Genomic DNA, 71,885 nt, shown 5'->3' on the forward strand with positions numbered 1-71,885 from the left:
CTAGGTAACCTAGATAGTCCAAGGGCCCACTACGTAACTTACATTGTCCTAGTGGCCCCTAGTTAACCTATATTCTCCAAGTGCCCGATAGGGAACCTACATAGTCCAAGTGCCCGCTAGGTAACCTACATAGTCCAAATGCCCGCTAGTTAACATACATAGTCCAAGTGTCCGCTAGTTAACATTGATCATCCACGTGCCCGCTAGTTAACCTAGATAGTCCAAGGGCCCGCTAGTTAACCTACGTAGTCCAAGGTCCGCTAGTTAACCTAGATATTCCAAGTGCCCGCTAGGTAACCTAAGTAGTCCAAGTGCCCGCTATGTAACCTAGATAGTCAAATTGCTCGTTCGTTAACCTAGATAGTCCAAGTGCCCGCTAGGTAACCTACGTAGTCCAAGGTCCGCTAGTTAACCTAGATAGTCCAAGTGCCCGTTAGGTAACCTAAGTAATCCATGTGCCCGCTATGTAACCTAGATAGTCAAATGCCCATTCGTTAACCTAGATAGTCCAAGTGCCCGCTAGTTAACCTAGACTTTCCAAGTGCCCGCTAGGTTACCTGCATAGTCCAAGTGCCCGTTCGTTAACCTAGATAGTCCAAATGCCCGCTAGGAAACCTACATAGTCCAAGGGCCCCTAGGTAACCTAGATAGTCCAAGGGCCCGCTTGTTAACCTACATAGTCCAAGGTCCGGTACTTAACCTAGATAGTCCAAGTGCCCGCTAGTTAACCTAGATATTCCAAGTGCCCTCTAGTTAACCTAGATAGTCCAAGTGCCCGCTAGGGGTCGTACATAGTCCAAGTGCCCGTTTGTTATCCTAGATAGTCCAAGTGCCCACTAGGTAACCTAGACAGTCCAAGTTCCCGCTAGGTTACCTACATAGTCCAAGTGACCGCTGGTTAACCATATAGTTCAAGTGCCAGCTAGTTAACCTACATAGTCCAAGTGCCCGCTAGTTAACCTACATAGCCCAGGGCCTGCTAGTGAACCTACATAGTCCATGTGCCCGCTAGTTAACCTACATAGCCCAGGGACTGCTAGTTAACCTAGATAGTCCAAGTGCCCGCTAGTTAACCTATATAGTTCAAGTGCACGCTGAGGAACCTACATAGTCCAGGTGCCCGATAGGGAACCTACATATTCCAAGTGCCCGTTAGGGAACCTAGATAGTCCTAGTGCCCGTAGGGAACCTATATAGTCCAAGTGCCCGCTAGGGAACCTACATAGTCAAAGTGCCCGTTAGGAAACCTGCATTGTACAAGTGCCCGCTAGTTAACCTAGATCATCCAAGTGCCCGCTAGTTAACCTAGATAGTCCAAGTTCCCGCTAGTTAACCTTGATCGTCCAAGTGCCCGCTAGTTAACCTACATAGTCCAAGTGCCCGATAGGGAACCTACATAATCCATGTGCCCGCTGAGGAACCTACATAGTCCAAGTGCCTGATAGGGAACCTAGATAGTTCAAGTGCCCGCTAGGGAACCTGCATCATCCAAGTGCCCGGTAGTTAATCTAGATAGTCCAAGTGCCCTTAGTTAACCTAGATAGTCCAAGTGCCCGCTAGTTAACATACATAGTCCAAGGGCCCGCTTGTTAACCTACATAGTCCAAGGTCCGCTACTTAACCTAGACAGTCCACGTGCCCGCTAGGTAACCTAGATTGACAAAGGGCCCTCTAGTTAACCTAGATAGTCCAAGTGCCCGCTAGGGAACGTACATAGTCCAACAGCCCGCTAGGTAACCTAGATAGTCTAAGTGCCGGCTAGTTAACCTACATAGTCCAAAGGCACTCTAGTTAACCTACATAGTCTAAGTGCCCGCTAAGGGACGTACATAGTCCAAGTGCCCGTTAGGGAACCTAGATAGTCCAAGTGCCCGCTAGGGAACCTGCATCATCCAAGTGCCCGGTAGTTAATCTAGATTGTCCAAGTGCCCGCTAGTTAACCTAGATAGTCCAAGTGCCCGGTAGTTAACCTAGATAGTCCAAGTACCCGCTAGGTAACGTAGATATTTCAAGTGCCCAATAGGTAACCAAGATAGTCCAAGTGCCCGCTAGGTAACCTACAAAGTCCAAGTACCCACTAGGTAATCTATATAGTCCAAATGCCCGCTGAGGAACCTACATAGTCCAAGTACCCTCTAATTAACCTACATTGTCCAAGTGCCCGTTAGCTAACCTAGATAGTCTAAGGAACGACTAGTTAACCTACATAGTTCAAGTGCCCGGTAGCGAACCTAGATAATCCAAGTTCCCGGTAGTTAACCTATATCGTCCAAGGGCCCGCTAGTTAACCTAGATAGTCCAATTGTCCGGTAGTTAACCTAGATCGTCCAAGTGCCCGCTAGTTAACCTACATAGTCCAAGTGCCCGCTAGCTAACCTACATAGTCCAAGAACCCGCTAGTTAACCTAGATAGTCCAAGGGCCCGCTAGTTAACCTACATAGTCCAAGAACCTGCTAGTTAACCTAGATAGTCCAAGTGCCCACTAGTTAACCTACATAGTCCAAGGGCCCGCTAGTTAACTTACATAGTCCAAGAAACCGCTAGTTAACCTAGATAGTCCAAGGGCCCGCTAGTTAACCTACATAGTCCAAGAACCCGCTAGTTAACCTAGATAGTCAAAGTGCCCGCTAGTTAACCTACAGAGTCCAAGGGCCCGCTAGGTAACCTAGATATTCAAAGTTCCTATTAGCTAACCTACATAGTCCAAGTTCCCGCTAGGTTACCTACATTGTCCAAGTGCCCGCTAGGTAACCTAGATAGACCAAGTGCCCGGTAGGTAACCTAGATAGTCCAAGTGCCCGTTAGGTAACCTACATAGTCCAAGGGCCCTCTAGGTAACCTATATAGTCAAAGTGCCCATTAGGTAACCTAGATAGTCCAAGTGCCCATTAGGTAACCTAGATAGTCCAAGTGCCCGCTAGGTAACCTACATAGTTCAAGTGCCCGCTAGGTAACCTAGATAGTCCAAATGCCCGTTAGCTAACATACATAGTCCAGGAGCCCAATAGGTAACCTACATAGTCCAAGTGCCCGTTCGTTAACCTAGATAGTCCAATGCCCGCTAGGTAACCTACATAGTCCAAGTGCCCGCTAGGTAAGTTACAAGTCTAAGGGACCGCTAGTTGACCTACATAGTCCAAGGGCTCGCTAGTTGACCTACATAGTCCAAGGGCTCGCTAGTTAACCTTGATAGTCCAAGTGCCGGCTAGTTAACCTAGATTGTCCAAGTGCCCTCTAGTTAACCTAGATCATCCATGTGCCCGCTAGTTAACCTTGATCGTCCAATTCCCCGCTAGTTAACCTACATAGTCCAAGGGCACGCAAGGTAACCTAGATAATCCAATTTCCTGTTAGCTAACCTAGATAGTCCAAGTGCCCGCTAGGTAACCTAGACTGTCCACTGCCCGCTAGGTTACCTACATAGTCCAAGTGCCCGCTAGGTAACCTGGATAGTCCTAGTGCACGTTAGTTATCCTAGATAGTCCAAGTGCCCACTAGGGGACGTACACAGTCCAAGTGCCCCCTAGGTAACCTAGATAGTCCAAGTGCCCGCTAGGGTATGTACATAGTCCAAGTGCCTGCTAGGTAACCTAGATAGTCTAAGTACCCGCTAGTTAACCTACATAGTCCAAGTGCCCGTTCATTAACCTAGATCGTCCAAGTGTCCGCCAGTTAACCTACATAGTCCAAGTTCCTGTTAGGTAACATAGATAGTCCAAGTGCCCGCTAGGTAACCTATATATCCAAGTGCCCGATAGGGAACCTACATAATCCATGTGCCCGCTGAGGAACCTACATAGTCCAAGTGCCTGATAGGGAACCTAGATAGTTCAAGTGCCCGCTAGGGAACCTGCATCATCCAAGTGCCCGGTAGTTAATCTAGATAGTCCAAGTGCCCTTAGTTAACCTAGATAGTCCAAGTGCCCGCTAGTTAACATACATAGTCCAAGGGCCCGCTTGTTAACCTACATAGTCCAAGGTCCGCTACTTAACCTAGACAGTCCACGTGCCCGCTAGGTAACCTAGATTGACCAAGGGCCCTCTAGTTAACCTAGATAGTCCAAGTGCCCGCTAGGGAACGTACATAGTCCAACAGCCCGCTAGGTAACCTAGATAGTCTAAGTGCCGGCTAGTTAACCTACATAGTCCAAAGGCACTCTAGTTAACCTACATAGTCTAAGTGCCCGCTAAGGGACGTACATAGTCCAAGTGCCCGTTAGGGAACCTAGATAGTCCAAGTGCCCGCTAGGGAACCTGCATCATCCAAGTGCCCGGTAGTTAATCTAGATTGTCCAAGTGCCCGCTAGTTAACCTAGATAGTCCAAGTGCCCGGTAGTTAACCTAGATAGTCCAAGTACCCGCTAGGTAACGTAGATATTTCAAGTGCCCAATAGGTAACCAAGATAGTCCAAGTGCCCGCTAGGTAACCTACAAAGTCCAAGTGCCCGCTAGGTAATCTATATAGTCCAAATGCCCGCTGAGGAACCTACATAGTCCAAGTACCCTCTAATTAACCTACATTGTCCAAGTGCCCGTTAGCTAACCTAGATAGTCTAAGGAACGACTAGTTAACCTACATAGTTCAAGTGCCCGGTAGCGAACCTAGATAATCCAAGTTCCCGGTAGTTAACCTATATCGTCCAAGGGCCCGCTAGTTAACCTAGATAGTCCAATTGTCCGGTAGTTAACCTAGATCGTCCAAGTGCCCGCTAGTTAACCTACATAGTCCAAGTGCCCGCTAGCTAACCTACATAGTCCAAGAACCCGCTAGTTAACCTAGATAGTCCAAGGGCCCGCTAGTTAACCTACATAGTCCAAGAACCTGCTAGTTAACCTAGATAGTCCAAGTGCCCACTAGTTAACCTACATAGTCCAAGGGCCCGCTAGTTAACTTACATAGTCCAAGAAACCGCTAGTTAACCTAGATAGTCCAAGGGCCCGCTAGTTAACCTACATAGTCCAAGAACCCGCTAGTTAACCTAGATAGTCAAAGTGCCCGCTAGTTAACCTACAGAGTCCAAGGGCCCGCTAGGTAACCTAGATATTCAAAGTTCCTATTAGCTAACCTACATAGTCCAAGTTCCCGCTAGGTTACCTACATTGTCCAAGTGCCCGCTAGGTAACCTAGATAGACCAAGTGCCCGGTAGGTAACCTAGATAGTCCAAGTGCCCGTTAGGTAACCTACATAGTCCAAGGGCCCTCTAGGTAACCTATATAGTCAAAGTTCCCTCTAGGTAACCTAGATAGTCCAAGTGCCCATTAGGTAACCTAGATAGTCCAAGTGCCCGCTAGGTAACCTACATAGTTCAAGTGCCCGCTAGGTAACCTAGATAGTCCAAATGCCCGTTAGCTAACATACATAGTCCAGGAGCCCAATAGGTAACCTACATAGTCCAAGTGCCCGTTCGTTAACCTAGATAGTCCAATGCCCGCTAGGTAACCTACATAGTCCAAGTGCCCGCTAGGTAAGTTACAAGTCTAAGGGACCGCTAGTTGACCTACATAGTCCAAGGGCTCGCTAGTTGACCTACATAGTCCAAGGGCTCGCTAGTTAACCTTGATAGTCCAAGTGCCGGCTAGTTAACCTAGATTGTCCAAGTGCCCTCTAGTTAACCTAGATCATCCATGTGCTCGCTAGTTAACCTTGATCGTCCAATTCCCCGCTAGTTAACCTACATAGTCCAAGGGCACGCAAGGTAACCTAGATAATCCAATTTCCTGTTAGCTAACCTAGATAGTCCAAGTGCCCGCTAGGTAACCTAGACTGTCCACTGCCCGCTAGGTTACCTACATAGTCCAAGTGCCCGCTAGGTAACCTGGATAGTCCTAGTGCACGTTAGTTATCCTAGATAGTCCAAGTGCCCACTAGGGGACGTACACAGTCCAAGTGCCCCCTAGGTAACCTAGATAGTCCAAGTGCCCGCTAGGGTATGTACATAGTCCAAGTGCCTGCTAGGTAACCTAGATAGTCTAAGTACCCGCTAGTTAACCTACATAGTCCAAGTGCCCGTTCATTAACCTAGATCGTCCAAGTGTCCGCCAGTTAACCTACATAGTCCAAGTTCCTGTTAGGTAACATAGATAGTCCAAGTGCCCGCTAGGTAACCTATATATCCAAGTGCCCGATAGGGAACCTACATAATCCATGTGCCCGCTGAGGAACCTACATAGTCCAAGTGCCTGATAGGGAACCTAGATAGTTCAAGTGCCCGCTAGGGAACCTGCATCATCCAAGTGCCCGGTAGTTAATCTAGATAGTCCAAGTGCCCTTAGTTAACCTAGATAGTCCAAGTGCCCGCTAGTTAACATACATAGTCCAAGGGCCCGCTTGTTAACCTACATAGTCCAAGGTCCGCTACTTAACCTAGACAGTCCACGTGCCCGCTAGGTAACCTAGATTGACAAAGGGCCCTCTAGTTAACCTAGATAGTCCAAGTGCCCGCTAGGGAACGTACATAGTCCAACAGCCCGCTAGGTAACCTAGATAGTCTAAGTGCCGGCTAGTTAACCTACATAGTCCAAAGGCACTCTAGTTAACCTACATAGTCTAAGTGCCCGCTAAGGGACGTACATAGTCCAAGTGCCCGTTAGGGAACCTAGATAGTCCAAGTGCCCGCTAGGGAACCTGCATCATCCAAGTGCCCGGTAGTTAATCTAGATTGTCCAAGTGCCCGCTAGTTAACCTAGATAGTCCAAGTGCCCGGTAGTTAACCTAGATAGTCCAAGTACCCGCTAGGTAACGTAGATATTTCAAGTGCCCAATAGGTAACCAAGATAGTCCAAGTGCCCGCTAGGTAACCTACAAAGTCCAAGTACCCACTAGGTAATCTATATAGTCCAAATGCCCGCTGAGGAACCTACATAGTCCAAGTACCCTCTAATTAACCTACATTGTCCAAGTGCCCGTTAGCTAACCTAGATAGTCTAAGGAACGACTAGTTAACCTACATAGTTCAAGTGCCCGGTAGCGAACCTAGATAATCCAAGTTCCCGGTAGTTAACCTATATCGTCCAAGGGCCCGCTAGTTAACCTAGATAGTCCAATTGTCCGGTAGTTAACCTAGATCGTCCAAGTGCCCGCTAGTTAACCTACATAGTCCAAGTGCCCGCTAGCTAACCTACATAGTCCAAGAACCCGCTAGTTAACCTAGATAGTCCAAGGGCCCGCTAGTTAACCTACATAGTCCAAGAACCTGCTAGTTAACCTAGATAGTCCAAGTGCCCACTAGTTAACCTACATAGTCCAAGGGCCCGCTAGTTAACTTACATAGTCCAAGAAACCGCTAGTTAACCTAGATAGTCCAAGGGCCCGCTAGTTAACCTACATAGTCCAAGAACCCGCTAGTTAACCTAGATAGTCAAAGTGCCCGCTAGTTAACCTACAGAGTCCAAGGGCCCGCTAGGTAACCTAGATATTCAAAGTTCCTATTAGCTAACCTACATAGTCCAAGTTCCCGCTAGGTTACCTACATTGTCCAAGTGCCCGCTAGGTAACCTAGATAGACCAAGTGCCCGGTAGGTAACCTAGATAGTCCAAGTGCCCGTTAGGTAACCTACATAGTCCAAGGGCCCTCTAGGTAACCTATATAGTCAAAGTGCCCATTAGGTAACCTAGATAGTCCAAGTGCCCATTAGGTAACCTAGATAGTCCAAGTGCCCGCTAGGTAACCTACATAGTTCAAGTGCCCGCTAGGTAACCTAGATAGTCCAAATGCCCGTTAGCTAACATACATAGTCCAGGAGCCCAATAGGTAACCTACATAGTCCAAGTGCCCGTTCGTTAACCTAGATAGTCCAATGCCCGCTAGGTAACCTACATAGTCCAAGTGCCCGCTAGGTAAGTTACAAGTCTAAGGGACCGCTAGTTGACCTACATAGTCCAAGGGCTCGCTAGTTGACCTACATAGTCCAAGGGCTCGCTAGTTAACCTTGATAGTCCAAGTGCCGGCTAGTTAACCTAGATTGTCCAAGTGCCCTCTAGTTAACCTAGATCATCCATGTGCCCGCTAGTTAACCTTGATCGTCCAATTCCCCGCTAGTTAACCTACATAGTCCAAGGGCACGCAAGGTAACCTAGATAATCCAATTTCCTGTTAGCTAACCTAGATAGTCCAAGTGCCCGCTAGGTAACCTAGACTGTCCACTGCCCGCTAGGTTACCTACATAGTCCAAGTGCCCGCTAGGTAACCTGGATAGTCCTAGTGCACGTTAGTTATCCTAGATAGTCCAAGTGCCCACTAGGGGACGTACACAGTCCAAGTGCCCCCTAGGTAACCTAGATAGTCCAAGTGCCCGCTAGGGTATGTACATAGTCCAAGTGCCTGCTAGGTAACCTAGATAGTCTAAGTACCCGCTAGTTAACCTACATAGTCCAAGTGCCCGTTCATTAACCTAGATCGTCCAAGTGTCCGCCAGTTAACCTACATAGTCCAAGTTCCTGTTAGGTAACATAGATAGTCCAAGTGCCCGCTAGGTAACCTATATATCCAAGTGCCCGATAGGGAACCTACATAATCCATGTGCCCGCTGAGGAACCTACATAGTCCAAGTGCCTGATAGGGAACCTAGATAGTTCAAGTGCCCGCTAGGGAACCTGCATCATCCAAGTGCCCGGTAGTTAATCTAGATAGTCCAAGTGCCCTTAGTTAACCTAGATAGTCCAAGTGCCCGCTAGTTAACATACATAGTCCAAGGGCCCGCTTGTTAACCTACATAGTCCAAGGTCCGCTACTTAACCTAGACAGTCCACGTGCCCGCTAGGTAACCTAGATTGACCAAGGGCCCTCTAGTTAACCTAGATAGTCCAAGTGCCCGCTAGGGAACGTACATAGTCCAACAGCCCGCTAGGTAACCTAGATAGTCTAAGTGCCGGCTAGTTAACCTACATAGTCCAAAGGCACTCTAGTTAACCTACATAGTCTAAGTGCCCGCTAAGGGACGTACATAGTCCAAGTGCCCGTTAGGGAACCTAGATAGTCCAAGTGCCCGCTAGGGAACCTGCATCATCCAAGTGCCCGGTAGTTAATCTAGATTGTCCAAGTGCCCGCTAGTTAACCTAGATAGTCCAAGTGCCCGGTAGTTAACCTAGATAGTCCAAGTACCCGCTAGGTAACGTAGATATTTCAAGTGCCCAATAGGTAACCAAGATAGTCCAAGTGCCCGCTAGGTAACCTACAAAGTCCAAGTGCCCGCTAGGTAATCTATATAGTCCAAATGCCCGCTGAGGAACCTACATAGTCCAAGTACCCTCTAATTAACCTACATTGTCCAAGTGCCCGTTAGCTAACCTAGATAGTCTAAGGAACGACTAGTTAACCTACATAGTTCAAGTGCCCGGTAGCGAACCTAGATAATCCAAGTTCCCGGTAGTTAACCTATATCGTCCAAGGGCCCGCTAGTTAACCTAGATAGTCCAATTGTCCGGTAGTTAACCTAGATCGTCCAAGTGCCCGCTAGTTAACCTACATAGTCCAAGTGCCCGCTAGCTAACCTACATAGTCCAAGAACCCGCTAGTTAACCTAGATAGTCCAAGGGCCCGCTAGTTAACCTACATAGTCCAAGAACCTGCTAGTTAACCTAGATAGTCCAAGTGCCCACTAGTTAACCTACATAGTCCAAGGGCCCGCTAGTTAACTTACATAGTCCAAGAAACCGCTAGTTAACCTAGATAGTCCAAGGGCCCGCTAGTTAACCTACATAGTCCAAGAACCCGCTAGTTAACCTAGATAGTCAAAGTGCCCGCTAGTTAACCTACAGAGTCCAAGGGCCCGCTAGGTAACCTAGATATTCAAAGTTCCTATTAGCTAACCTACATAGTCCAAGTTCCCGCTAGGTTACCTACATTGTCCAAGTGCCCGCTAGGTAACCTAGATAGACCAAGTGCCCGGTAGGTAACCTAGATAGTCCAAGTGCCCGTTAGGTAACCTACATAGTCCAAGGGCCCTCTAGGTAACCTATATAGTCAAAGTTCCCTCTAGGTAACCTAGATAGTCCAAGTGCCCATTAGGTAACCTAGATAGTCCAAGTGCCCGCTAGGTAACCTACATAGTTCAAGTGCCCGCTAGGTAACCTAGATAGTCCAAATGCCCGTTAGCTAACATACATAGTCCAGGAGCCCAATAGGTAACCTACATAGTCCAAGTGCCCGTTCGTTAACCTAGATAGTCCAATGCCCGCTAGGTAACCTACATAGTCCAAGTGCCCGCTAGGTAAGTTACAAGTCTAAGGGACCGCTAGTTGACCTACATAGTCCAAGGGCTCGCTAGTTGACCTACATAGTCCAAGGGCTCGCTAGTTAACCTTGATAGTCCAAGTGCCGGCTAGTTAACCTAGATTGTCCAAGTGCCCTCTAGTTAACCTAGATCATCCATGTGCCCGCTAGTTAACCTTGATCGTCCAATTCCCCGCTAGTTAACCTACATAGTCCAAGGGCACGCAAGGTAACCTAGATAATCCAATTTCCTGTTAGCTAACCTAGATAGTCCAAGTGCCCGCTAGGTAACCTAGACTGTCCACTGCCCGCTAGGTTACCTACATAGTCCAAGTGCCCGCTAGGTAACCTGGATAGTCCTAGTGCACGTTAGTTATCCTAGATAGTCCAAGTGCCCACTAGGGGACGTACACAGTCCAAGTGCCCCCTAGGTAACCTAGATAGTCCAAGTGCCCGCTAGGGTATGTACATAGTCCAAGTGCCTGCTAGGTAACCTAGATAGTCTAAGTACCCGCTAGTTAACCTACATAGTCCAAGTGCCCGTTCATTAACCTAGATCGTCCAAGTGTCCGCCAGTTAACCTACATAGTCCAAGTTCCTGTTAGGTAACATAGATAGTCCAAGTGCCCGCTAGGTAACCTATATATCCAAGTGCCCGCTAGGTAACCTAGATATTCCAAGTTCCTGTTCGCTAACTTAGATACTCCAAGTGCCCGCTAGGTAACCTACATAGTCCAAGTGCCCATTCGTTAACCTAGATAGTCCAAGTGCCCGCTAAGGAACCTACATACTCCAAGTGCACGCTAGTTAACCTAGATAGTCCAAGTGCCCGCTAGTTAACCTAGATAGTCCAAGTGCCTGCTAGTAAACCTAAATAATCCATGGGCCCGCTAGTTAACCTACATAGTGCAAGGGCCCGCTAGTTAACCGAGATCGTGCAAGTGTCCGCTAGTTAACCTACATAGTCCAAGTGCCCGCTAGGGAACCTACATAGTCCAAGTGCCCGTTAGGTAACCTAGATAGTCCAAATGCCCGCTAGGGAACGCACATAGTCCAAGTGCCCGTTAGGTAACCTAGATAGTCCAAATGCCTGCTAGGGAACCCACATAGTCCAAGTGCCCGCTGGGGAACTTACATAGTCCAAGGGCCCGCTAGGGAACCTACATAGTCCAAGTGCCCGATAGTTAACCTATGTAGTCCAAGTGCCCGCTAGGTAATCTAGATAGTCCAACAGCCCGGTAGGTAACCTACATACTCCAAGTACCCGCTAGGTAACGTAGATATTTCAAGTGCCAGCTAGGTAACCTAGATAGTCCAAGTGCCCGGTAGGTAACCTACAAAGTCTAAGTGCCCTCAAGGTAATCTATATAGTCCAAATGACCGATAGGGAGCCTACATACTCCAAATGCCTGCTAGGTAACCTAGATAGTCCAAGGGCCCGCTAGGTAACCTACATAGTCCTAGAGCCCCCTAGTTAACCTACATTCTCCAAGTGCCCGATAGGGAACCTACATAGTCCAAGTGCCCGCTAGGTAACCTACATAGTCCAAATGCCCTCTAGTTAACCTACATAGTCCAAGTGCCCGATAGGGAACCTACATAATCCAAGTGCCCGCTAGGGAACATACATAGTCCAAGTGCCTGTTAGGTAACCTAGATAGTCCAAATGCCCGCCAGGAAACCCACATAGTCCAAGTGCCCGCTAGGGAACTTACATAGTCCAAGGGCCCCGCTAGGGAACCTACATAGTCCAAGTGCCCGTAAGTTAACCTAGATAGTCCAAGTGCCCGCTTGGTAACCTAGATAGTCCAACAGCCCGCTAGGTAACCTACATACTCCAAAACCCGCTAGGTAACGTAGATAGTTCAAGTGCCAGCTAGGTAACCTAGATAGTCCAAGTGCCCGCTAGGTAACCTACAAAGTCTAAGTGCCCGCTAGGTTATCTATATAGTCCAAATGCCCGCTAGGGAATCTGCATAGTCCAAGGGCCCGCTAGTTAACGTAGATAGTCCAAGTGCCGCTAGTTAATCTACATAGTCCAAGCGCCCGCTAGTTAACCTACATAGTCCAAGTACCCGCTAGTTAACCTAGATCGTCCAAGTGCACACTAGGTAACCTACATAGTCCAAGGGCCCGCTAGTTAACCTACATAGTCCAAGGGCCCGCTAGGGAACCTACATAGTCCAAGTGCCCGCTGGGTATCCTAGATAATCCAAGTGCTTGCTAGTTAACCTATATCGTCCAAGTGCCCGCTAGTTAACCAACATAGTCCAAGGGCCCGCTAGTTGACCTACATATTCCAAGTGTCCGCTAGGTAACCTAGATAATCCAATTGCTCGCTAGGGAACCTTCATATTCCAAGTGCAAGCTAGGTAACCTAGATAGTCCTAGTGCCCGTTAGTTAACCTAGAGTGTCCAAGTGCCCACTAGGGGACGTACTTAGTCCAAGTGCCCGTTAGCTAACCTAGATAGTCCAATGCCCGCTATTTAACCTACATAGTCCAAGTGCCCTCTATGTAAACTAGATAATCAAAGTGCCCGTTAGGTAACCTAGATAGTCCAAGTTCCCGCTAGGTAACCTAGATATTCAAAGTGCCCGTTACCTAACCTAGATAGTCCAAGTGCCCGCTAAACAACCTACATAGTCCAAGTGCCCGCTAGTTAACCTAGATCGTCCAAGTGCCTGCTAGTTAACCTAGATTGTCCAAAGGCACGCTAGTTAACCTACATAGTCCAAGTGCCAGCTAGGCAACCTAGATAGTCCAAGTGCCCGCTAAGGAACCTACATAGTCCAAGTGCACGCTAGTTAACCTAGATATTCCAAGTGGCCGCTAGTTAACCTATATACCAAGTGCCCGCTTGGTAACCTAGATAGTCCACGTGCCCGCTACTTAACCAGGAGAGTCCTATTGCCCGTTAGTTAACCTAGATAGTCCAAGTGCCCACTAGGGTACGTACATAGTCTAAGTGCCCGCTAGGTAACCTAGATAGTCCAAGTGCCCGCTAGGGTATGTACATAGTCTAAGTGCCCGCTAGGTAATCTAGATAGTCTAAGTGCCCGCTAGTTAACCTACATAGTCCAAGGGCCCGCTAGTTAAGCTACATAGTCCAAGTGCCCGATAGGGAACCAACATAGTCCAATTGCCCGCTAAGGGACTTACATAGTCCAAATTCCCGCTAGGGAACCTACATAGTCCTATTGCCCGTTAGTGAACTTAGATAGTCCAAGTGCCCACTAGGGGTCGTACATAGTCCAAGTGCCCGCTAGGTAACCTAGATAGTCCAAGTGCCCGCTAGGGTATGTACATAGTCCAAGTGCCCGCTAGGTAACCTAGATAGTCGAAGTGCCCGCTAGTTAACCTACATAGTCCAAGGGCCCACTAGTTAACCTACATAGTCCAAGTGCCCGATAGGGAACCAACATAGTCCAAGTGCCCGCTAAGGGACTTACATAGTCCAAGTTCTCGCTAGGGAACCTGCATAGTCCAAGTGCCCGTTAGTTAACCTAGATAGACGAAGTGCCCACTAGGGGACGTACATAGTCCAAGTGCCCGCTAGGTAACCTAGATAGTCCAAGTGTCCGCTAGGGTATGTACATAGTCCAAGTGCCTGCTAGGTAACCTAGATAGTCTAAGTGCGCGCTAGTTAACCTACATAGTCCAAGGGCCCGCTAGTTAACCTACATAGTCCAAGTGCCCGATAGGGAACCAACATAGTCCAAGTGTCCGCTAAGGGACGTACATAGTCCAAGTGCCCGCTAGGGAACCTACATAGTCCAAATGCCCGTTAGTGAACCATGATAGTCCAAGTGCCCGCTAGGGAACCTGCATTGTCCAAGTGCCCGCTAGTTTACCTAGATAGTCCAAGTGCCCGCTAGTTAACCTACATAGTCCAAGTACCCACTAGTTAACCTTGATCGTCCAAGTGCCCGTTAGGTAACCTAGATAGTCCAAGTGCCCGCCAGGTTACCTACATAGTCCAATATTCCGCTTGGTAACCTAGATAGTCCTAGTGCCCGTTACCTAACCTAGATCGTCGAAGGGCCCGCTAGGCAACCTACATAGTCCAAGTGCCCGTTCGTTAACATAGAAGTCCAAGTGCCCGCTAGGTAAGCTACATGGTCGAAGGGCCCGTTAGGTAACCTAGATAGTCCAAGGGCCCGTTGGCTAACCTAGATAGTCCAAGTGCCCGCTAGGTGACCTTGATAGTCCAAATTCCTGTTAGCTAACCTAGATAGTCCAAGTGCCCGCTAGGTAACCTACATAGTCCAAGGGCCAGCTAGGTAACCCAAATAGTCAAAGTGCCCGCTAGGAAACCTACATAGTCCAAGTTCCCACTAGGTAACCTAGATAGTCAAAGTGCCCGTTACTTAACCTAGATCGTCCAAGTGCCCGCTAGGTAACCAACATTGTCCAAGTGCCCGATACGGAACCCTCATAGTCCAAGTGCCCGTTAGGTAACCTACAGAGTCCAAATGCCCGCTAGTAACCTACATAGTCCAAGTGCGTGCCTGCTAGGTAACCTACATAATCCATGGGCCCGCTAGTTAACCTACATAGTGCAAGGGCCCGCTAGTTAACCCAGATCGTGCAAGTGTCCGCTAGTTAACCTACATAGTCCAAGTGCCCGCTAGGGAACCTACATAGTCCAAGTGCCCGTTAGGTAACCTAGATAGACCAAATGCCGGCTAGGAACCCACATAGTCCAAGTGCCCGCTAGGGAACTTACATAGTCCAAGGGCCCGCTAGGGAACCTTCATAGTCCAACTGCCCTCTAGGTAACCTATATGATCCAAGTGCCCGCTAGTTAACCTATATCGTCCAAGTGCCCGCTAGTTAACCTAGATCGTCCAAGTGCTCGCTAGTTAACCTACATAGTCAATGGGCCCGCTAGTTAACCTACATAGTGCAAGAGCCCGCTAGTTAACCTAGATCGTGCAAGTGTCCGCTAGTTAACCTACATAGTCCAAGTTCCCACTAGGTAACCTAGATAATCAAAGTGCCCGCTAGGGAACCTTCATAGTCCAAGTGCCAGCTAGGTAACCTAGATAGTACACGTGCCCGCTAGTTAACCTAGATAGTCCTAGTGACTGTTAGTTAACCTAGAGTGTCCAAGTGCCCACTAGGGGACGTACTTAGTCCAAGTGCCGGTTAGCTAACCTAGATAGTCCAAGTGGCCGCTAGTTAACATTGATCATCCAAGTGCCCGCTATTTAACCTAGATAGTCCAAGTGCACGATATTTAACCTAGATAGTCCAAGTGCCCGTTAGGTAACCTAGATAGTCCAAGTGCCCGCTAGGTAACCTACACAGTCCAAGTTCCCGCTAGGTAACCTAGATAGTCCAAGTGCCCGTTACCTAACTTAGATAGTCCAATTGCTAGCTATGCAACATACATAATCCATGTGCCCGTTCGTTAACCTAGAAGTCCAAGTGCCCGCTAAGTAACCTAGACTGTCCAAGTGCACCCTAGGTTACCTATATAGTCCAAATGCCCGTTCGGTAACCTAGATAGTGCAAGTGCCCGGTAGTTAACCTACATAGTCCAAGTGCCCGCTAGGTAACCTAGTTAATCCAAGGGCCCGCTAGTTAACCTACATAGTCCAAGTGCCCGGTAGTTAACTTCCATAGTTCAAGTGTCCGTAGGGAACATACATAGTCCAAGTGCCCGCTAGGGAACATACAGAGTCCAAGTGCCCGCTAGGGAACCTACATAGTCCATGTGCTCGCTAGGGAATCTACATAGTCCATGGGCCCGCTAGTTAATGTAGATAGTCCAAGTGCCGCTAGTTAACCTAGATCGCCCAAGTGTCCACTAGGTAACCTACATAGTACAAGTGCCCATTAGGGAACCTAGATAGTCCAAGTGCCCGCTCTGGAACCTACATAGTCCAAGTGCCTGCTAGGGAACCTACATAGTCCAAGTGCCCGCTCTGGAACATACATAGTCCAAGTGCCCGCTAGAGAATCTACATAGTCCAAGGGCCCGCTAGTTAACGTAGATAGTCCAAGTTCCGCTAGTTAACCTACATAGTCCAAGGGCCCGCTAGTTAACCTAGATAGTCCAAGTGCCCGCTAGTTAACCTACATAGTCCAAGAGCCCGCTAGGTAACCTAGACAGTTCAAGTGACCACTAGGTTACCTACATAGTCCAAGTGCCCGTTCGTTAACCTACATAGTCCATGTGCCCGCTAGGTAACCAATATAGTCCAAATGCCCGCTAGTTAACCTAGATAGTCCAAGTGCTCGCTAGTTAACCTAGATAGACCAAGTGCCCTCTAGGGAACCTAAATAGTCCAAGTACCCCCTAGGAAACGTACATAGTCCAAGTGCCTGCTAGGTAACGTACATAGTTCAAATGCCCGCTAGGTAACGTAGATAGTCCAAGTGCCCGCTAGGGAACGTACATAGTCCAAGTGCCCGCTAGGTAACCTAGATAGTCCAAGTGCCCGCTAGTTGACGTACGTAGTCCAAGTGCCCGCTAGGTAACCTAGATAGTCCAAGTGCCCACTAGTTCACCTACATAGTCCAGGTTCCCCCTAGGTAACCTAGACAGTCCAAGGGCCTGCTAGGTAACCTACATTGTCCTAGTGCCCCCTAGTTAACCTATATTCTCCAAGTGCCCGATAGGGAACCTACATAGTCCAAGTGCCCGCTAGGTAACCTACATAGTCCAAATGCCCGCTAGTTAACATACATAGTCCAAGTGTCCGCTAGTTAACATTGATCATCCACGTGCCCGCTAGTTAACCTAGATAGTCCAAGGGCCCGCTAGTTAACCTACGTAGTCCAAGGTCCGCTAGTTAATCTAGATAGTCCAAGTGCCCGCTAGGTAACCTAAGTAGTCCAAGTGCCCGCTATGTAACCTAGATAGTCAAATTGCTCGTTCGTTAACCTAGATAGTCCAAGTGTCCGCTAGGTAACCTACGTAGTCCAAGGTCCGCTAGTTAACCTAGATAGTCCAAGTGCCCGCTAGGTAACCTAAGTAGTCCAAGTGCCCGCTATGTAACCTAGATATTCAAAGTGCCCGTTCGTTAACCTAGATAGTCCAAGTGCCCGCTAGTTAACCTAGACTTTCCAAGTGCCCGCTAGGTTACCTGCATAGTCCAAGTGCCCGTTCGTTAACCTAGATAGTCCAAATGCCCGCTAGGAAACCTACATAGTCCAAGGGCCCCCTAGGTAACCTAGATAGTCCAAGGGCCCGCTTGTTAACCTACATAGTCCAAGGTCCGCTACTTAACCTAGATAGTCCAAGTGCCCGCTAGTTAACCTAGATATTCCAAGTGCCCTCTAGTTAACCTAGATAGTCCAAGTGCCCGCTAGGGGTCGTACATAGTCCAAGTGCCCGTTTGTTATCCTAGATAGTCCAAGTGCCCACTAGGTAACCTAGACAGTCCAAGTTCCCGCTAGGTTACCTACATAGTCCAAGTGACCGCTGGTTAACCTGATAGTTCAAGTGCCTGCTAGTTAACCTACATAGTCCAAGTGCCCGCTAGTTAACCTACATAGCCCAGGGCCTGCTAGTGAACCTACATAGTCCATGTGCCCCCTAGTTAACCTACATAGCCCAGGGACTGCTAGTTAACCTAGACAGTCCAAGTGCCCGCTAGTTAACCTATATAGTCCAAGTGCACGCTGAGGAACCTACATAGTCCAAGTGCCCGATAGGGAACCTACATATTCCAAGTGCCCGTTAGGGAACCTAGATAGTCCTAGTGCCCGTAGGGAACCTATATAGTCCAAGTGCCCGCTAGGTAACCTACATAGTCAAAGTGCCCGTTAGGGAACCTGCATTGTACAAGTGCCCGCTAGTTAACCTAGATCGTCCAAGTGCCCGCTAGTTAACCTAGATAGTCCAAGTTCCCGCTAGTTAACCTTGATTGTCCAAGTGCCCGCTAGTTAACCTACATAGTCCAAGTGCCCGATAGGGAACCTACATAGTCCAAGTGCCCGCTGAGGAACCTACATAGTCCAAGTGCCTGATAGGGAACCTACATATTCCAAGTGCCTGTTAGGGAACCTAGATAGTTCAAGTGCCCGCTAGGGACCTGCATCATCCAAGTACCCGGTAGTTAATCTAGATAGTCCAAGTGCCCTTAGTTAACCTAGATAGTCCAAGTGCCCGCTAGTTAACATACATAGTCCAAGGGCCCGCTTGTTAACCTACATAGTCCAAGGTCCGCTACTTAACCTAGACAGTCCAAGTGCCCGCTAGGTAACCTAGATAGACCAAGGGACCTCTAGTTAACCTAGATAGTCCAAGTGCCCGCTAGGGAACGTACATAGTCCAACAGCCCGCTAGGTAACCTAGATAGTCTAAGTGCCGGCTAGTTAACCTACATAGTCCAAGGGCACTCTAGTTATCCTACATAGTCCAAGTGCCCGCTAAGGGATGTACATAGTCCAAGTGCCCGCTAAGGAACCTACATAGTCCAAGTGCCCGTTAGGGAACCTAGATAGTCCAAGTGCCCGCTAGGGAACCTGCATCATCCAAGTGCCCGGTAGTTAATCGAGATTGTCCAAGTGCCCGCTAGTTAACCTAGATAGTCCAAGTGCCCGGAAGTTAACCTACATAGTCCAAGTACCCGCTAGGTAACATAGATAGTTCAAGTGCCCAATAGGTAACCAAGATAGTCCAAGTGCCCGCTAGGTAACCTACAAAGTCCAAGTGCCCGCTAGGAAATCTATATAGTCCAAATGCCCGCTGGGGAACCTACATAGTCCAAGTACCCTCTAATTGACCTACATTGTCCAAGTGCCCGTTAGCTAACCCAGATAGTCTAAGGGCCGACTAGTTAACCTACATAGTTCAAGTGCCCGCTAGCCAACCTAGATAATCCAAGTTCCCGGTAGTTAACCTATATCGTCCAAGGGCCCGCTAGTTAACCTAGATAGTCCAAGTGCCCACTAGTTAACCTACATAGTCCAAGTGCCCGCTAGTTAACCTAGATAGTCCAAGTGCCCGCTAGTTAACCTACAGAGTCCAAGGGCCCGTTAGGTAACCTAGATATTCCAAATGCCGGCTAGGAACCCACATAGTCCAAGTGCCCGCTAGGGAACTTACATAGTCCAAGGGCCCGCTAGGGAACCTTCATAGTCCAACTTCCCTCTAGGTAACCTATATGATCCAAGTGCCCGCTAGTTAACCTATATCGTCCAAGTGCCCGCTAGTTAACCTAGATCGTCCAAGTGCTCGCTAGTTAACCTACATAGTCAATGGGCCCGCTAGTTAACCTACATAGTGCAAGAGCCCGCTAGTTAACCTAGATCGTGCAAGTGTCCGCTAGTTAACCTACATAGTCCAAGTTCCCGCTAGGTAACCTAGATAATCAAAGTGCCCGCTAGGGAACCTTCATAGTCCAAGTGCCAGCTAGGTAACCTAGATAGTACACGTGCCCGCTAGTTAACCTAGATAGTCCTAGTGACTGTTAGTTAACCTAGAGTGTCCAAGTGCCCACTAGGGGACGTACTTAGTCCAAGTGCCTGTTAGCTAACCTAGATAGTCCAAGTGGCCGCTAGTTAACATTGATCATCCAAGTGCCCGCTATTTAACCTAGATAGTCCAAGTGCACGATATTTAACCTAGATAGTCCAAGTGCCCGTTAGGTAACCTAGATAGTCCAAGTGCCCGCTAGGTAACCTACACAGTCCAAGTTCCCGCTAGGTAACCTAGATAGTCCAAGTGCCCGTTACCTAACTTAGATAGTCCAATTGCTAGCTATGCAACATACATAATCCATGTGCCCGTTCGTTAACCTAGAAGTCCAAGTGCCCGCTAAGTAACCTAGACTGTCCAAGTGCACCCTAGGTTACCTATATAGTCCAAATGCCCGTTCGGTAACCTAGATAGTGCAAGTGCCCGGTAGTTAACCTACATAGTCCAAGTGCCCGCTAGGTAACCTAGTTAATCCAAGGGCCCGCTAGTTAACCTACATAGTCCAAGTGCCCGGTAGTTAACTTCCATAGTTCAAGTGTCCGTAGGGAACATACATAGTCCAAGTGCCCGCTAGGGAACATACAGAGTCCAAGTGCCCGCTAGGGAACCTACATAGTCCATGTGCTCGCTAGGGAATCTACATAGTCCATGGGCCCGCTAGTTAATGTAGATAGTCCAAGTGCCGCTAGTTAACCTAGATCGTCCAAGTGTCCACTAGGTAACCTACATAGTACAAGTGCCCACTAGGGAACCTAGATAGTCCAAGTGCCCGCTCTGGAACCTACATAGTCCAAGTGCCTGCTAGGGAACCTACATAGTCCAAGTGCCCGCTCTGGAACATACATAATCCAAGTGCCCGCTAGAGAATCTACATAGTCCAAGGGCCCGCTAGTTAACGTAGATAGTCCAAGTGCCGCTAGTTAACCTACATAGCCAAGGGCCCGCTAGTTAACCTAGATAGTCCATGTGCCCACTAGGTTACCTACATAGTCCAAGTGCCCATTCGTTAACCTACATAGTCCAAGTGCCCGCTAGGTAACCAATATAGTCCAAATGCCCGCTAGGGTCCCTAATAGTGCAAATGCCCGCTAGTTAACCGAGATAGTCCAAGTGCTCGCTAGTTAACCTAGATAGACCAAGTGCCCTCTAGGGAACCTAAATAGTCCAAGTACCCCCTAGGAAACGTACATAGTCCAAGTGCCTGCTAGGTAACGTACATAGTCCAAATGCCCGCTAGGTAACGTAGATAGTCCAAGTGCCCGCTAGGGAACGTACATAGTCCAAGTGCCCGCTAGGTAACCTAGATAGTCCACGTGCCCACTAATTCACCTACATAGTCCAGGTTCCCCCTAGGTAACCTAGATAGTCCAAGGGCCTGCTAGGTAACCTACATTGTCCTAGTGCCCCCTAGTTAACCTATATTCTCCAAGAGCCCGATAGGGAACCTACATAGTCCAAGTGCCCGCTAGGTAACCTACATAGTCCAAATGCCCGCTAGTTAACATACATAGTCCAAGTGTCCGCTAGTTAACATTGATCATCACGTGCCCGCTAGTTAACCTAGATAGTCCAAGGGCCCGCTAGTTAACCTACGTAGTCCAAGGTCCGCTAGTTAATCTAGATAGTCCAAGTGCCCGCTAGGTAACCTAAGTAGTCCAAGTGCCCGCTACGTAACCTAGATAGTCAAATTGCTCGTTCGTTAACCTAGATAGTCCAAGTGTCCGCTAGGTAACCTAGACTTTCCAAGTGCCTGCTAGGGAACCTACATAGTCCAAGTGCCCGCTCTGGAACATACATAATCCAAGTGCCCGCTAGAGAATCTACATAGTCCAAGGGCCCGCTAGTTAACGTTGATAGTCCAAGTGCCGCTAGTTAACCTACATAGTCCAAGGGCCCGCTAGTTAACCTAGATAGTCCAAGTGCCCGCTAGTTAACCTACATAGTCCAAGAGCCCGCTAGGTAACCTAGACAGTTCAAGTGACCACTAGGTTACCTACATAGTCCAAGTGCCCGTTCGTTAACCTACATAGTCCATGTGCCCGCTAGGTAACCAATATAGTCCAAATGCCCGCTAGTTAACCTAGATAGTCCAAGTGCTCGCTAGTTAACCTAGATAGACCAAGTGCCCTCTAGGGAACCTAAATAGTCCAAGTACCCCCTAGGAAACGTACATAGTCCAAGTGCCTGCTAGGTAACGTACATAGTTCAAATGCCCGCTAGGTAACGTAGATAGTCCAAGTGCCCGCTAGGGAACGTACATAGTCCAAGTGCCCGCTAGGTAACCTAGATAGTCCAAGTGCCCGCTAGTTGACGTACGTAGTCCAAGTGCCCGCTAGGTAACCTAGATAGTCCAAGTGCCCACTAGTTCACCTACATAGTCCAGGTTCCCCCTAGGTAACCTAGATAGTCCAAGGGCCTGCTAGGTAACCTACATTGTCCTAGTGCCCCCTAGTTAACCTATATTCTCCAAGTGCCCGATAGGGAACCTACATAGTCCAAGTGCCCGCTAGGTAACCTACATAGTCCAAATGCCCGCTAGTTAACATACATAGTCCAAGTGTCCGCTAGTTAACATTGATCATCCACGTGCCCGCTAGTTAACCTAGATAGTCCAAGGGCCCGCTAGTTAACCTACGTAGTCCAAGGTCCGCTAGTTAATCTAGATAGTCCAAGTGCCCGCTAGGTAACCTAAGTAGTCCAAGTGCCCGCTATGTAACCTAGATAGTCAAATTGCTCGTTCGTTAACCTAGATAGTCCAAGTGTCCGCTAGGTAACCTACGTAGTCCAAGGTCCGCTAGTTAACCTAGATAGTCCAAGTGCCCGCTAGGTAACCTAAGTAGTCCAAGTGCCCGCTATGTAACCTAGATATTCAAAGTGCCCGTTCGTTAACCTAGATAGTCCAAGTGCCCGCTAGTTAACCTAGACTTTCCAAGTGCCCGCTAGGTTACCTGCATAGTCCAAGTGCCCGTTCGTTAACCTAGATAGTCCAAATGCCCGCTAGGAAACCTACATAGTCCAAGGGCCCCCTAGGTAACCTAGATAGTCCAAGGGCCCTCTTGTTAACCTACATAGTCCAAGGTCCGCTACTTAACCTAGATAGTCCAAGTGCCCGCTAGTTAACCTAGATATTCCAAGTGCCCTCTAGTTAACCTAGATAGTCCAAGTGCCCGCTAGGGGTCGTACATAGTCCAAGTGCCCGTTTGTTATCCTAGATAGTCCAAGTGCCCACTAGGTAACCTAGACAGTCCAAGTTCCCGCTAGGTTACCTACATAGTCCAAGTGACCGCTGGTTAACCTGATAGTTCAAGTGCCTGCTAGTGAACCTACATAGTCCAAGTGCCCGCTAGTTAACCTACATAGCCCAGGGCCTGCTAGTGAACCTACATAGTCCATGTGCCCGCTAGTTAACCTACATAGCCCAGGGACTGCTAGTTAACCTAGACAGTCCAAGTGCCCGCTAGTTAACCTATATAGTCCAAGTGCACGCTGAGGAACCTACATAGTCCAAGTGCCCGATAGGGAACCTACATATTCCAAGTGCCCGTTAGGGAACCTAGATAGTCCTAGTGCCCGTAGGGAACCTATATAGTCCAAGTGCCCGCTAGGGAACCTACATAGTCAAAGTGCCCGTTAGGGAACCTGCATTGTACAAGTGCCCGCTAGTTAACCTAGATCGTCCAAGTACCCGCTAGTTAACCTAGATAGTCCAAGTTCCCGCTAGTTAACCTTGATTGTCCAAGTGCCCGCTAGTTAACCTACATAGTCCAAGTGCCCGATAGGGAACCTACATAGTCCAAGTGCCCGCTGAGGAACCTACATAGTCCAAGTGGCTGATAGGGAACCTACATATTCCAAGTGCCTGTTAGGGAACCTAGATAGTTCAAGTGCCCGCTAGGGAACTGCATCATCCAAGTACCCGGTAGTTAATCTAGATAGTCCAAGTGCCCTTAGTTAACCTAGATAGTCCAAGTGCCCGCTAGTTAACATACATAGTCCAAGGGCCCGCTTGTTAACCTACATAGTCCAAGGTCCGCTACTTAACCTAGACAGTCCAAGTGCCCGCTAGGTAACCTAGATAGACCAAGGGACCTCTAGTTAACCTAGATAGTCCAAGTGCCCGCTAGGGAACGTACATAGTCCAACAGCCCGCTAGGTAACCTAGATAGTCTAAGTGCCGGCTAGTTAACCTACATAGTCCAAGGGCACTCTAGTTATCCTACATAGTCCAAGTGCCCGCTAAGGGACGTACATAGTCCAAGTGCCCGCTAAGGAACCTACATAGTCCAAGTGCCCGTTAGGGAACCTAGATAGTCCAAGTGCCCGCTAGGGAACCTGCATCATCCAAGTGCCCGGTAGTTAATCGAGATTGTCCAAGTGCCCGCTAGTTAACCTAGATAGTCCAAGTGCCCGGTAGTTAACCTAGATAGTCCAAGTACCCGCTAGGTAACATAGATAGTTCAAGTGCCCAATAGGTAACCAAGATAATCCAAGTGCCCGCTAGGTAACCTACAAAGTCCAAGTGCCCGCTAGGAAATCTATATAGTCCAAATGCCCGCTGGGGAACCTACATAGTCCAAGTACCCTCTAATTGACCTACATTGTCCAAGTGCCCGTTAGCTAACCTAGAGAGTCTAAGGGCCGACTAGTTAACCTACATAGTTCAAGTGCCCGCTAGCCAACCTAGATAATCCAAGTTCCCGGTAGTTAACCTATATCGTCCAAGGGCCCGCTAGTTAACCTAGATAGTCCAAGTGCCCACTAGTTAACCTACATAGTCCAAGTGCCCGCTAGTTAACCTAGATAGTCCAAGTGCCCGCTAGTTAACCTACAGAGTCCAAGGGCCCGTTAGGTAACCTAGATATTCAAAGTTCCTATTAGCTAACCTACATAGTCCAAGTTCCCGCTAGGTTACCTACATAGTCCAAGTGCCCCCTAGGTAACCTAGATAGACCAAGTGCCCGCTAGGTAACCTAGATAGTCCAAGTGCCCGTTAGGTAACCTACATAGTCCAAGGGCCCTCTAGGTAACCTATATAGTCAAAGTTCCCGCTAGGTAACCTAGATAGTCCAAGTGCCCATTAGGTAACCTAGATAGTCCAAGTGCCCGCTAGGTAACCTACATAGTTCAAGTGCCCGCTAGGTAACCTAGATAGTCCAAGTGCCCGTTAGCTAACATACATAGTCCAGGAGCCCAATAGGTAACCTACATAGTCCAAGTGCCCGTTCGTTAACCTAGATAGTCCAAGTGCCCGCTAGGTAACCTACATAGTCCAAGTGCCCGCTAGGTAAGTTACAAGTCTAAGGGCCCGCTAGTTGACCTACATAGTCCAAGGGCTCGCTAGTTAACCTTGATAGTCCAAGTGCCGGCTAGTTAACCTAGATTGTCCAAGTGCCCTCTAGTTAACCTAGATCATCCATGTGCCCGCTAGTTAACGTTGATCGTCCAATTCCCCGCTAGTTAACCTACATAGTCCAAGGGCACGCAAGGTAACCTAGATAATCCAATTTCCTGTTAGCTAACCTAGATAGTCCAAGTGCCCGCTAGGTAACCTAGACTGTCCACTGCCCGCTAGGTTACCTACATAGTCCAAGTGCCCGCTAGGTAACCTGGATAGTCCTAGTGCACGTTAGTTATCCTAGATAGTCCAAGTGCCCACAAGGGGACGTACACAGTCCAAGTGCCCCCTAGGTAATCTAGATAGTCCAAGTGCCCGCTAGGGTATGTACATAGTCCAAGTGCCTGCTAGGTAACCTAGATAGTCTAAGTGCCCGCTAGTTAAACTACATAGTCCAAGTGCCCGTTCATTAACCTAGATCGTCCAAGTGTCCGCCAGTTAACCTACATAGTCAAAGTTCCTGTTAGGTAACATAGATAGTCCAAGTGCCCGCTAGGTAACCTATATATCCAAGTGCCCGCTAGGTAACCTAGATATTCCAAGTTCCTGTTCGCTAACTTAGATACTCCAAGTGCCCGCTAGGTAACCTACATAGTCCAAGTGCCCATTCGATAACCTAGATAGTCCAAGTGCCCGTTAAGGAACCTACATAGTCCAAGTGCACGCTAGTTAACCAAGATAGTCCAAGTGCCCGCTAGTTAACCTAGATAGTCCAAGTGCCTGCTAGTAAACCTACATAATCCATGGGCCCGCTAGTTAACCTACATAGTGCAAGGGCCCGCTAGTTAACCCAGATCGTGCAAGTGTCCGCTAGTTAACCTACATAGTCCAAGTGCCCGCTAGGGAACCTACATAGTCCAAGTGCCCGTTAGTTAACCTAGATAGTCCAAATGCCCGCTAGGGAACCCACATAGTCCAAGTGCCCGTTAGGTAACCTAGATAGTCCAAATGCCCGCTAGGGAACCCACATAGTCCAAGTGCCCGCTGGGGAACTTACATAGTCCAAGGGCCCGATAGTTAACCTATGTAGTCCAAGTGCCCGCTAGGTAACCTAGATAGTCCAACAGCCCGGTAGGTAACCTACATATTCCAAGTACCCGCTAGGTAACGTAGATATTTCAAGTGCCAGCTAGGTAACCTAGATAGTCCAAGTGCCCGGTAGGTAACCTACAAAGTCTAAGTGCCCGCAAGGTAATCTATATAGTCCAAATGACCGATAGGGAGCCTACATAGTCCAAATGCCTGCTAGGTAACCTAGATAGTCCAAGGGCCCGCTAGGTAACCTACATAGTCCTAGAGCCCCCTAGTTAACCTACATTCTCCAAGTGCCCGATAGGGAACCTACATAGTCCAAGTGCCCGCTAGGTAACCTACATAGTCCAAATGCCCTCTAGTTAACCTACATAGTCCAAGTGCCCGATAGGGAACCTAGATAATCCAAGTGCCCGCTAGGGAACCTACATAGTCCAAGTGCCTGTTAGGTAACCTAGATAGTCCAAATGCCCGCCAGGAAACCCACATAGTCCAAGTGCCCGCTAGGGAACTTACATAGTCCAAGGGCCCCGCTAGGGAACCTACATAGTCCAAGTGCCCGTAAGTTAACCTAGATAGTTCAAGTGCCCGCTTGGTAACCTAGATAGTCCAACAGCCCGCTAGGTAACCTACATACTCCAAGAACCCGCTAGGTAATGTAGATAGTTCAAGTGCCAGCTAGGTAACCTAGATAGTCCAAGTGCCCGCTAGGTAACCTACAAAGTCTAAGTGCCCGCTAGGTTATCTATATAGTCCAAATGCCCGCTAGGGAATCTGCATAGTCCAAGGGCCCGCTAGTTAACGTAGATAGTCCAAGTGCCGCTAGTTAATCTACATAGTCCAAGCGCCCGCTAGTTAACCTACATAGTCCAAGTACCCGCTAGTTAACCTAGATCGTCCAAGTGCCCGCTAGGTAACCTACATAGTCCAAGGGCCCGCTAGTTAACCTACATAGTCCAAGGGCCCGCTAGGGAACCTACATAGTCCAAGTGCCCGCTGGGTAACCTAGATAATCCAAGTGCTTACTAGTTAACCTATATCGTCCAAGTGCCCGCTAGTTAACCAACATAGTCCAAGGGCCCGCTAGTTGACCTACATATTCCAAGTGTCCGCTAGGTAACCTAGATAATCCAATTGCTCGCTAGGGAACCTTCATATTCCAAGTGCCAGCTAGGTAACCTAGATAGTCCTAGTGCCCGTTAGTTAACCTAGAGTGTCCAAGTGCCCACTAGGGGACGTACTTAGTCCAAGTGCCCGTTAGCTAACCTAGATAGTCCAAGTGCCCGCTATTTAACCTACATAGTCCAAGTGCCCTCTATGTAAACTAGATAGTCAAAGTGCCCGTTAGGTAACCTAGATAGTCCAAGTTCCCGCTAGGTAACCTAGATAGTCCAAGTGCCCGTTACCTAACCTAGATAGTCCAATTGCCAGCTATGCAACATACATAATCCAAGTGCCCGTTCGTTAACCTAGAAGTCCAAGTGCCCGCTAGGTAACCTAGACTGTCCAAGTGCACCCTAGGTTACCTATATAGTCCAAATGCCCGTTCGGTAACCTAGATAGTGCAAGTGCCAGGTAGTTAACCTACATAGTCCAAGTGCCCGCTAGGTAACCTAGTTAGTCCATGGGCCCGCTAGTTAACCTACATAGTCCAAGAGCCCGGTAGTTAACTTCCATAGTTCAAGTGTCCGTAGGGAACATACATAGTCCAAGTGCCCGCTAGGAAACATACAGAGTCCAAGTGCCCGCTAGGGAACCTACATAGTCCATGTGCTCGCTAGGGAATCTACATAGTCTATGGGCCCGCTAGTTAATGTAGATAGTCCAAGTGCCGCTAGTTAACCTAGATCGTCCAAGTGTCCACTAGTTAACCTACATAGTACACGTGCCCACTAGGGAACCTAGATAGTCCAAGTGCCCGCTCTGGAACCTACATAGTCCAAGTGCCTGCTAGGGAACCTACATAGTCCAAGTGCCCGCTCTGGAACATACATAATCCAAGTGCCCGCTAGAGAATCTACATAGTCCAAGGGCCCGCTAGTTAACGTAGATAGTCCAAGTGCCGCTAGTTAACCTACATAGCCAAGGGCCCGCTAGTTAACCTAGATAGTCCATGTGCCCACTAGGTTACCTACATAGTCCAAGTGCCCATTCGTTAACCTACATAGTCCAAGTGCCCGCTAGGGGACCAATATAGTCCAAATGCCCGCTAGGGTCCCTAATAGTGCAAATGCCCGCTAGTTAACCGAGATAGTCCAAGTGCTCGCTAGTTAACATATATAGACCAAGTGCCCTCTAGGGAACCTAAATAGTCCAAGTACCCCCTAGGAAACGTACATAGTCCAAGTGCCTGCTAGGTAACGTACATAGTTCAAATGCCCGCTAGGTAACGTAGATAGTCCAAGTGCCCGCTAGGGAACGTACATAGTCCAAGTGCCCGCTAGGTAACCTAGATAGTCCAAGTGCACGATATTTAACCTAGATAGTCCAAGTGCCCGCTAGGTAACCTAGATAGTCCAAGTGCCCACTAGTTCACCTACATAGTCCAGGTTCCCCCTAGGTAACCTAGATAGTCCAAGGGCCTGCTAGGTAACCTACATTGTCCTAGTGCCCCCTAGTTAACCTATATTCTCCAAGTGCCCGATAGGGAACCTACATAGTCCAAGTGCCCGCTAGGTAACCTACATAGTCCAAATGCCCGCTAGTTAACATACATAGTCCAAGTGTCCGCTAGTTAACATTGATCATCCACGTGCCCGCTAGTTAACCTAGATAGTCCAAGGGCCCGCTAGTTAACCTACGTAGTCCAAGGTCCGCTAGTTAATCTAGATAGTCCAAGTGCCCGCTAGGTAACCTAAGTAGTCCAAGTGCCCGCTATGTAACCTAGATAGTCAAATTGCTCGTTCGTTAACCTAGATAGTCCAAGTGTCCGCTAGGTAACCTACGTAGTCCAAGGTCCGCTAGTTAACCTAGATAGTCCAAGTGCCCGCTAGGTAACCTAAGTAGTCCAAGTGCCCGCTATGTAACCTAGATATTCAAAGTGCCCGTTCGTTAACCTAGATAGTCCAAGTGCCCGCTAGTTAACCTAGACTTTCCAAGTGCCCGCTAGGTTACCTGCATAGTCCAAGTGCCCGTTCGTTAACCTAGATAGTCCAAATGCCCGCTAGGAAACCTACATAGTCCAAGGGCCCCCTAGGTAACCTAGATAGTCCAAGGGCCCGCTTGTTAACCTACATAGTCCAAGGTCCGCTACTTAACCTAGATAGTCCAAGTGCCCGCTAGTTAACCTAGATATTCCAAGTGCCCTCTAGTTAACCTAGATAGTCCAAGTGCCCGCTAGGGGTCGTACATAGTCCAAGTGCCCGTTTGTTATCCTAGATAGTCCAAGTGCCCACTAGGTAACCTAGACAGTCCAAGTTCCCGCTAGGTTACCTACATAGTCCAAGTGACCGCTGGTTAACCTGATAGTTCAAGTGCCTGCTAGTGAACCTACATAGTCCAAGTGCCCGCTAGTTAACCTACATAGCCCAGGGCCTGCTAGTGAACCTACATAGTCCATGTGCCCGCTAGTTAACCTACATAGCCCAGGGACTGCTAGTTAACCTAGACAGTCCAAGTGCCCGCTAGTTAACCTATATAGTCCAAGTGCACGCTGAGGAACCTACATAGTCCAAGTGCCCGATAGGGAACCTACATATTCCAAGTGCCCGTTAGGGAACCTAGATAGTCCTAGTGCCCGTAGGGAACCTATATAGTCCAAGTGCCCGCTAGGGAACCTACATAGTCAAAGTGCCCTTTAGGGAACCTGCATTGTACAAGTGCCCGCTAGTTAACCTAGATCGTCCAAGTGCCCGCTAGTTAACCTAGATAGTCCAAGTTCCCGCTAGTTAACCTTGATCGTCCAAGTGCCCGCTAGTTAACCTACATAGTCCAAGTGCCCGATAGGGAACCTACATAGTCCAAGTGCCCGCTGAGGAACCTACATAGTCCAAGTGCCTGATAGGGAACCTACATATTCCAAGTGCCTGTTAGGGAACCTAGATAGTTCAAGTGCCCACTAGGGAACCTGCATCATCCAAGTTCCCGGTAGTTAATCTAGATAGTCCAAGTGCCCTTAGTTAACCTAGATAGTCCAAGTGCCCGCTAGTTAACATACATAGTCCAAGTGCCCGCTGAGGAACCTACATAGTCCAAGTGCCCGTTAGGGAACCTAGATAGTCCAAGTGCCCGTAGGGAACCTGTATAGTCCAAGTGCCTGCTAGGGAACATACATAGTCAAAGTGCCCGTTAGGGAACCTGCATTGTACAAGTGCCTGCTAGTTAACCTAGATCGTCCAAGTGCCCGCTAGTTAACCTAGATAGTCCAAGTTCCCGATAGTTAACCTTGATCGTCCAAGTGCCCGCTAGTTAACCTACATAGTCCAAGTGCCCGATATGGAACCTACATAGTCCAAGTGCCCGCTGAGGAACCTACATAGTCCAGGTGCCCGATAGGGAACCTACATATTCCAAGTGCCTGTTAGGGAACCTAGATAGTTCAAGTGCCCGCTAGGGACCTGCATCATCCAAGTGCCCGGTAGTTAATCTAGATAGTCCAAGTGCCCTTAGTTAACCTAGATAGTCCAAGTGCCCGCTAGTTAACATACATAGTCCAAGGGCCCGCTTGTTAACCTACATAGTCCAAGGTCCGCTACTTAACCTAGACAGTCCAAGTGCCCGCTAGGTAACCTAGATAGACCAAGGGACCTCTAGTTAACCTAGATAGTCCAAGTGCCCGCTAGGGAACGTACATAGTCCAACAGCCCGCTAGGTAACCTAGATAGTCTAAGTGCCGGCTAGTTAACCTACATAGTCCAAGGGCACTCTAGTTATCCTACATAGTCCAAGTGCCCGCTATGGAACGTACATAGTCCAAGTGCCCGCTAAGGAACCTACATAGTCCAAGTGCCCGTTAGGGAACCTAGATAGTCCAAGTGCCCGCTAGGGAACCTGCATCATCCAAGTGCCCGGTAGTTAATCGAGATTGTCCAAGTGCCCGCTAGTTAACCTAGATAGTCCAAGTGCCCGGTAGTTAACCTAGTAGTCCAAGTACCCGCTAGGTAACATAGATAGTTCAAGTGCCCAATAGGTAACCAAGATAGTCCAAGTGCCCGCTAGGTAACCTACAAAGTCCAAGTGCCCGCTAGGAAATCTATATAGTCCAAATGCCCGCTGGGGAACCTACATAGTCCAAGTACCCTCTAATTAACCTACATTGTCCAAGTGCCCGTTAGCTAACCTAGATAGTCTAAGGGCCGACTAGTTAACCTACATAGTTCAAGTGCCCGCTAGCCAACCTAGATAATCCAAGTTCCCGGTAGTTAACCTATATCGTCCAAGGGCCCGCTAGTTAACCTAGATAGTCCAAGTGCCCACTAGTTAACCTACATAGTCCAAGTGCCCGCTAGTTAACCTAGATAGTCCAAGTGCCCGCTAGTTAACCTACAGAGTCCAAGGGCCCGTTAGGTAACCTAGATATTCAAAGTTCCTATTAACTAACCTACATAGTCCAAGTTCCCGCTAGGTTACCTACATAGTCCAAGTGCCCGCTAGGTAACCTAGATAGACCAAGTGCCCGCTAGGTAACCTAGATAGTCCAAGTGCCCGTTAGGTAACCTACATAGTCCAAGGGCCCTCTAGGTAACCTATATAGTCAAAGTTCCCGCTAGGTAACCTAGATAGTCCAAGTGCCCATTAGGTAACCTAGATAGTCCAAGTGCCCGCTAGGTAACCTACATAGTTCAAGTGCCCGCTAGGTAACCTAGATAGTCCAAGTGCCCGTTAGCTAACATATATAGTCCAGGAGCCCAATAGGTAACCTACATAGTCCAAGTGCCCGTTCGTTAACCTAGATAGTCCAAGTGCCCGCTAGGTAACCTACATAGTCCAAGTGCCCGCTAGGTAAGTTACAAGTCTACGGGCCCGCTAGTTGACCTACATAGTCCAAGGGCTCGCTAGTTAACCTTGATAGTCCAAGTGCCGGCTAGTTAACCTAGATTGTCCAAGTGCCCTCTAGTTAACCTAGATCATCTATGTGCCCGCTAGTTAACGTTGATCGTCCAATTCCCCGCTAGTTAACCTACATAGTCCAAGGGCACGCAAGGTAACCTAGATAATCCAATTTCCTGTTAGCTAACCTAGATAGTCCAAGTGCCCGCTAGGTAACCTAGACTGTCCACTGCCCGCTAGGTTACCTACATAGTCCAAGTGCCCGCTAGGTAACCTGGATAGTCCTAGTGCACGTTAGTTATCCTAGATAGTCCAAGTGCCCACAAGGGGACGTACACAGTCCAAGTGCCCCCTAGGTAACCTAGATAGTCCAAGTGCCCGCTAGGGTATGTACATAGTCCAAGTGCCTGCTAGGTAACCTAGATAGTCTAAGTGCCCGCTAGTTAAACTACATAGTCCAAGTGCCCGTTCATTAACCTAGATCGTCCAAGTGTCCGCCAGTTAACCTACATAGTCAAAGTTCCTGTTAGGTAACATAGATAGTCCAAGTGCCCGCTAGGTAACCTATATATCCAAGTGCCCGCTAGGTAACCTAGATATTCCAAGTTCCTGTTCGCTAACTTAGATACTCCAAGTGCCCGCTAGGTAACCTACATAGTCCAAGTGCCCATTCGATAACCTAGATAGTCCAAGTGCCCGTTAAGGAACCTACATAGTCCAAGTGCACGCTAGTTAACAAAGATAGTCCAAGTGCCCGCTAGTTAACCTAGATAGTCCAAGTGCCTGCTAGTAAACCTACATAATCCATGGGCCCGCTAGTTAACCTACATAGTGCAAGGGCCCGCTAGTTAACCCAGATCGTGCAAGTGTCCGCTAGTTAACCTACATAGTCCAAGTGCCCGCTAGGGAACCTACATAGTCCAAGTGCCCGTTAGGTAACCTAGATAGTCCAAATGCCCGCTAGGGAACCCACATAGTCCAAGTGCCCGTTAGGTAACCTAGATAGTCCAAATGCCCGCTAGGGAACCCACATAGTCCAAGTGCCCGCTGGGGAACTTACATAGTCCAAGGGCCCGCTAGGGAACCTACATAGTCCAAGTGCCCGATAGTTAACCTATGTAGTCCAAGTGCCCGCTAGGTAACCTAGATAGTCCAACAGCCCGGTAGGTAACCTACATATTCCAAGTACCCGCTAGGTAACGTAGATATTTCAAGTGCCAGCTAGGTAACCTAGATAGTCCAAGTGCCCGGTAGGTAACCTACAAAGTCTAAGTGCCCGCAAGGTAATCTATATAGTCCAAATGACCGATAGGGAGCCTACATAGTCCAAATGCCTGCTAGGTAACCTAGATAGTCCAAGGGCCCGCTAGGTAACCTACATAGTCCTAGAGCCCCCTAGTTAACCTACATTCTCCAAGTGCCCGATAGGGAACCTACATAGTCCAAGTGCCCGCTAGTTAACCTACATAATCCAAATGCCCTCTAGTTAACCTACATAGTCCAAGTGCCCGATAGGGAACCTACATAATCCAAGTGCCCGCTAGGGAACCTACATAGTCCAAGTGCCTGTTAGGTAACCTAGATAGTCCAAATGCCCGCCAGGAAACCCACATAGTCCAAGTGCCCGCTAGGGAACTTACATAGTCCAAGGGCCCCGCTAGGGAACCTACATAGTCCAAGTGCCCGTAAGTTAACCTAGATAGTTCAAGTGCCCGCTTGGTAACCTAGATAGTCCAACAGCCCGCTAGGTAACCTACATACTCCAAGAACCCGCTAGGTAATGTAGATAGTTCAAGTGCCAGCTAGGTAACCTAGATAGTCCAAGTGCCCGCTAGGTAACCTACAAAGTCTAAGTGCCCGCTAGGTTATCTATATAGTCCAAATGCCCGCTAGGGAATCTGCATAGTCCAAGGGCCCGCTAGTTAACGTAGATAGTCCAAGTGCCGCTAGTTAATCTACATAGTCCAAGCGCCCGCTAGTTAACCTACATAGTCCAAGTACCCGCTAGTTAACCTAGATCGTCCAAGTGCCCGCTAGGTAACCTACATAGTCCAAGGGCCCGCTAGTTAACCTACATAGTCCAAGGGCCCGCTAGGGAACCTACATAGTCCAAGTGCCCGCTGGGTAACCTAGATAATCCAAGTGCTTGCTAGTTAACCTATATCGTCCAAGTGCCCGCTAGTTAACCAACATAGTCCAAGGGCCCGCTAGTTGACCTACATATTCCAAGTGTCCGCTAGGTAACCTAGATAATCCAATTGCTCGCTAGGGAACCTTCATATTCCAAGTGCCAGCTAGGTAACCTAGATAGTCCTAGTGCCCGTTAGTTAACCTAGAGTGTCCAAGTGCCCACTAGGGGACGTACTTAGTCCAAGTGCCCGTTAGCTAACCTAGATAGTCCAAGTGCCCGCTATTTAACCTACATAGTCCAAGTGCCCTCTATGTAAACTAGATAGTCAAAGTGCCCGTTAGGTAACCTAGATAGTCCATGTTCCCGCTAGGTAACCTAGATAGTCCAAGTGCCCGTTACCTAACCTAGATAGTCCAATTGCCAGCTATGCAACATACATAATCCAAGTGCCCGTTCGTTAACCTAGAAGTCCAAGTGCCCGCTAGGTAACCTAGACTGTCCAAGTGCACCCTAGGTTACCTATATAGTCCAAATGCCCGTTCGGTAACCTAGATAGTGCAAGTGCCAGGTAGTTAACCTACATAGTCCAAGTGCCCGCTAGGTAACCTAGTTAGTCCATGGGCCCGCTAGTTAACCTACATAGTCCAAGAGCCCGGTAGTTAACTTCCATAGTTCAAGTGTCCGTAGGGAACATACATAGTCCAAGTGCCCGCTAGGGAACATACAGAGTCCAAGTGCCCGCTAGGGAACCTACATAGTCCATGTGCTCGCTAGGGAATCTACATAGTCTATGGGCCCGCTAGTTAATGTAGATAGTCCAAGTGCCGCTAGTTAACCTAGATCGTCCAAGTGTCCACTAGTTAACCTACATAGTACACGTGCCCACTAGGGAACCTAGATAGTCCAAGTGCCCGCTCTGGAACCTACATAGTCCAAGTGCCTGCTAGGGAACCTACATAGTCCAAGTGCCCGCTCTGGAACATACATAATCCAAGTGCCCGCTAGAGAATCTACATAGTCCAAGGGCCCGCTAGTTAACGTAGATAGATAAGTGCCGCTAGTTAACCTACATAGCCAAGGGCCCGCTAGTTAACCTAGATAGTCCATGTGCCCACTAGGTTACCTACATAGTCCAAGTGCCCATTCGTTAACCTACATAGTCCAAGTGCCCGCTAGGTAACCAATATAGTCCAAATGCCCGCTAGGGTCCCTAATAGTGCAAATGCCCGCTAGTTAACCGAGATAGTCCAAGTGCTCGCTAGTTAACCTAGATAGACCAAGTGCCCTCTAGGGAACCTAAATAGTCCAAGTACCCCCTAGGAAACGTACATAGTCCAAGTGCCTGCTAGGTAACGTACATAGTTCAAATGCCCGCTAGGTAACGTAGATAGTCCAAGTGCCCGCTAGGGAACGTACATAGTCCAAGTGCCCGCTAGGTAACCTAGATAGTCCAAGTGCCCGCTAGTTGACGTACGTAGTCCAAGTGCCCGCTAGGTAACCTAGATAGTCCAAGTGCCCACTAGTTCACCTACATAGTCCAGGTTCCCCCTAGGTAACCTAGATAGTCCAAGGGCCTGCTAGGTAACCTACATTGTCCTAGTGCCCCCTAGTTAACCTATATTCTCCAAATGCCCGCTAGGGTCCCTAATAGTGCAAATGCCCGCTAGTTAACCGAGATAGTCCAAGTGCTCGCTAGTTAACCTAGATAGACCAAGTGCCCTCTAGGGAACCTAAATAGTCCAAGTACCCCCTAGGAAACGTACATAGTCCAAGTGCCTGCTAGGTAACGTACATAGTTCAAATGCCCGCTAGGTAACGTAGATAGTCCAAGTGCCCGCTAGGGAACGTACATAGTCCAAGTGCCCGCTAGGTAACCTAGATAGTCCAAGTGCCCGCTAGTTGACGTACGTAGTCCAAGTGCCCGCTAGGTAACCTAGATAGTCCAAGTGCCCACTAGTTCACCTACATAGTCCAGGTTCCCCCTAGGTAACCTAGATAGTCCAAGGGCCTGCTAGGTAACCTACATTGTCCTAGTGCCCCCTAGTTAACCTATATTCTCCAAGTGCCCGATAGGGAACCTACATAGTCCAAGTGCCCGCTAGGTAACCTACATAGTCCAAATGCCCGCTAGTTAACATACATAGTCCAAGTGTCCGCTAGTTAACATTGATCATCCACGTGCCCGCTAGTTAACCTAGATAGTCCAAGGGCCCGCTAGTTAACCTACGTAGTCCAAGGTCCGCTAGTTAATCTAGATAGTCCAAGTGCCCGCTAGGTAAACTAAGTAGTCCAAGTGCCCGCTATGTAACCTAGATAGTCAAATTGCTCGTTCGTTAACCTAGATAGTCCAAGTGTCCGCTAGGTAACCTACGTAGTCCAAGGTCTGCTAGTTAACCTAGATAGTCCAAGTGCCCGCTAGGTAACCTAAGTAGTCCAAGTGCCCGCTATGTAACCTAGATATTCAAAGTGCCCGTTCGTTAACCTAGATAGTCCAAGTGCCCGCTAGTTAACCTAGACTTTCCAAGTGCCCGCTAGGTTACCTGCATAGTCCAAGTGCCCGTTCGTTAACCTAGATAGTCCAAATGCCCGCTAGGAAACCTACATAGTCCAAGGGCCCCCTAGGTAACCTAGATAGTCCAAGGGCCCGCTTGTTAACCTACATAGTCCAAGGTCCGCTACTTAACCTAGATAGTCCAAGTGCCCGCTAGTTAACCTAGATATTCCAAGTGCCCTCTAGTTAACCTAGATAGTCCAAGTGCCTGCTAGGGGTCGTACATAGTCCAAGTGCCCGTTTGTTATCGTAGATAGTCCAAGTGCCCACTAGGTAACCTAGACAGTCCAAGTTCCCGCTAGGTTACCTACATAGTCCAAGTGACCGCTGGTTAACCTGATAGTTCAAGTGCCTGCTAGTGAACCTACATAGTCCATGTGCCCGCTAGTTAACCTACATAGCCCAGGGACTGCTAGTTAACCTAGATAGTCCAAGTGCCCGCTAGTTAACCTATATAGTCCAAGTGCACGCTGAGGAACCTACATAGTCCAAGTGCCCGATAGGGAACCTACATATTCCAAGTGCCCGTTAGGGAACCTAGATAGTCCTAGTGCCCGTAGGGAACCTATATAGTCCAAGTGCCCGCTAGGGAACCTACATAGTCAAAGTGCCCTTTAGGGAACCTGCATTGTACAAGTGCCCGCTAGTTAACCTAGATCGTCCAAGTGCCCGCTAGTTAACCTAGATAGTCCAAGTTCCCGCTAGTTAACCTTGATCGTCCAAGTGCCCGCTAGTTAACCTACATAGTCCAAGTGCCCGATAGGGAACCTACATAGTCCAAGTGCCCGCTGAGGAACCTACATAGTCCAAGTGCCTGATAGGGAACCTACATATTCCAAGTGCCTGTTAGGGAACCTAGATAGTTCAAGTGCCCACTAGGGAACCTGCATCATCCAAGTTCCCGGTAGTTAATCTAGATAGTCCAAGTGCCCTTAGTTAACCTAGATAGTCCAAGTGCCCGCTAGTTAACATACATAGTCCAAGTGCCCGCTGAGGAACCTACATAATCCAAGTGCCCGTTAGGGAACCTAGATAGTCCAAGTGCCCGTAGGGAACCTGTATAGTCCAAGTGCCTGCTAGGGAACCTACATAGTCAAAGTGCCCGTTAGGGAACCTGCATTGTACAAGTGCCTGCTAGTTAACCTAGATCGTCCAAGTGCCCGCTAGTTAACCTAGATAGTCCAAGTTCCCGCTAGTTAACCTTGATCGTCCAAGTGCCCGCTAGTTAACCTACATAGTCCAAGTGCCCGATATGGAACCTACATAGTCCAAGTGCCCGCTGAGGAACTACATAGTCCAGGTGCCCGATAGGGAACCTACATATTCCAAGTGCCTGTTAGGGAACCTAGATAGTTCAAGTGCCCGCTAGGGAACCTGCATCATCCAAGTGCCCGGTAGTTAATCTAGATAGTCCAAGTGCCCTTAGTTAACCTAGATAGCCCAAGTGCCCGCTAGTTAACATACATAGTCCAAGGGCCCGCTTGTTAACCTACATAGTCCAAGGTCCGCTCCTTAACCTAGATAGTCCAAGTGCCCGCTAGTTAACCTAGATAGACCAAGGGCCCTCTGGTTAACCTAGATAGTCCAAGTGCCCACTAGGGAACGTACATAGTCCAACAGCCCGCTAGGTAACCTAGATAGTCTAAGTGCCGGCTAATTAACCTACATAGTCCAAGGGCACTCTAGTTAACCTACATAGTCCAAGTGCCCGCTAAGGGACATACATAGTCCAAGTGCCCGCTAAGGAACCTACATAGTCCAAGTGCCCGTTAGGGAACCTAGATAGTCCAAGTGCCCGCTAGGGAACCTGCATCATCCAAGTGCCCGGTAGTTAATCGAGATTGTCCAAGTGCCCGCTAGTTAACCTAGATAGTCCAAGTGCCCGGTAGTTAACCTAGATAGTCCAAGTACCCGCTAGGTAACATAGATAGTTCAAGTGCCCAATAGGTAACCAAGATAGTCCAAGTGCCCGCTAGGTAACCTACAAAGTCCAAGTGCCCGCTAGGAAATCTATATAGTCCAAATGCCCGCTGGGGAACCTACATAGTCCAAGTACCCTCTAATTAACCTACATTGTCCAAGTGCCCGTTAGCTAACCTAGATAGTCTAAGGGCCGACTAGTTAACCTACATAGTTCAAGTGCCCGCTAGCCAACCTAGATAATCCAAGTTCCCGGTAGTTAACCTATATCGTCCAAGGGCCCACTAGTTAACCTAGATATTCCAATTGCCCGGTAGTTAACCTAGATCATCCAAGTGCCCGCTAGTTAACCAACATAGTCCAAGGGCCCGCTAGTTAACCTACATAGTCCAAGAACCCGCAAGTTAACCAAGATAGTCCAAGTGCCCGCTAGTTAACCTACATAGTCCAAGAACCCGCTAGTTAACCTAGATAGTCCAAGTGCCCACTAGTTAACCTACATAGACCAAGGGCCCGCTAGTTAACCTACAAAGTCCAAACACGCTAGTTAACCTAGATAGTCCAAGGGCCCGCAAGTTAACCTACATAGTCCAAGAACCCGCTAGTTAACCTACATAGTCCAAGTGCCCGCTAGTTAACCTACATAGTCCAAGGGCCCGCTAGGTAACCTAGATATTCAAAGTTCCTAATAGCTAACCCACTTAGTCCAAGTTCCCGCTAGGTTACCTACATAGTCCAAGAGCCCCCTAGGTAACCTAGATAGACCAAGTGCCCGCTAGGTAACCTACATAGTCCAAGGGCCCTCTAGGTAACCTATATAGTCAAAGTTCCCGCTAGGTAACCTAGATAGTCCAAGTGCCCATTAGGTAACCTAGATAGTTCAAGTGCCCGCTAGGTAACCTACATAGTTAAAGTGCCCGCTAGGTAACATAGATAGTCCAAGTGCCCGTTAGCTAACATACATAGTCCAGGAGCCCAATAGCTAACCTACATAGTCCAAATGCCCGTTCGTTAACCTAGATAGTCCAAGTGCCCGCTAGTTAACCTACATAGTCCAAGGGCCCGCTAGGTAACCTAGATATTCAAAGTTCCTATTAGCTAACCTACATAGTCCAAGTTCCCGCTAGGTTACCTACATAGTCCAAGTGCCCGCTAGGTAACCTAGATAGACCAAGTGCCCGCTAGGTAACCTACATAGTCCAAGTGCCCGCTGAGGAACCTACATAGTCCAAGTGCCCGTTAGGGAACCTAGATAGTCCAAGTGCCCGTAGGGAACCTGTATAGTCCAAGTGCCTGCTAGGGAACATACATAGTCAAAGTGCCCGTTAGGGAACCTGCATTGTACAAGTGCCTGCTAGTTAACCTAGATCGTCCAAGTGCCCGCTAGTTAACCTAGATAGTCCAAGTTCCCGATAGTTAACCTTGATCGTCCAAGTGCCCGCTAGTTAACCTACATAGTCCAAGTGCCCGATATGGAACCTACATAGTCCAAGTGCCCGCTGAGGAACCTACATAGTCCAGGTGCCCGATAGGGAACCTACATATTCCAAGTGCCTGTTAGGGAACCTAGATAGTTCAAGTGCCCGCTAGGGACCTGCATCATCCAAGTGCCCGGTAGTTAATCTAGATAGTCCAAGTGCCCTTAGTTAACCTAGATAGTCCAAGTGCCCGCTAGTTAACATACATAGTCCAAGGGCCCGCTTGTTAACCTACATAGTCCAAGGTCCGCTACTTAACCTAGACAGTCCAAGTGCCCGCTAGGTAACCTAGATAGACCAAGGGACCTCTAGTTAACCTAGATAGTCCAAGTGCCCGCTAGGGAACGTACATAGTCCAACAGCCCGCTAGGTAACCTAGATAGTCTAAGTGCCGGCTAGTTAACCTACATAGTCCAAGGGCACTCTAGTTATCCTACATAGTCCAAGTGCCCGCTATGGAACGTACATAGTCCAAGTGCCCGCTAAGGAACCTACATAGTCCAAGTGCCCGTTAGGGAACCTAGATAGTCCAAGTGCCCGCTAGGGAACCTGCATCATCCAAGTGCCCGGTAGTTAATCGAGATTGTCCAAGTGCCCGCTAGTTAACCTAGATAGTCCAAGTGCCCGGTAGTTAACCTAGTAGTCCAAGTACCCGCTAGGTAACATAGATAGTTCAAGTGCCCAATAGGTAACCAAGATAGTCCAAGTGCCCGCTAGGTAACCTACAAAGTCCAAGTGCCCGCTAGGAAATCTATATAGTCCAAATGCCCGCTGGGGAACCTACATAGTCCAAGTACCCTCTAATTAACCTACATTGTCCAAGTGCCCGTTAGCTAACCTAGATAGTCTAAGGGCCGACTAGTTAACCTACATAGTTCAAGTGCCCGCTAGCCAACCTAGATAATCCAAGTTCCCGGTAGTTAACCTATATCGTCCAAGGGCCCGCTAGTTAACCTAGATAGTCCAAGTGCCCACTAGTTAACCTACATAGTCCAAGTGCCCGCTAGTTAACCTAGATAGTCCAAGTGCCCGCTAGTTAACCTACAGAGTCCAAGGGCCCGTTAGGTAACCTAGATATTCAAAGTTCCTATTAACTAACCTACATAGTCCAAGTTCCCGCTAGGTTACCTACATAGTCCAAGTGCCCGCTAGGTAACCTAGATAGACCAAGTGCCCGCTAGGTAACCTAGATAGTCCAAGTGCCCGTTAGGTAACCTACATAGTCCAAGGGCCCTCTAGGTAACCTATATAGTCAAAGTTCCCGCTAGGTAACCTAGATAGTCCAAGTGCCCATTAGGTAACCTAGATAGTCCAAGTGCCCGCTAGGTAACCTACATAGTTCAAGTGCCCGCTAGGTAACCTAGATAGTCCAAGTGCCCGTTAGCTAACATATATAGTCCAGGAGCCCAATAGGTAACCTACATAGTCCAAGTGCCCGTTCGTTAACCTAGATAGTCCAAGTGCCCGCTAGGTAACCTACATAGTCCAAGTGCCCGCTAGGTAAGTTACAAGTCTACGGGCCCGCTAGTTGACCTACATAGTCCAAGGGCTCGCTAGTTAACCTTGATAGTCCAAGTGCCGGCTAGTTAACCTAGATTGTCCAAGTGCCCTCTAGTTAACCTAGATCATCTATGTGCCCGCTAGTTAACGTTGATCGTCCAATTCCCCGCTAGTTAACCTACATAGTCCAAGGGCACGCAAGGTAACCTAGATAATCCAATTTCCTGTTAGCTAACCTAGATAGTCCAAGTGCCCGCTAGGTAACCTAGACTGTCCACTGCCCGCTAGGTTACCTACATAGTCCAAGTGCCCGCTAGGTAACCTGGATAGTCCTAGTGCACGTTAGTTATCCTAGATAGTCCAAGTGCCCACAAGGGGACGTACACAGTCCAAGTGCCCCCTAGGTAACCTAGATAGTCCAAGTGCCCGCTAGGGTATGTACATAGTCCAAGTGCCTGCTAGGTAACCTAGATAGTCTAAGTGCCCGCTAGTTAAACTACATAGTCCAAGTGCCCGTTCATTAACCTAGATCGTCCAAGTGTCCGCCAGTTAACCTACATAGTCAAAGTTCCTGTTAGGTAACATAGATAGTCCAAGTGCCCGCTAGGTAACCTATATATCCAAGTGCCCGCTAGGTAACCTAGATATTCCAAGTTCCTGTTCGCTAACTTAGATACTCCAAGTGCCCGCTAGGTAACCTACATAGTCCAAGTGCCCATTCGATAACCTAGATAGTCCAAGTGCCCGTTAAGGAACCTCCATAGTCCAAGTGCACGCTAGTTAACAAAGATAGTCCAAGTGCCCGCTAGTTAACCTAGATAGTCCAAGTGCCTGCTAGTAAACCTACATAATCCATGGGCCCGCTAGTTAACCTACATAGTGCAAGGGCCCGCTAGTTAACCCAGATCGTGCAAGTGTCCGCTAGTTAACCTACATAGTCCAAGTGCCCGCTAGGGAACCTACATAGTCCAAGTGCCCGTTAGGTAACCTAGATAGTCCAAATGCCCGCTAGGGAACCCACATAGTCCAAGTGCCCGTTAGGTAACCTAGATAGTCCAAATGCCCGCTAGGGAACCCACATAGTCCAAGTGCCCGCTGGGGAACTTACATAGTCCAAGGGCCCGCTAGGGAACCTACATAGTCCAAGTGCCCGATAGTTAACCTATGTAGTCCAAGTGCCCGCTAGGTAACCTAGATAGTCCAACAGCCCGGTAGGTAACCTACATATTCCAAGTACCCGCTAGGTAACGTAGATATTTCAAGTGCCAGCTAGGTAACCTAGATAGTCCAAGTGCCCGGTAGGTAACCTACAAAGTCTAAGTGCCCGCAAGGTAATCTATATAGTCCAAATGACCGATAGGGAGCCTACATAGTCCAAATGCCTGCTAGGTAACCTAGATAGTCCAAGGGCCCGCTAGGTAACCTACATAGTCCTAGAGCCCCCTAGTTAACCTACATTCTCCAAGTGCCCGATAGGGAACCTACATAGTCCAAGTGCCCGCTAGTTAACCTACATAATCCAAATGCCCTCTAGTTAACCTACATAGTCCAAGTGCCCGATAGGGAACCTACATAATCCAAGTGCCCGCTAGGGAACCTACATAGTCCAAGTGCCTGTTAGGTAACCTAGATAGTCCAAATGCCCGCCAGGAAACCCACATAGTCCAAGTGCCCGCTAGGGAACTTACATAGTCCAAGGGCCCCGCTAGGGAACCTACATAGTCCAAGTGCCCGTAAGTTAACCTAGATAGTTCAAGTGCCCGCTTGGTAACCTAGATAGTCCAACAGCCCGCTAGGTAACCTACATACTCCAAGAACCCGCTAGGTAATGTAGATAGTTCAAGTGCCAGCTAGGTAACCTAGATAGTCCAAGTGCCCGCTAGGTAACCTACAAAGTCTAAGTGCCCGCTAGGTTATCTATATAGTCCAAATGCCCGCTAGGGAATCTGCATAGTCCAAGGGCCCGCTAGTTAACGTAGATAGTCCAAGTGCCGCTAGTTAATCTACATAGTCCAAGCGCCCGCTAGTTAACCTACATAGTCCAAGTACCCGCTAGTTAACCTAGATCGTCCAAGTGCCCGCTAGGTAACCTACATAGTCCAAGGGCCCGCTAGTTAACCTACATAGTCCAAGGGCCCGCTAGGGAACCTACATAGTCCAAGTGCCCGCTGGGTAACCTAGATAATCCAAGTGCTTGCTAGTTAACCTATATCGTCCAAGTGCCCGCTAGTTAACCAACATAGTCCAAGGGCCCGCTAGTTGACCTACATATTCCAAGTGTCCGCTAGGTAACCTAGATAATCCAATTGCTCGCTAGGGAACCTTCATATTCCAAGTGCCAGCTAGGTAACCTAGATAGTCCTAGTGCCCGTTAGTTAACCTAGAGTGTCCAAGTGCCCACTAGGGGACGTACTTAGTCCAAGTGCCCGTTAGCTAACCTAGATAGTCCAAGTGCCCGCTATTTAACCTACATAGTCCAAGTGCCCTCTATGTAAACTAGATAGTCAAAGTGCCCGTTAGGTAACCTAGATAGTCCATGTTCCCGCTAGGTAACCTAGATAGTCCAAGTGCCCGTTACCTAACCTAGATAGTCCAATTGCCAGCTATGCAACATACATAATCCAAGTGCCCGTTCGTTAACCTAGAAGTCCAAGTGCCCGCTAGGTAACCTAGACTGTCCAAGTGCACCCTAGGTTACCTATATAGTCCAAATGCCCGTTCGGTAACCTAGATAGTGCAAGTGCCAGGTAGTTAACCTACATAGTCCAAGTGCCCGCTAGGTAACCTAGTTAGTCCATGGGCCCGCTAGTTAACCTACATAGTCCAAGAGCCCGGTAGTTAACTTCCATAGTTCAAGTGTCCGTAGGGAACATACATAGTCCAAGTGCCCGCTAGGGAACATACAGAGTCCAAGTGCCCGCTAGGGAACCTACATAGTCCATGTGCTCGCTAGGGAATCTACATAGTCTATGGGCCCGCTAGTTAATGTAGATAGTCCAAGTGCCGCTAGTTAACCTAGATCGTCCAAGTGTCCACTAGTTAACCTACATAGTACACGTGCCCACTAGGGAACCTAGATAGTCCAAGTGCCCGCTCTGGAACCTACATAGTCCAAGTGCCTGCTAGGGAACCTACATAGTCCAAGTGCCCGCTCTGGAACATACATAATCCAAGTGCCCGCTAGAGAATCTACATAGTCCAAGGGCCCGCTAGTTAACGTAGATAGATAAGTGCCGCTAGTTAACCTACATAGCCAAGGGCCCGCTAGTTAACCTAGATAGTCCATGTGCCCACTAGGTTACCTACATAGTCCAAGTGCCCATTCGTTAACCTACATAGTCCAAGTGCCCGCTAGGTAACCAATATAGCCCAAATGCCCGCTAGGGTCCCTAATAGTGCAAATGCCCGCTAGTTAACCGAGATAGTCCAAGTGCTCGCTAGTTAACCTAGATAGACCAAGTGCCCTCTAGGGAACCTAAATAGTCCAAGTACCCCCTAGGAAACGTACATAGTCCAAGTGCCTGCTAGGTAACGTACATAGTTCAAATGCCCGCTAGGTAACGTAGATAGTCCAAGTGCCCGCTAGGGAACGTACATAGTCCAAGTGCCCGCTAGGTAACCTAGATAGTCCAAGTGCCCGCTAGTTGACGTACGTAGTCCAAGTGCCCGCTAGGTAACCTAGATAGTCCAAGTGCCCACTAGTTCACCTACATAGTCCAGGTTCCCCCTAGGTAACCTAGATAGTCCAAGGGCCTGCTAGGTAACCTACATTGTCCTAGTGCCCCCTAGTTAACCTATATTCTCCAAATGCCCGCTAGGGTCCCTAATAGTGCAAATGCCCGCTAGTTAACCGAGATAGTCCAAGTGCTCGCTAGTTAACCTAGATAGACCAAGTGCCCTCTAGGGAACCTAAATAGTCCAAGTACCCCCTAGGAAACGTACATAGTCCAAGTGCCTGCTAGGTAACGTACATAGTTCAAATGCCCGCTAGGTAACGTAGATAGTCCAAGTGCCCGCTAGGGAACGTACATAGTCCAAGTGCCCGCTAGGTAACCTAGATAGTCCAAGTGCCCGCTAGTTGACGTACGTAGTCCAAGTGCCCGCTAGGTAACCTAGATAGTCCAAGTGCCCACTAGTTCACCTACATAGTCCAGGTTCCCCCTAGGTAACCTAGATAGTCCAAGGGCCTGCTAGGTAACCTACATTGTCCTAGTGCCCCCTAGTTAACCTATATTCTCCAAGTGCCCGATAGGGAACCTACATAGTCCAAGTGCCCGCTAGGTAACCTACATAGTCCAAATGCCCGCTAGTTAACATACATAGTCCAAGTGTCCGCTAGTTAACATTGATCATCCACGTGCCCGCTAGTTAACCTAGATAGTCCAAGGGCCCGCTAGTTAACCTACGTAGTCCAAGGTCCGCTAGTTAATCTAGATAGTCCAAGTGCCCGCTAGGTAAACTAAGTAGTCCAAGTGCCCGCTATGTAACCTAGATAGTCAAATTGCTCGTTCGTTAACCTAGATAGTCCAAGTGTCCGCTAGGTAACCTACGTAGTCCAAGGTCCGCTAGTTAACCTAGATAGTCCAAGTGCCCGCTAGGTAACCTAAGTAGTCCAAGTGCCCGCTATGTAACCTAGATATTCAAAGTGCCCGTTCGTTAACCTAGATAGTCCAAGTGCCCGCTAGTTAACCTAGACTTTCCAAGTGCCCGCTAGGTTACCTGCATAGTCCAAGTGCCCGTTCGTTAACCTAGATAGTCCAAATGCCCGCTAGGAAACCTACATAGTCCAAGGGCCCCCTAGGTAACCTAGATAGTCCAAGGGCCCGCTTGTTAACCTACATAGTCCAAGGTCCGCTACTTAACCTAGATAGTCCAAGTGCCCGCTAGTTAACCTAGATATTCCAAGTGCCCTCTAGTTAACCTAGATAGTCCAAGTGCCTGCTAGGGGTCGTACATAGTCCAAGTGCCCGTTTGTTATCGTAGATAGTCCAAGTGCCCACTAGGTAACCTAGACAGTCCAAGTTCCCGCTAGGTTACCTACATAGTCCAAGTGACCGCTGGTTAACCTGATAGTTCAAGTGCCTGCTAGTGAACCTACATAGTCCATGTGCCCGCTAGTTAACCTACATAGCCCAGGGACTGCTAGTTAACCTAGATAGTCCAAGTGCCCGCTAGTTAACCTATATAGTCCAAGTGCACGCTGAGGAACCTACATAGTCCAAGTGCCCGATAGGGAACCTACATATTCCAAGTGCCCGTTAGGGAACCTAGATAGTCCTAGTGCCCGTAGGGAACCTATATAGTCCAAGTGCCCGCTAGGGAACCTACATAGTCAAAGTGCCCTTTAGGGAACCTGCATTGTACAAGTGCCCGCTAGTTAACCTAGATCGTCCAAGTGCCCGCTAGTTAACCTAGATAGTCCAAGTTCCCGCTAGTTAACCTTGATCGTCCAAGTGCCCGCTAGTTAACCTACATAGTCCAAGTGCCCGATAGGGAACCTACATAGTCCAAGTGCCCGCTGAGGAACCTACATAGTCCAAGTGCCTGATAGGGAACCTACATATTCCAAGTTCCTGTTAGGGAACCTAGATAGTTCAAGTGCCCACTAGGGAACCTGCATCATCCAAGTTCCCGGTAGTTAATCTAGATAGTCCAAGTGCCCTTAGTTAACCTAGATAGTCCAAGTGCCCGCTAGTTAACATACATAGTCCAAGTGCCCGCTGAGGAACCTACATAATCCAAGTGCCCGTTAGGGAACCTAGATAGTCCAAGTGCCCGTAGGGAACCTGTATAGTCCAAGTGCCTGCTAGGGAACCTACATAGTCAAAGTGCCCGTTAGGGAACCTGCATTGTACAAGTGCCTGCTAGTTAACCTAGATCGTCCAAGTGCCCGCTAGTTAACCTAGATAGTCCAAGTTCCCGCTAGTTAACCTTGATCGTCCAAGTGCCCGCTAGTTAACCTACATAGTCCAAGTGCCCGATATGGAACCTACATAGTCCAAGTGCCCGCTGAGGAACCTACATAGTCCAGGTGCCCGATAGGGAACCTACATATTCCAAGTGCCTGTTAGGGAACCTAGATAGTTCAAGTGCCCGCTAGGGAACCTGCATCATCCAAGTGCCCGGTAGTTAATCTAGATAGTCCAAGTGCCCTTAGTTAACCTAGATAGCCCAAGTGCCCGCTAGTTAACATACATAGTCCAAGGGCCCGCTTGTTAACCTACATAGTCCAAGGTCCGCTCCTTAACCTAGATAGTCCAAGTGCCCGCTAGTTAACCTAGATAGACCAAGGGCCCTCTGGTTAACCTAGATAGTCCAAGTGCCCACTAGGGAACGTACATAGTCCAACAGCCCGCTAGGTAACCTAGATAGTCTAAGTGCCGGCTAATTAACCTACATAGTCCAAGGGCACTCTAGTTAACCTACATAGTCCAAGTGCCCGCTAAGGGACATACATAGTCCAAGTGCCCGCTAAGGAACCTACATAGTCCAAGTGCCCGTTAGGGAACCTAGATAGTCCAAGTGCCCGCTAGGGAACCTGCATCATCCAAGTGCCCGGTAGTTAATCGAGATTGTCCAAGTGCCCGCTAGTTAACCTAGATAGTCCAAGTGCCCGGTAGTTAACCTAGATAGTCCAAGTACCCGCTAGGTAACATAGATAGTTCAAGTGCCCAATAGGTAACCAAGATAGTCCAAGTGCCCGCTAGGTAACCTACAAAGTCCAAGTGCCCGCTAGGAAATCTATATAGTCCAAATGCCCGCTGGGGAACCTACATAGTCCAAGTACCCTCTAATTAACCTACATTGTCCAAGTGCCCGTTAGCTAACCTAGATAGTCTAAGGGCCGACTAGTTAACCTACATAGTTCAAGTGCCCGCTAGCCAACCTAGATAATCCAAGTTCCCGGTAGTTAACCTATATCGTCCAAGGGCCCACTAGTTAACCTAGATATTCCAATTGCCCGGTAGTTAACCTAGATCATCCAAGTGCCCGCTAGTTAACCAACATAGTCCAAGGGCCCGCTAGTTAACCTACATAGTCCAAGAACCCGCAAGTTAACCAAGATAGTCCAAGTGCCCGCTAGTTAACCTACATAGTCCAAGAACCCGCTAGTTAACCTAGATAGTCCAAGTGCCCACTAGTTAACCTACATAGACCAAGGGCCCGCTAGTTAACCTACAAAGTCCAAACACGCTAGTTAACCTAGATAGTCCAAGGGCCCGCAAGTTAACCTACATAGTCCAAGAACCCGCTAGTTAACCTACATAGTCCAAGTGCCCGCTAGTTAACCTACATAGTCCAAGGGCCCGCTAGGTAACCTAGATATTCAAAGTTCCTAATAGCTAACCTACTTAGTCCAAGTTCCCGCTAGGTTACCTACATAGTCCAAGAGCCCCCTAGGTAACCTAGATAGACCAAGTGCCCGCTAGGTAACCTACATAGTCCAAGGGCCCTCTAGGTAACCTATATAGTCAAAGTTCCCGCTAGGTAACCTAGATAGTCCAAGTGCCCATTAGGTAACCTAGATAGTTCAAGTGCCCGCTAGGTAACCTACATAGTTAAAGTGCCCGCTAGGTAACATAGATAGTCCAAGTGCCCGTTAGCTAACATACATAGTCCAGGAGCCCAATAGCTAACCTACATAGTCCAAATGCCCGTTCGTTAACCTAGATAGTCCAAGTGCCCGCTAGTTAACCTACATAGTCCAAGGGCCCGCTAGGTAACCTAGATATTCAAAGTTCCTATTAGCTAACCTACATAGTCCAAGTTCCCGCTAGGTTACCTACATAGTCCAAGTGCCCGCTAGGTAACCTAGATAGACCAAGTGCCCGCTAGGTAACCTACATAGTCCAAGGGCCCTCTAGGTAACCTATATAGTCAAAGTTCCCGCTAGGTAACCTAGATAGTCCACGTGCCCATTAGGTAACCTAGATAGTCCAAGTGCCCGCTAGGTAACCTACATACTTCAAGTGCCCGCTAGGTAACATAGATAGTCCAAGTGCCCGTTAGCTAACATACATAGTCCAGGAGCCCAATAGGTAACCTACATAGTCCAAATGCCCGTTCGTTAACCTAGATAGTCCAAGTGCCCGCTAGGTAACCTACATAGTCCAAGTTCCCGCTAGGTAAGCTACAAGTCCGAGGGCCCTCTAGTTAAAATACATAGTCCAAGGGCTCGCTAGTTAACCTTGATAGTCCAAGTGCCGGCTAGTTAACCTAGATTGTCCAAGGGCCCTCTAGTTAACCTAGATCGTCCATGTGCCCGCTAGTTAACCTTGATCGTCCAATTCCCCGCTAGTTAACCTACATAGTCCAAGGGCACGCAAGGTAACCTAGATAATCCAATTTCCTGTTAGCTAACCTAGATAGTCCAAGTGCCCGCTAGGTAACCTAGACTGTCCAGTGCCCGCTAGGTTACCTACATAGTCCAAGTGCCCGCTAGGTAACCTAGATAGTCCAAGTGCCCGCTAGTTAACCTGGATAGTCCTAGTGCACGTTAGTTATCCTAGATAGTCCAAGTGCCCACTAGGGGACGTACACAGTCCAAGTGCCCCCTAGGTAACCTACATAGTCCAAGTGCCCGCTAGGGTATGTACATAGTCCAAGTGCCTGCTAGGTAACCTAGATAGTCTAAGTGCCCGCTAGTTAACCTACATAGTCCAAGTGCCCGTTCATTAACCTAGATCGTCCAAGTGTCCGCCAGTTAACCTACATAGTCAAAGTTCCTCTTAGGTAACATAGATAGTCCAAGTGCCCGCTAGGTAACCTATATATCCAAGTGCCCGCTAGGTAACCTAGATATTCCAAGTTCCTGTTCGCTAACTTAGATACTCCAAGTGCCCGCTAGGTAACCTACATAGTCCAAGTGCCCATTCGATAACCTAGATAGTCCAAGTGCCCGCTAAGGAACCTACATAGTCCAAGTGCACGCTAGTTAACCTAGATAGTCCAAGTGTCCGCTAGTTAACCTAGATAGTCGAAGTGCCTGCTAGTAAACCTACATAATCCATGGGCCCGCTAGTTAACCTACATAGTGCAAGGGCCCGCTAGTTATCCCAGATCGTGCAAGTGTCCGCTAGTTAACCTATATAGTCCAAGTGCCCGCTAGGGAACCTACATAGTCCAAGTGCCCGTTAGGTAACCTAGATAGACCAAATGCCCGCTAGGGAACCCACATAGTCCAAGTGCCTGCTAGGGAACTTACATAGTCCAAGGGCCCGCTAGGGAGCCTACAAAGTCCAACTGCCCTCTGGGTAACCTAGATAATCCAAGTGCCCGCTAGTTAACCTATATCGTCCAAGTGCCCGCTAGTTAACCTAGATTGTCCAAGAGCCCGCTAGTTAACCTACATAGTCAATAGGCCCGCTAGTTAACCTACATAGTGCAAGAGCCCGCTAGTTAACCTAGATCGTGCAAGTGTCCGCTAGTTAACCTACATAGTCCAAGTGCCCGTTCATTAACCTATATCGTCCAAGTGTCCGCCAGTTAACCTACATAGTCAAAGTTCCTGTTAGGTAACATAGATATTCCAAGTGCCCGCTAGGTAACCTATATATCCAAGTGCCCGCTAGGTAACCTAGATATCCAAGTTCCTGTTCGCTAACTTAGATACTCCAAGTGCCTGCTAGGTAACCTACATAGTCCAAGTGCCCATTCGATAACCTAGATAGTCCAAGTGCCCGCTAAGGAACCTACATAGTCCAAGTGCACGCTAGTTAACCTAGATAGTCCAAGTGCCCGCTAGTTAACCTAGATAGTCGAAGTGCCTGCTAGTAAACCTACATAATCCATGGGCCCGCTAGTTAACCTACATAGTGCAAGGGCCCGCTAGTTATCCCAGATCGTGCAAGTGTCCGCTAGTTAACCTACATATTCCAAGTGCCCGCTAGGGAACCTACATAGTCCAAGTGCCCATTCGATAACCTAGATAGTCCAAGTGCCCGCTAAGGAACCTACATAGTCCAAGTGCACGCTAGTTAACCTAGATAGTCCAAGTGCCCGCTAGTTAACCTAGATAGTCCAAGTGCCTGTTAGTAAACCTACATAATCCATGGGCCCGCTAGTTAACCTACATAGTGCAAGGGCCCGCTAGTTATCCCAGATCGTGCAAGTGTCCGCTAGTTAACCTACATAGTCCAAGTGCCCGCTAGGTATCCTACATAGTCCAAGTGCCCTTTAGGTAACCTAGATAAACCAAATGCCTGCTAGGGAACCCACATAGTCCAAGTGCCCGCTAGGGAACTTACATAGTCCAAGGGCCCGCTAGGGAACCTACATAGTCCAACTGCCCTCTAGGTAACCTAGATAATCCAAGTGCCCGCTAGTTAACCTAGATCGTCCAAGAGCCCGCTAGTTAACCTAGATCGTCCAAGTGCCCGCTAGTTAACCTACATAGTCAATGGGCCCGCTAGTTAACGTACATAGTGCAAGAGCCCGCTAGTTAACCTACATAGTCCAAGTGCCCGCTAGGTAACCTAGATAATCCAAGTGCCCGCTAGGGAACCTTCATAGTCCAAGTGCCAGCTAGGTAACCTAGATAGTACACGTGCCCGCTAGTTAACCTAGATAGTCCTAGTGACTGTTAGTTAACCTAGAGTGTCCAAGTGCCCACTAGGGGACGTACTTAGTCCAAGTGCCGGTTAGCTAACCTAGATAGTCCAAGTGCCCGCTAGTTAACATTGATCATCCAAGTGCCCGCTATTTAACCTAGATAGTCCAAGTGCACGATATTTAACCTACATAGTCCAAGTACCCTCTAGTTAACTTAGATCGTCCAAGTGCCCGCTAAGAAACCTAGATAGTCCATGTGCCCGTTAGGTAACCTAGATAGTCCAAGTGCCCGCTAGGTAACCTACACAGTCCAAGTTCGCGCTAGGTAACCTAGATAGTCCAAGTGCCCGTTACCTAACCTAGATAGTCCAATTGCCAGCTATGCAACATACATAATCCAAGTGCCCGTTCGTTAACCTAGAAGTCCAAGTGCCCGCTAGGTAACCTAGACTGTCCAAGTGCACCCTAGGTTACCTATATAGTCCAATGCCCGTTCGGTAACCTAGATAGTGCAAGTGCCCGGTAGTTAACCTACATAGTCCAAATGCCCGCTAGGTAACCTAGTTAGTCCAAGGGCCCGCTAGTTAACCTACATAGTCCAAGTGCCCGGTAGTTAACTTCCATAGTTAAAGTGTCCGTAGGGAACATACATAGTCCAAGTGCCCGCTAGGGAACATACAGAGTCCAAGTGCCCGCTAGGGAACCTACATAGTCCATGTGCTCGCTAGGGAATCTACATAGTCCATGGGCCCGCTATTTAATGTAGATAGTCCAAGTGCCGCTAGTTAACCTAGATCGTCCAAGTGTCCACTAGTTAACCTACATAGTACACGTGCCCACTAGGGAACCTAGAGAGTCCAAGTGCCCGCTCTGGAACCTACATAGTCCAAGTGCCTGCTAGGGAACCTACATAGTCCAAGTGCCCGCTCTGGAACATACATAGTCCAAGTGCCCGCTAGAGAATCTACATAGTCCAAGGGCCCGCTAGTTAACCTAGATAGTCCAAGTGCCCGCTAGTTAACCTACATAATCCAAGTGCCCGCTAGGTAACCTAGACAGTTCAAGTGACCACTAGGTTACCTACATAGTCCAAGTGCCCGTTCGTTAACCTACGTAGTCCAAGTGCCCGCTAGGTAACCAATATAGTCCAAATGCCCGCTAGGGTCCCTAATAGTACAAATGCCCGCTAGTTAACCTAGATAGTCCAAGTGCTCGCTAGTTAACCTGGATAGACCAAGTGCCCTCTAGGGAACCTAAATAGTCCAAGTAACCGCTAGGAAACGTATATAGTCCAAGTGCCTGCTAGGTAAAGTACATAGTTCAAATGCCCGCTAGGTAACGTAGATAGTCCAAATGCCCGCTAGGGAACGTACATAGTCCAAGTGCTTGCTAGGTAACCTAGATAGTCCAAGGGCCCACTAGTTCACCTACATAGTCCAGGTTCCCCCTAGGTAACCTAGATAGTCCAAGGGCCCACTAGGTAACCTACATTGTCCTAGTGCCCCCTAGTTAACATACATTCTCCAAGTGCCCGATAGGGAACCTACATAGTCCAAGTGCCCGCTAGGTAACCTACATAGTCCAAATGCCCGCTAGTTAATCTACATAGTTCAAGTGTCCGCTAGTTAACATTGATCATCCACGTACCCGCTAGTTAACCTAGATAGTCCAAGGGCCCGCTAGTTAACCTACGTAGTCCAAGGTCCGCTAGTTAACCTAGATAGTCCAAGTGCCCGCTAGGTAACCTAAGTAGTCCAAGTGCCCGCTATGTAACCTAGATAGTCAAAGTGCCCGTTCATTAACCTAGATAGTCCAAGTGCCCGCTAGTTAACCTAGACTTTCCAAGTGCCCGCTAGGTTACCTGCATAGTCCAAGTGCCCGTTCGTTAAACTAGATAGTCCAAATGCCCGCTAGGAAACTTACATAGTCCAAGGGCCCCCTAGGTAACCTAGATAGTCCAAGTGCCCGCTAGTTAACCTAGATCATCTAAGTGCCCGCTAGTTAACCTACATAGTCCAAGGGCCCGCTTGTTAACCTACATAGTCCAAGGTCCGCTACTTAACCTAGATAGTCCAAGTGCCCGCTAGTTAACCTACATAGTCCAAGTGCCCTCTAGTTAACCTAGATATTCCAAGTGCCCTCTAGTTAACCTAGATAGTCCAAGTGCCCGCTAGGGGTCGTACATAGTCCAAGTGCCCGTTTGTTATCCTAGATAGTCCAAGTGCCCACTAGGTAACCTAGACAGTCCAAGTTCCCGCTAGGTTACCTACATAGTCCAAGTGACCGCTGGTTAACCAGATAGTTCAAGTGCCTGCTAGTTAACCTACATAGTCCAAGTGCCCACTATTTAACCTACATAGCCCAGGGCCTGCTAGTTAACCTACATAGTCCATGTGCCCGCTAGTTAATTTACATAGCCCAGGGACTGCTAGTTAACCTAGATACTCCAAGTGCCGCTAGTTAACCTACATAGTCCAAGTGCCCGCTGAGGAACCTACATAGTCCAAGTGCCCGTTAGGGAACCTAGATAGTCCAAGTGCCCGTAGGGAACCTATATAGTCCAAGTGCCCGCTAGGGAACCTACAGAGTCAAAGTGCCCGTTAGGGAACCTGTATTGTACAAGTGCCCGCTAGTTAACCTAGATCGTCCAAGTGCCCGCTAGTTAACCTTGATCGTCCAAGTGCCCGCTAGTTAACCTAGATCGTCTAAGTGCCCGCTAGTTAACCTACATAGTCCAAGGGCCCGCTTGTTAACCTACATAGTCCAAGGTCCGCTACTTAACCTAGATAGTCCAAGTGCCCGCTAGTTAACCTACATAGTCCAAGTGCCCTCTAGTTAACCTAGATATTCCAAGTGCCCTCTAGTTAACCTTGATAGTCCAAGTGCCCGCTAGGGTTCGTACATAGTCCAAGTGCCCGTTTGTTATCCTAGATAGTCCAAGTGCCCACTAGGTAACCTAGACAGTCCAAGTTCCCGCTAGGTTACCTACATAGTCCAAGTGACCGCTGGTTAACCAGATAGTTCAAGTGCTTGCTAGTTAACCTACATAGTCCAAGTGCCCACTATTTAACCTACATAGCCCAGGGCCTGCTAGTTAACCTACATAGTCCATGTGCCCGCTAGTTAATTTACATAGCCCAGGGACTGCTAGTTAACCTAGATACTCCAAGTGCCCGCTAGTTAACCTACATAGTCCAAGTGCCCGCTGAGGAACCTACATAGTCCAAGTGCCCGTTAGGGAACCTAGATAGTCCAAGTGCCCGTAGGGAACCTATATAGTCCAAGTGCCCGCTAGGGAACCTACATAGTCAAAGTGCCCGTTAGGGAACCTGTATTGTACAAGTGCCCGCTAGTTAACCTAGATCGTCCAAGTGCCCGCTAGTTAACCTAGATAGTCCAAGTTCCCGCTAGTTAACCTTGATCGTCCAAGTGCCCGCTAGTTAACCTACATAGTCCAAGTGCCCGATATGGAACCTACATAGTCCAAGTGCCCGCTGAGGAACCTACATAGTCCAAGTGCCCGATAGGGAACCTGCATATTCCAAGTGCCTGTTAGGGAACCTAGATAGTTCAAGTGCCCGCTAGGGAACCTGCATCACCCAAGTGCCCGGTAGTTAATCTAGATAGTCGAAGTGCCCTTTGTTAACCTAGATAGTCCAAGTGCCCGCTAGTTAACCTACATAGTCCAAGGCCCGCTTGTTAACCTACATAGTCCAAGGTCCGCTACTTAACCTAGATAGTCCAAGTGTCCGCTAGTTAACCTAGATAGACCAAGGGCCCTCTAGTTAACGTAGATAGTCCAAGTGCCCGCTAGGGAACGTACATAGTCCAACAGCCCGCTAGGTAACCTAGATAGTCTAAGTGCCGGCTAGTTAACCTACATAGTCCAAGGGCACTCTAGTTAACCTACATAGTCCAAGTGCCCGCTAAGGGACGTACATAGTCCAAGTGCCCGCTAAGTAACCTACATAGTCCAAGTGCCCGTTAGGGAACCTAGATAGTCCAAGTGCCCGCTAGGGAACCTGCATCATCCAAGTGCCCGGTAGTTAATCTAGATTGTCCAAGTGCCCGCTAGTTAACCTAGATAGTCCAAGTGCCCGGTAGTTAACCTAGATAGTCCAAGTACCCGCTAGGTAACATAGATAGTTCAAGTGCCCAATAGGTAACCAAGATAGTCCAAGTGTCCGCTGGGTAACCTACAAAGACCAAGTGCCCGCTAGGTAATCTATATAGTCCAAATGCCCGCTGGGGAACCTGCATAGTCCAAGTAACCTCTAATTAACCTACATTGTCCAAGTGCCCGTTAGCTAACCTAGATAGTCTAAGGGCCGACTAGTTAACCTACATAGTTCAAGTGCCCGCTAGCCAACCTAGATAATCCAAGTTCCCGGTAGTTAACCTATACCGTCCAAGTGCCCGCTAGTTAACCTAGATAGTCCAATTGCCCGGTATTTAACCTAGATCGTCCAAGTGCCCGCTAGTGAACCTACATAGTCCAAGGGCCCGCTAGTTAACCTACATAGTCCAAGAACCAGCTAGTTAACCTAGATAGTCCAAGTGCCCGCTAGTTAACCTACATTGTCCAAGGGCCCGCTAGTTAACCTACATAGTCCAAGAACTCGCTAGTTAACCTAGATAGTCCTAAGGCCCGCTAGTTAACCTACATAGTCCAAGAACCCGCTAGTTAACCTAGATAGTCCAAGTGCCCGCTAGTTAACCTACATAGTCCAAGGTCCCGCTAGGTAACCTAGATATTCAAAGTTCTTATTAGCTAACCTACATAGTCCAAGTTCCCGCTAGGTTACCTACATAGTTCAAGTGCCCGCTAGGTAACCTAGATAGACCAAGTGCCCGCTAGGTAACCTAGATAGTCCAAGTGCCCGTTAGGTAACCTACATAGTCCAAGGGCCCTCTAAGTAACCTATATAGTCAAAGTTCCCGCTAGGTAACCTAGATAGTCCAAGTGCCCGTTAGCTAACATACATAGTCCAGGAGCCCAATAGGTAACCTACATAGTCCAAGTGCCCGTTCGTTAACCTAGATAGTCCAAGTGCCCGCTAGGTATCCTACATAGTCCAAGTGCCCGCTAGGTAATCTAGATAGTCCAAGTGCCCGCTAGTTAACCTGGATAGTCCTAGTGCACGTTAGTTATCCTAGATAGTCCAAGTGCCCACTAGGGGACGTACACAGTCCAAGTGCCCCCTAGGTAACCTAGATAGTCCAAGTGCCCGCTAGGGTATGTACATAGTCCAAGTGCCTGCTAGGTAACCTAGATAGTCTAAGTGCCCGCTAGTTAACCTACATAGTCCAAGTGCCCGTTCATTAACCTAGATCGTCCAAGTGTCCGCCAGTTAACCTACGTAGTCAAAGTTCCTGTTAGGTAACATAGATAGTCCAAGTGCCCGCTAGGTAACCTATATATCCAAGTGCCCGCTAGGTAACCTAGATATTCCAAGTTCCTGTTCGCTAACTTAGATACTCCAAGTGCAGCTAGGTAACCTACATAGTCCAAGTGCCCATTCGTTAACCTAGATAGTCCAAGTGCCCGCTAAGGAACCTACATAGTCCAGTGCACGCTAGTTAACCTAGATAGTCCAAGTGCCCGCTAGTTAACCTAGATAGTCCAAGTGCCTGCTAGTAAACCTACATAATCCATGGGCCCGCTAGTTAACCTACATAGTGCAAGGGCCCGCTAGTTATCCCAGATCGTGCAAGTGTCCGCTAGTTAACCTACATAGTCCAAGTGCCCGCTAGGTATCCTACATAGTCCAAGTGCCCTTTAGGTAACCTAGATAAACCAAATGCCTGCTAGGGAACCCACATAGTCCAAGTGCCCGCTAGGGAACTTACATAGTCCAAGGGCCCGTTAGGGAACCTACATAGTCCAACTGCCCTCTAGGTAACCTAGATAATCCAAGTGCCCGCTAGTTAACCTAGATCGTCCAAGAGCCCGCTAGTTAACCTAGATCGTCCAAGTGCCCGCTAGTTAACCTACATAGTCAATGGGCCCGCTAGTTAACGTACATAGTGCAAGAGCCCGCTAGTTAACCTACATAGTCCAAGTGCCCGCTAGGTAACCTAGATAATCCAAGTGCCCGCTAGGGAACCTTCATAGTCCAAGTGCCAGCTAGGTAACCTAGATAGTACACGTGCCCGCTAGTTAACCTAGATAGTCCTAGTGACTGTTAGTTAACCTATAGTGTCCAAGTGCCCACTAGGGGACGTACTTAGTCCAAGTGCCGGTTAGCTAACCTCGATAGTCCAAGTGCCCGCTAGTTAACATTGATCATCCAAGTGCCCGCTATTTAACCTAGATAGTCCAAGTGCACGATATTTAACCTACATAGTCCAAGTACCCTCTAGTTAACTTAGATCGTCCAAGTGCCCGCTAAGAAACCTAGATAGTCCATGTGCCCGTTAGGTAACCTAGATAGTCCAAGTGCCCGCTAGGTAACCTACACAGTCCAAGTTCGCGCTAGGTAACCTAGATAGTCCAAGTGCCCGTTACCTAACCTAGATAGTCCAATTGCCAGCTATGCAACATACATAATCCAAGTGCCCGTTCGTTAACCTAGAAGTCCAAGTGCCCGCTAGGTAACCTAGACTGTCCAAGTGCACCCTAGGTTACCTATATAGTCCAATGCCCGTTCGGTAACCTAGATAGTGCAAGTGCCCGGTAGTTAACCTACATAGTCCAAATGCCCGCTAGGTAACCTAGTTAGTCCAAGGGCCCGCTAGTTAACCTACATAGTCCAAGTGCCCGGTAGTTAACTTCCATAGTTAAAGTGTCCGTAGGGAACATACATAGTCCAAGTGCCCGCTAGGGAACATACAGAGTCCAAGTGCCCGCTAGGGAACCTACATAGTCCATGTGCTCGCTAGGGAATCTACATAGTCCATGGGCCCGCTATTTAATGTAGATAGTCCAAGTGCCGCTAGTTAACCTAGATCGTCCAAGTGTCCACTAGTTAACCTACATAGTACAAGTGCCCACTAGGGAACGTAGAGAGTCCAAGTGCCCGCTCTGGAACCTACATAGTCCAAGTGCCTGCTAGGGAACCTACATAGTCCAAGTGCCCGCTCTGGAACATACATAGTCCAAGTGCCCGCTAGAGAATCTACATAGTCCAAGGGCCCGCTAGTTAACCTAGATAGTCCAAGTGCCCGCTAGTTAACCTACATAATCCAAGTGCCCGCTAGGTAACCTAGACAGTTCAAGTGACCACTAGGTTACCTACATAGTCCAAGTGCCCGTTCGTTAACCTACGTAGTCCAAGTGCCCGCTAGGTAACCAATATAGTCCAAATGCCCGCTAGGGTCCCTAATAGTACAAATGCCCGCTAGTTAACCTAGATAGTCCAAGTGCTCGCTAGTTAACCTGGATAGACCAAGTGCCCTCTAGGGAACCTAAATAGTCCAAGTAACCGCTAGGAAACGTATATAGTCCAAGTGCCTGCTAGGTAAAGTACATAGTTCAAATGCCCGCTAGGTAACGTAGATAGTCCAAATGCCCGCTAGGGAACGTACATAGTCCAAGCGCTTGCTAGGTAACCTAGATAGTCCAAGGGCCCACTAGTTCACCTACATAGTCCAGGTTCCCCCTAGGTAACCTAGATAGTCCAAGGGCCCGCTAGGTAACCTACATTGTCCTAGTGCCCCCTAGTTAACATACATTCTCCAAGTGCCCGATAGGGAACCTACATAGTCCAAGTGCCCGCTAGGTAACCTACATAGTCCAAATGCCCGCTAGTTAATCTACATAGTTCAAGTGTCCGCTAGTTAACATTGATCATCCACGTACCCGCTAGTTAACCTAGATAGTCCAAGGGCCCGCTAGTTAACCTACGTAGTCCAAGGTCCGCTAGTTAACCTAGATAGTCCAAGTGCCCGCTAGGTAACCTAAGTAGTCCAAGTGCCCGCTATGTAACCTAGATAGTCAAAGTGCCCGTTCGTTAACCTAGATAGTCCAAGTGCCCGCTAGTTAACCTAGACTTTCCAAGTGCCCGCTAGGTTACCTGCATAGTCCAAGTGCCCGTTCGTTAAACTAGATAGTCCAAATGCCCGCTAGGAAACTTACATAGTCCAAGGGCCCCCTAGGTAACCTAGATAGTCCAAGTGCCCGTTAGGTAACCTACATAGTCCAAGGGCCCTCTAAGTAACCTATATAGTCAAAGTTCCCGCTAGGTAACCTAGATAGTCCAAGTGCCCGTTAGCTAACATACATAGTCCAGGAGCCCAATAGGTAACCTACATAGTCCAAGTGCCCGTTCGTTAACCTAGATAGTCCAAGTGCCCGCTAGGTATCCTACATAGTCCAAGTGCCCGCTAGGTAATCTAGATAGTCCAAGTGCCCGCTAGTTAACCTGGATAGTCCTAGTGCACGTTAGTTATCCTAGATAGTCCAAGTGCCCACTAGGGGACGTACACAGTCCAAGTGCCCCCTAGGTAACCTAGATAGTCCAAGTGCCCGCTAGGGTATGTACATAGTCCAAGTGCCTGCTAGGTAACCTAGATAGTCTAAGTGCCCGCTAGTTAACCTACATAGTCCAAGTGCCCGTTCATTAACCTAGATCGTCCAAGTGTCCGCCAGTTAACCTACGTAGTCAAAGTTCCTGTTAGGTAACATAGATAGTTCAAGTGCCCGCTAGGTAACCTATATATCCAAGTGCCCGCTAGGTAACCTAGATATTCCAAGTTCCTGTTCGCTAACTTAGATACTCCAAGTGCAGCTAGGTAACCTACATAGTCCAAGTGCCCATTCGTTAACCTAGATAGTCCAAGTGCCCGCTAAGGAACCTACATAGTCCAGTGCACGCTAGTTAACCTAGATAGTCCAAGTGCCCGCTAGTTAACCTAGATAGTCCAAGTGCCTGCTAGTAAACCTACATAATCCATGGGCCCGCTAGTTAACCTACATAGTGCAAGGGCCCGCTAGTTATCCCAGATCGTGCAAGTGTCCGCTAGTTAACCTACATAGTCCAAGTGCCCGCTAGGTATCCTACATAGTCCAAGTGCCCTTTAGGTAACCTAGATAAACCAAATGCCTGCTAGGGAACCCACATAGTCCAAGTGCCCGCTAGGGAACTTACATAGTCCAAGGGCCCGCTAGGGAACCTACATAGTCCAACTGCCCTCTAGGTAACCTAGATAATCCAAGTGCCCGCTAGTTAACCTAGATCGTCCAAGAGCCCGCTAGTTAACCTAGATCGTCCAAGTGCCCGCTAGTTAACCTACATAGTCAATGGGCCCGCTAGTTAACGTACATAGTGCAAGAGCCCGCTAGTTAACCTACATAGTCCAAGTGCCCGCTAGGTAACCTAGATAATCCAAGTGCCCGCTAGGGAACCTTCATAGTCCAAGTGCCAGCTAGGTAACCTAGATAGTACACGTGCCCGCTAGTTAACCTAGATAGTCCTAGTGACTGTTAGTTAACCTAGAGTGTCCAAGTGCCCACTAGGGGACGTACTTAGTCCAAGTGCCGGTTAGCTAACCTAGATAGTCCAAGTGCCCGCTAGTTAACATTGATCATCCAAGTGCCCGCTATTTAACCTAGATAGTCCAAGTGCACGATATTTAACCTACATAGTCCAAGTACCCTCTAGTTAACTTAGATCGTCCAAGTGCCCGCTAAGAAACCTAGATAGTCCATGTGCCCGTTAGGTAACCTAGATAGTCCAAGTGCCCGCTAGGTAACCTACACAGTCCAAGTTCGCGCTAGGTAACCTAGATAGTCCAAGTGCCCGTTACCTAACCTAGATAGTCCAATTGCCAGCTATGCAACATACATAATCCAAGTGCCCGTTCGTTAACCTAGAAGTCCAAGTGCCCGCTAGGTAACCTAGACTGTCCAAGTGCACCCTAGGTTACCTATATAGTCCAATGCCCGTTCGGTAACCTAGATAGTGCAAGTGCCCGGTAGTTAACCTACATAGTCCAAATGCCCGCTAGGTAACCTAGTTAGTCCAAGGGCCCGCTAGTTAACCTACATAGTCCAAGTGCCCGGTAGTTAACTTCCATAGTTAAAGTGTCCGTAGGGAACATACATAGTCCAAGTGCCCGCTAGGGAACATACAGAGTCCAAGTGCCCGCTAGGGAACCTACATAGTCCATGTGCTCGCTAGGGAATCTACATAGTCCATGGGCCCGCTATTTAATGTAGATAGTCCAAGTGCCGCTAGTTAACCTAGATCGTCCAAGTGTCCACTAGTTAACCTACATAGTACAAGTGCCCACTAGGGAACGTAGAGAGTCCAAGTGCCCGCTCTGGAACCTACATAGTCCAAGTGCCTGCTAGGGAACCTACATAGTCCAAGTGCCCGCTCTGGAACATACATAGTCCAAGTGCCCGCTAGAGAATCTACATAGTCCAAGGGCCCGCTAGTTAACCTAGATAGTCCAAGTGCCCGCTAGTTAACCTACATAATCCAAGTGCCCGCTAGGTAACCTAGACAGTTCAAGTGACCACTAGGTTACCTACATAGTCCAAGTGCCCGTTCGTTAACCTACGTAGTCCAAGTGCCCGCTAGGTAACCAATATAGTCCAAATGCCCGCTAGGGTCCCTAATAGTACAAATGCCCGCTAGTTAACCTAGATAGTCCAAGTGCTCGCTAGTTAACCTGGATAGACCAAGTGCCCTCTAGGGAACCTAAATAGTCCAAGTAACCGCTAGGAAACGTATATAGTCCAAGTGCCTGCTAGGTAAAGTACATAGTTCAAATGCCCGCTAGGTAACGTAGATAGTCCAAATGCCCGCTAGGGAACGTACATAGTCCAAGTGCTTGCTAGGTAACCTAGATAGTCCAAGGGCCCACTAGTTCACCTACATAGTCCAGGTTCCCCCTAGGTAACCTAGATAGTCCAAGGGCCCGCTAGGTAACCTACATTGTCCTAGTGCCCCCTAGTTAACATACATTCTCCAAGTGCCCGATAGGGAACCTACATAGTCCAAGTGCCCGCTAGGTAACCTACATAGTCCAAATGCCCGCTAGTTAATCTACATATTCAAGTGTCCGCTAGTTAACATTGATCATCCACGTACCCGCTAGTTAACCTAGATAGTCCAAGGGCCCGCTAGTTAACCTACGTAGTCCAAGGTCCGCTAGTTAACCTAGATAGTCCAAGTGCCCGCTAGGTAACCTAAGTAGTCCAAGTGCCCGCTATGTAACCTAGATAGTCAAAGTGCCCGTTCGTTAACCTAGATAGTCCAAGTGCCCGCTAGTTAACCTAGACTTTCCAAGTGCCCGCTAGGTTACCTGCATAGTCCAAGTGCCCGTTCGTTAAACTAGATAGTCCAAATGCCCGCTAGGAAACTTACATAGTCCAAGGGCCCCCTAGGTAACCTAGATAGTCCAAGTGCCCGTTAGGTAACCTACATAGTCCAAGGGCCCTCTAAGTAACCTATATAGTCAAAGTTCCCGCTAGGTAACCTAGATAGTCCAAGTGCCCGTTAGCTAACATACATAGTCCAGGAGCCCAATAGGTAACCTACATAGTCCAAGTGCCCGTTCGTTAACCTAGATAGTCCAAGTGCCCGCTAGGTATCCTACATAGTCCAAGTGCCCGCTAGGTAATCTAGATAGTCCAAGTGCCCGCTAGTTAACCTGGATAGTCCTAGTGCACGTTAGTTATCCTAGATAGTCCAAGTGCCCACTAGGGGACGTACACAGTCCAAGTGCCCCCTAGGTAACCTAGATAGTCCAAGTGCCCGCTAGGGTATGTACATAGTCCAAGTGCCTGCTAGGTAACCTAGATAGTCTAAGTGCCCGCTAGTTAACCTACATAGTCCAAGTGCCCGTTCATTAACCTAGATCGTCCAAGTGTCCGCCAGTTAACCTACGTAGTCAAAGTTCCTGTTAGGTAACATAGATAGTCCAAGTGCCCGCTAGGTAACCTATATATCCAAGTGCCCGCTAGGTAACCTAGATACTCCAAGTGCCCGTTTGCTAACATACATAATCCAAGAGCCCGCTAGGTAACCTACATAGTCCAAGTGCCCGTTCGTTAACCTAGATAGTCCAAGTGCCCGCTAGGTAACCTAGACAGTACAAGTGCCTGCTAGGTCACCTACATAGTCCAATTCCCCGTTCGCTAACCTAGATAGTCCAAGTGCCCGCTAGGTAAACTACATAGTCCAAGTGCCCACTAGGTAAGCTACAAGTCCAAGGGCCCGCTAGTTAACCTACATAGTCCAAGGACTCGCTAGTTAACCTTGATAGTCCAAGTGGCGGTTAGTTAACCTAGATCGTACAAGTGCCCGCTAGTTAACCTAGATTGTCCAAGTGCCCGCTAGTTAACCTACATAGTCCAAGGGCCCAAGAGTTAATCTAGACCATCCTAATGTCCTCTAGTTCACCTACATAGTCCAAGTGCCAGCTACGTAACCTAGATAGTCCAAGTGCCCGCTAGGTAACCTACATAGTCCAAGTGCCCATTAGCTAACATACATAGTCCAAGTGCCCGTTAGCTAACATATATAGTCCAAGTGCCTGCTAGGTAACCTACATAATCCAAGTGCCTGTTCGTTAACCTAGATAGTCCAAGTGACCGCTAGGTTACCTAGACAGTCCAAGTGCCTGCTAGGTAACAAACAAAGTCCAAGTGCCCGTTCGCCAACCTAGGTAGTCCAAGTGCCCTCTAGGTAACCTACATAGTCCAAGGGCCCGCTAGGTAACCTAGATAGTCCAAGTGCCCACTAGGTAACCTACATAGTCCAAGTGTCCTCTAGGTAACCTATATAGTCCAAGTGCTCGCTAGGTAACCTTCAAGTCCAAGGTACCGCTAGTTAACCTACATAGTCCAAGGGCCCGCTAGTTAACCTAGATAGTCCAAGTGCCCACTAGTTTACCTTGATCGTCCAAGTGCCTGCTAGTTAACCTACATAGTCCAAGTGCCCGCTAGTTAACCTAGATATTCAAAGTTCCTGTTATCTAACCAACATAGTCCAAGTGCCCGCTAGGTAACCTAGATAGACCAAGTGCCCGCTAGGTAACCTAGATAGTCCAAGTGCCCGTTAGGTAACCTACATAGTCCAAGGGCCCTCTAGGTAACCTAGATAGTCCAAGTGCCCATTAGGTAACCTAGATAGTCCAAGTGCCCATTAGGTAACCAAGATAGTCCAAGTGCCCGCTAGGTAACCTACATAGTTCAAGTGCCCGCTAGGTAACCTAGATAGTCCAAGTGCCCGTTAGCTAACATACATAATCCAGGAGCCCAATAGGTAACCTACATAGTCCAAGTGCCCGTTCGTTAACCTAGATAGTCCAAGTGCCCGCTAGGTAACCTAGACAGTACAAGTGCCTGTTAGGTCACCTACATAGTCCAAGTCCCCGTTCGCTAACCTAGATAGTCCAAGTGCCTGCTAGGAAACCTACATAGTCCAAGTGCCCGCTAGGTAAGCTACAAGTCCAAGGGCCCGCTAGTTAACCTACATAGTCCAAGGACTCGCTAGTTAACCTTGATAGTCCAAGTGCCGGCTAGTTAACCTAGATCGTACAAGTGCCCGCTAGTTAACCTACATAGTCCAAGGGCCCACTAGTTAATCTAGACCATCCTAATGTCCTCTAGTTCACCTACATAGTCCAAGTGCCCGCTATGTAACCTAGATAGTCCAAGTGCACGCTAGGTAACCTACATAGTCCAAGTGCCCATTAGCTAACATACATAGTCCAAGTGCCCGTTAGCTAACATACATAGTCCAAGTGCCTGCTAGGTAACCTACATAGTCCAAGTGCCCGTTCGTTAACCTAGATAGTCCAAGTGACCGTTAGGTAACCTAGACAGTCCAAGTGCCTGCTAGGTAACATACAAAGTCCAAGTCACCGTTCGCCAACCTAGGTAGTCCAAGTGCCCTCTAGGTAACCTACATAGTTCAAGTGCCCTCTAGGTAACCTAGATAGTCCAAGTCCCTGTTCGCTAACCTAGATAGTCCAAGTGCCCGCTAGGTAACCTACATAGTCCAAGTGCCCGCTAGGTAAGCTACAAGTCCAAGGGCCCGCTAGTTAACCTACATAGTCCAAGGGCTCGCTAGTTAACCTTGATAGTCCAAGTGCCGGCTAGTTAACCTAGATCGTCCAATTGCCTTCTAGTTAACCTAGATCGTCCATGTGCCCGCTAGTTAACCTTGATCGTCCAATTCCCCGCTAGTTAACCTACATAGTCCAAGGGCACGCAAGGTAACCTAGATAGTCCAAGTGCCCATTAGCTAACCTAGATAGTCCAAGTGCCCGCTAGGTAACCTACATAGTACAAGTGCCCATTCATTAACCTAGATAGTCCAAGTGCCCGCTAGGTAACCTAGACTGTCTAGTGCCCGCTAGGTTACCTACATTGTCCAAGTGCCCGATAGGTAACCTAGATAGTCCAAGTGCCCGCTAGTTAACCTGGATAGTCCTAGTGCACGTTAGTTATCCTTGATAGTCAAAGTGCCCACTAGGGGACGTACACAGTCCAAGTGCCCCCTAGGTAACCTAGGTAGTCCAAGTGCCCGCTAGGGTATGTACATAGTCCAAGTGCCTGCTAGGTAACCTAGATAGTCTAAGTGTCCGCCAGTTAACCTACATAGTCAAAGTTCCTGTTAGATAACATAGATAGTCCAAGTGCCCGCTAGGTAACCTAGATATTCCAAGTTCCTGTTCGCTAACTTAGATACTCCAAGTGCCCGCTAGGTAACCTACATAGTCCAAGTGCCCGCTCGAAAACCTAGATAGTCCAAGTGCCCGGTAGGTAACCTACAAAGACCAAGTGCCTGCTAGGTAATCTATATTATCCAAATGCCCACTAGGGCACCCACATAGTCCAAGTGCCCGCTAAGTAACCTATATAGTGCACGTGCCCGTTAGCTAAGCTAGGTAGGCCAAGGGTCAACTAGTTAACCTACATAGTTCAAGGGCCCACTAGGTAACCTAGCTAATCCAAGTGCCCGCTAGTTAACCTATATCGTCCAAGTGCCCGCTAGTTAACCTAGATTGTCCAAGTACCCGATAGTTAACCTACATAGTGCAAGGGCCCGCTAGTTAACCTAGATCGTCCAAGTGTCCGCTATTAAACCTACATAGTCCAAGGGCCCGCTAGTTGACCTAGATAGACCAAGTGCCCGCTAGTTAACCTAGATAGTCCGAGTGCCCGTTAATTATCCTAGATAGTCCAAGTGCCCACTAGGGAACGTACATAGTCCAAGTGCCCGCTAGGTAACCTAGATATTCCTAGTGCCCGTTAGTTATCCTAGATAGTCCTAGTGCCCACTAGGGGACGTACATAGTATAAGTGCCCGCTAGGTAACCTAGATAGTCTAAGTGCCGGCTAGTTAACCTACATAGTCCAAGTGCCCGCTAAGGAACCTACATAGTCCAAGTGTCCGTTAGGGAACCTAGATAGTCCAAGTGCCCACTAGGGAACCTGCATCATCCAAGTGCCCGGTAGTTAATCTAGATAGTCCATGTGCCCGCTAGTTAACGTAGATAGTCCAAGTGCCCGGTAGATAACCTAGATCGTCCAAGTGCCCGCTAGTTAACCTACATAGACCAAGGGCCCGCTTGTTAACCAACATAGTCCAAGGTCCGCTACTTAACCTAGATAGTCCAAGTGCCCGCTAATTAACCTAGATAGTCCAAGTGCCCGCTAGGGGACGTACATAGTCCAAGTGCCCGCTAGGTAACCTAGATAGTCCAAGTGCCCGTTAGCTAACCTAGATAGTCCAAGTGCCCGCTAGTTAACCTAGATAGTCCAAGTGCCCGCTAGTTAACCTAGGTAGTCCAAGTGCCCGCTAGTTAACCTTGATCGTCCAAGTGCCCGCTAGTTAACCTACATAGTCTAAGGGCCCGCTAGTTAAGCTACATAGTCCAAGAACCCGCAAGTTAACCTCGATAGTCCAACTGCCCGCTAGTTAACATACATAGTCCAAGGGCCCGCAAGGTAACCTAGATATTCCAATTTCCTGTTAGCTAACCTAGACAGTCCAGGTGCCCGCTAGGTACCCTAGACTGTCCAGTGCCCGCTAGGTTACCTACATAGTCCAAGTGCCCGCTAGGTAACCTAGATAGTCCAAGTGCCCGCTAGTTAACCTGGATAGTCCTAGTGCACGTTAGTTATCCTAGATAGTCCAAGTGCCCACTAGGGGACGTACACAGTCCAAGTGCCCCCTAGGTAACCTACATAGTCCAAGTGCCCGCTCGAAAACCTAGATAGTCCAAGTGCCCACTAGGTAACCTAGATAGTCCAAGTGCCCGGTAGGTAACCTACAAAGTCCAAGTGCCTGCTAGGTAATCTATATAGTCCAAATGCCCACTAGAGCACCCACATAGTCCAAGTGCCCGCTAAGTAACCTATATAGTCCAAGTGCCCGTTAGCTAACCTAGATAGTCCAAGGGTCAATTAGTTAACCTACACAGTTCAAGGGCCCACTAGGTAACCTAGCTTAAACAAGTGCCCGCTAGTTAACCTATATCTTCCAAGTGCCCGAAGTTAACCTAGATTGTCCAAGTACCCGATTGTTAACCGACATAGTGCAAGGGCCCGCTAGTTAACCTAGATCGTCCAAGTGTCCGCTATTAAACCTACATAGTCCAAGGGTCCGCTAGTTGACCTAGATAGACCAAGTGCCCGCTAGTTAACCTGGATAGTCCGATTGCCCGTTAATTGTCCTAGATAGTCCAAGTGCCCACTAGGGAAAGTACATAGTCCAAGTGCCCGCTAGGTAATCTAGATATTCCTAGTGCCCGTTAGTTATCGTAGATAGTCCTAGTGCCCACTAGGGGACGTACATAGTACAAGTGCCCGCTAGGTAACCTAGATAGTCTAAGTGCCGGCTAGTTAACCTACATAGTCCAAGGGCACGCTAGTTAACCTACAAAGTCCACGTGCCCGCTAAGGGATGTAAATTGTCCAAGTGCCCGCTAAGGAACCTACATAGTCCAAGTGCCCATTAGGGAACCTAGATAGTCCAAGTGCCCGCTAGGGAACCTGCATCATCCAAGTGCCCGGTAGTTAATCTAGATAGTCCATGTGCCCGCTAGTTAACCTAGATAGTCCAAGTGCCCGGTAGTTAAACTAGATCGTCCAAGTACCCGCTAGTTAAGCTACATGGTCCAAGTGCCCGCTAGGGGACGTACATTGTCCAAGTGCCCGCTAGGTAACCTAGATAGTCCAGGTGCCCGTTAGCTAACCTAGATAGTCCAAGTGCCCGCTAGGTAACCTAGATAGTCCAAGTGCCCGTTAGCTAACCTAGATAGTCCAAGTGCCCGCTAGTTAACCTTGATCGTCCAAGTGCCCGCTAGTTAACCTACATAGTCCAAGGGCCCGCTAGTTAACCTACATAGTCCAAGGGCCCGCAAGGTAACCTAGATATTCCAATTTCCTGTTAGCTAACCTAGACAGTCCCGGTGCCCGCTAGGTACCCTAGACTGTCCAGTGCCCGCTAGGTTACCTACATAGTCCAAGTGCCCGCTAGGTAACCTAGATACACCAAGTGCCCGCTAGTTAACCTAGATAGTCCGAGTACCCGTTAGTTATCCTAGATAGTCCCAGTGCCCACTAGGGGACGTACATAGTCCAAGTGCCCGCTAGGTAACCTAGATAGTCCAAGTGCCCGCTAGGGTATGTACATAGTCCAAGTGCCCACTAGGTAACCTAGATAGTCCAAGGGCCCGCAAGTTAACCTACATAGTCCAAGTGCGCGATAGGGAACCTACATAGTCCAAGTGCCCGCTAAGGGACGTACATAGTCTAAGTGCCCGCTAGGGAACCTACATAGTCCAAGTGCCCGTTAGGGAACCTAGATTGTCCATGTGCCCGCTAGGGAACCTGCATCATCCAAGGGACCGCTAGTTAATTTAGATAGTCCAAGTACCCGCTATTTAACCTAGATAGTCCAAGTGCCCGCTAGTTAACCTAGATCGTCTAAGTGCCCGCTAGTTAACCTACATAGTCCAAGGGCCCGCTTGTTAACCTACATAGTCCAAGGTCCTCTACTTAACCTAGATAGTCCAAGTGCCCGCTAGTTAACCTACATAGTCCAAGTGCCCTCTAATTAACCTAGATATTCCAAGTGCCCTCTAGTTAACCTAGATAGTCCAAGTGCCCGCTAGGGGACTTCCATAGTCCAAGTGCCTCTAGTTAACCTAGATAGTCCAGGTGCCCGCTAGGGGTCGTACATAGTCCAAGTGCCCGCTAGGTAACCTAGATAGTCTATGTGCCCGCTAGGTAACCTAGATAGTCCAAGTGCCCGTACGTTAACCTAGATAGTCCAAGTGCCCAATAGGTAACCTAGACAGTGCAAGTGCCTGCTAGGTAACCTACATAGTCCAAGTGCCCGTTCGTTGACCTATATAGTCCAAGGGCCCACTAGGTATCCTGCATAGTCCAAGTGCCCGTTAGGTTACCTAGATAGTCCAAGTGCCCGTATGTTAACCGAGATAGTCTAACTGCCCGTTAGTTATCCTAGAGAGTCCAAGTGCCCACTAGGGGACGTACATAGTCCAAGTGCCCGCTAGGTAACCTAGATAGTCTCAGTGCCCGCTAGTTAACCTACATAGTCCAAGGGCCCGCAAGTTAACCTACATAATCCAAGTGCGCGATAGGGAACCTACATAGTCCAAGTGCCCGCTAAGGGACGTACATAGTCTAAGTGCCCGCTAGGGAACCTACATAGTCCAAGTGCCCGTTAGGGAACCTAGATAGTCCAAGTGCTCGCTAAGGAACCTGCATCATCCAAGTGACCGCTAGTTAATATAGATAGTCCAAGTTCCCACTAGTTAACATACATAGTCCAAGGTCCGCTACTTAACCTAGATAGTCCAAGTGCCCGCTAGTTAACCTACATAGTCCAAGTGCCCGCTAGGTAACCTAGATAGTCCAAGTGCCCGTTAGCTAACCTAGATAGTCCAAGTGCCCGCTAGTTAACCTGGATAGTCCAAGTGCCCGCTAGTTAACCTAGGTAGTCCAAGTGCCCGCTAGTTAACCTTGATCGTCCAAGTGCCCGCTAGTTAACCTACATAGTCCAAGGGCCCGCTAGTTAAGCTACATAGTCCAAGAACCCGCAAGTTAACCTCGATAGTCCAAGTGCCCGCTAGTTAACCTACATAGTCCAAGGGCCCGCAAGGTAACCTAGATATTCCAATTTCCTGTTAGCTAACCTAGACAGTCCAGGTGCCCGCTAGGTACCCTAGACTGTCCAGTGCCCGCTAGGTTACCTACATAGTCCAAGTGCCCGCTAGGTAACCTAGATAGTCCAAGTGCCCGCTAGGTAACCTGGATAGTCCTAGTGCACGTTAGTTATCCTAGATAGTCCAAGTGCCCACTAGGGGACGTACACAGTCCAAGTGCCCCCTAGGTAACCTAGATAGTCCAATTGCCCGCTAGGGTATGTACATAGTCCAAGTGCCTGCTAGGTAACCTCGATAGTCTAAGTGCCGCTAGTTAACCTACATAGTCCAAGTGCCCGTTCGTTAACCTAGATCGTCCAAGTGTCCGCCAGTTAACCTACATAGTCCAAGTTCCTGTTAGGTAACATAGATAGTCCAAGTGCCCGCTAGGTAACCTATATAGTCCAAGTGCCCGCTAGGTAACCTAGATATTCCAAGTTCCTGTTCGCTAACTTAGATACTCCAAGTGCCCGCTATGTAACCTACATAGTCCAAGTGCCCATTCGTTAACCTAGATTGTCCAAGTGCCCGCTAGTTAACCTAGACTGTCCAAG

Source organism: Tenrec ecaudatus, chromosome 16 (assembly GCF_050624435.1).
Source record: "Tenrec ecaudatus isolate mTenEca1 chromosome 16, mTenEca1.hap1, whole genome shotgun sequence".
In the NCBI taxonomy this organism is placed as follows: domain Eukaryota; kingdom Metazoa; phylum Chordata; class Mammalia; order Afrosoricida; family Tenrecidae; genus Tenrec; species Tenrec ecaudatus.